Raw genomic sequence first — 72,089 nt, 5'->3', positions numbered from 1 at the left:
TAAATACCGTAGTACGCATTAAATAGTTAACGAATAAACTAACGCACATATCAAAAATAAAAGTCTAGAACCCAGATTCCAGCCAGAATATGAAACATTACAAGCAAGTCCCATAGGCTTGAGTCAACATAACTTTTGCCTCAGGTCATTTGAGAACGAAGACCTTGTTTAAATTGTAGACTCAGCAATAGGATGAGTTAACGAGCAGATTGGAAATGTTGCAAGGATTTTATAGGCCGTGGACCTGTCACCCTGATGGCCAAAGTTGATGCGCTAGATGGCATTAAGCTTAACCGCGGAATTGTGCATGATGGGCTAAGATGCACAGATATTAATTTGACTGAGAATCCGGAAATTTAGGAAGAGTTGATTTTAATTGTCTGTTGCCCAAGACGCGTCGTGATTGCAACTTAAACGAAAACGCCACTAAGCAAGGATATAGCTACTGATTTGTGGCTTCACCAACCAGTCATCTTGAAAAGTATTCACAACGAATAAAAGCATGGACTTTCACCGGAATGGTGCGATCCGATGATTTTTCAAGCCGCAGTAATGAAAACAATTATGCATTCCTCAGGAGTTAATGCATCGTTGCACACTGACCGCAGTTTCTGACAGGTCAAAAGTGATACGATTATCGTCGTTTCATCACCGTATTTGATAATCTGTTAAGATGGTATACCATGAAGATGTGTATACTTTGAAAAAAATGATACTTTGTAAGACTTTCTGGAACCATAAACCAGAAGCATGGTAGTCCAATGTTAGTAAATACGGTAAGATAAACGCGATAAATTTTCGAGCCGAGAAGATAGCCAACGAACGTTTTTGATCTGTGTGAAGGATAATAAATATCAACCAGCTGTTCCCTGGGAACTTTTTTTCACAGAAAAATGAGAGCTGACGCTCGGTTCTGAGTTCGGTCGTAATTTTTCCCCGTTGATGAGAATGAGCGAGGTATATGTAAATTAATCTTCTTGAACTGTTTGTAAGCTGATGTGAAAAGCCACATCTGTTGCAACTTATAAAGAGGCAACTGCCACGAAAACCAGAGTTTTAAAGATCGAATGATTTAGAACTAAAAAAGACATCAGTAAATAATTGTTATAACAAAAGAGTACTGGATATACCAGTCATGAGTTATATTCAGTCGTGATAATTCACCCAAAATAAGAAATAGATAGACCCGAGTCTTGGTGAAGGTGCGCTGATATATTATACCTAGATATATGTATGAGCTTTTTATCCAAGGAATTCGTGAATTTTTATGGGGTATTACCTCCAAAAATATCTTGAAATGTAGTATAACGAATTAATTCCATGTCTAGACCGAACATCATGAACAAGGTAGCAAACACCGTTTCATTCGTACGTGCGGCATGAACAGGTAACAAAATATCAGCTCAAATGAAACCAGATTTCGATCGAATTTTTACCAGTCGAGTATTCTGAGCCAATCCTTCATTTTCTAGGGAAGTGGACTGAGCCAGAAAACCGATGAGCGGGATGTCACTAATTTGACGGTCGCCACTAAGGGAGCAAATCAACTGTTCGTTTTTCAACCAGCCATGAGTGAGAAGCGACAGAATTCTCTATGCTTGAAAATATCTTCAAAAATTGTAACAACGGTATCCACGATAATACCTTCTTAGTACACCACGAGCTAATCAGTAGCAATATAATTATCAGATGGGTAGAAATAGACATTCCAATATCTACGAGATTTTTGCATCCAATTGCTTCTTTCCCGAAGAGGATATCGGGTTATCCGGGCGACTTACATCTGATTATTTTGGTTAATTTTTTAAGCCGCTTGTAGTGAAAGATCAGTAAAGCAGTCCTAATAATGCATTGATCAAAAACACTCCATCAAGCTTTCTTCACGCAAGAAATACTGGCATTTTGAACCAAAAAGCGAACAATTTGACGTGGGTGTTTGTCTACTAAAAATGGTGAAACCCTCATATGATTACATTTAAGGCTCATAGGCATCGTAGGGCTTTGCCCAATTAAACCTTGCAGGACATTATTCTTACATATCTAAAGAGTGCCAGTAATAAGCGCTGTTGTGACAGTTTCTTGTGTCAAAATCGCATAATCTTTATGGGCGCCATTGGCCGAAAAATATGAAACGGTGAAGTATATCCTCTTGACTGGGCGCACTACATACGGGATAACGATGACTAAAATCCAATAACACCAATTTTCTGATCAATAAATTCATAAAACGCCATCATCTTCGGCGTAACTACGTTTCCTGACAACCTAATCAAAAGAATTCAAATACAAGGAGCGGAGTAGTTGAGCTGATATTAAAAGTAGCTCTATGAATAACAGTATATACATCATCTTCAAATCCGGTTAACAGATGACCAATCGTGTTCAAAAAGACTGTGAAACTTACTAGGGTATCATTGCTTACATGGGCAGGAAAATTGCCCCATTGATCTTGGAGATCGTGCCATGAAATTTTTCCAGTTCACTCCGGTTTTGGTAGAAAAGCCAACGAATCGGAAGTATCTAATTCACATAAACAATTCCTCCACTCTCCAGAATAAATATCCCCTCAAAAGCATCGTGTGCAAATGATTGATCGGTAAAATTGCTACTGGCAAAGTGCTACACATGAAATCTTCTTCTCAATCATTTGATATTTCCTGACTAGCCGTGGATTGTACCATGATGATGAAGCACCGAGTTCTGGCAGCTTAGTATTACGAAACGTAAGTTTGAGCATTAAATCAATGAACTCAAGTTGCGCGGTTGTCGTGATTTTTTTTAAAATTACAACCATAATTCTGATGAACAAATTGTCTAGTTTTCTTATTCACATTTGAGGCAGAATGTGCTTTTTCCTAACTACATCGACAACAGTGACGTTGTTTTGCCACTGAAAAACGACAGGTAAGCTTTTAGCAATCCCACTGCGTGGGAAGCAAGAGGTCAAGTCACATCAGAATGAGCTAATTAAAACACCTGGATATATTTGAGGCGCTGTTGATGCGGCGTGATCTATTACCTGCGTCACACAGTGAAAGCACAGACACAGTAAGCGCAGACACTGAAACGTTTCCTGGCCGAAAAACACATACTGTAATCTTGTCTAGTTTTCTTATTCACATTTGAGGCAGAATGTGCTTTTTCCTAACTACATCGACAACAGTGACGTTGTTTTGCCACTGAAAAACGACAGGTAAGCTTTTAGCAATCCCACTGCGTGGGAAGCAAGAGGTCAAGTCACATCAGAATGAGCTAATTAAAACACCTGGATATATTTGAGGCGCTGTTGATGCGGCGTGATCTATTACCTGCGTCACACAGTGAAAGCACAGACACAGTAAGCGCAGACACTGAAACGTTTCCTGGCCGAAAAACACATACTGTAATCCCCCTGAATACCAGACAGATTGGCGTTGTTCCATTCCGTCATTTTTCAAACCAACTTTTGTCCAGGTGTCAAGTGTCGAGTAAAGGAGTGGACACGTCCCGTAATAATTATTACATAAGTTTCAAGGAGTGAAAACATTTTCCAGGAAATGTTTCGAATTCTCAACCGCCATGGGAAGATTGTTGAATAGACATCACGACGGGCAAAATTTTCTTCTTGTTGCATGCTTGAGTTCATGGATCATAATCACAATCTTCGATCGCGAACGCCAAATAAGCTTTTGCTTCGTTTGTGCATTCCAGTAATACTTAAACTGCACCGTGTAGCATACCAAAGTGTCGAAATAAAATTTTGGTATCGAGAAAGGAGGTGTTCCACATTTGATGAATGTTTGCTTTCTCTATCATCCGCTTCAGGTGTAATGACCCAACACAAGAAAATCCGAGACATATGCTGGGAAGTCTGACGTACAGGTCGGCCAGTCAGGTATGTTAAAAAAATGCGCTGCTTCTGTTGTGTTCCTGTCACCGGGGAATGTTTTTAGAAAATACTTCGTGGTTTGCATAGAATAAATGCCAGTCTAGAATTTTACCGTTTCTTTACTCACACAGTGCATAGAAAATAAAATGCACATATGTCACTTTTACTCCGATGAGAACCTGAAAACGATTTTTCAGTCTTAGATCTTTAATTATTTTAACCTTTTGGGGATTTCTAAACTTGAGTCCCACCCATCAAAAATCATTTTATGCTGTCGGCACTTACTGTGGATTTTTCTACTCATATTGCCTGCGTGTGTGATTAAGCGCTCCAAACCTTGTGCCATTTTGTGGTCGATAAATCCAAGATTTCGTTTGATTTCTTCAACTGGTCATTTGTCGCTACGTTACTTTCTGATTGTAAGTTGTTCTATACTTTCTAATGAAATTCTGTTCTGCCGTGGGTACGTTTGTCTTCAGTTTGCCTGGCACAGATTTCGATAGTATCATTAAAAACGTACAGTTTATCCGCTTTGGTTTATGAATACACATTTAATATACAAATGATAGAAGTTTTAGGAATCAGTACAATATGAGTCCAAGTAGAACATAAGAGTGACGAATACTAGGGAAGTGTGTGTGCTCGATGAGCTCCCAAAATGGTAAAGCTGTTCGTGGGGTTTCGAATGGTTTTCAGTAATTCTGTCAGTAGTTTCTCTTGTGAGGTTTTGTAACATAGACCATTAAAAGTGGAATAAAAAATTTAAAGAAATAAGACAGTAGTCTACCTGGTTGTTGCCAGCTGCCGGATGAGTCGGACTAAGTCACCCTTTCTGAACTTTAGATGGCACCACTCCTGGAACATGAACTTGAAACAACTGTCAAAGTTCAAATCCACTGCGACAAAGTATCAGTGGTAACATGATCAAACATGTGTATCGTATTCCTCTGCCTCATTAAGCCCTGATGCCTACGTGCGTATTCGCCATGTTCAAATCATTAGATTTAAGTGTTTTCGAATTTAAGGCTGGATACATTTACCATATCCAGGACAAACAAATATCATTAAATACTTATCCATCAGCGAAGTTAACAGCTGTTGTCTATACTACAGCAGTCTTTAAAGTACATTTGCTTGAATATTTGGGACAAGGAATTTCTTCCCAGGAGACAACCAAATAGCCCAACAAGAGCACTAAGGCTTACTTTCATTCTTCCGTGAAAAATCGTAAAGCTGAAATTGGCATGACAGCACGTGAGCTAGAATTCCAGGTAGGCACATTTGTCTACCCATTCACAGTAGAATGGAATTGATAGGTTTTCCAGACGCATCAGTGAAACAAAGATTCAATTTAGACAGAATTTTGCAATTATTTGCTCAAAAAAGACTGGTTAAATTTTGTCGGCTGTTCTGTCCTCCACGACTGGATTCTGACGAGCATTTTCCCAATCCTCATGAGCCTGAGAGGTTTTGTGTTGGGGGAACCCAAAGTAAACTGTCTTTTTTAAAATCCGAGTCCCTGGCTGGATAACTATTGGGGTTTCGGTAAATTTTGTAATCTACAAAGAGCAATGGGTAGCTTCATTCTGGTCTTATGTGGTCCAAGGGATCACTTAAGATGGAGAACAATAACAAAACGAATGATGGTTCTTACGCCCAACTACCTTCAATCTCGGCTGATCATTGATAAAAGTAAAGTATGAAAGCACAATACCTTCCTGATTCTGTAGCTATTTCGAAGTCGACTCAAGTAGGGTTTGTGATTCGAACTGTAATGTTAACTAAGGCTATCGTGGGGTCCATTAACTCGGACAAACAAAACAAACTTCAGCTTTGTTGTTCCGCCGCATTATTAGGCAAAGTTTTCGTCCGAACTAGTTGGGTTGGTTTCTCCTATTTGTCACTTAGGTACATATACCAACCAATGTCCAATTGTTCTAGCATGAGCTTTCAGGAATTGTTCGGTTTCTTAACTTTGTTGTATTCGTTTATCGCCGAATGTATAATGTACCCGCTTAGAGACAACTCTGGATAGTTTGCACAGTAGACATAAACTGTGTTTGCGTCTGCTACTTTTGCCCCTTATTTGAGTTAGCCGGCATCGTGGAGTTCTCCCAACGCGAATGCTACTCAACATTTTGGAATCAATCTTTGACTTTGGGCGACTTCCCGCATCTTGAAGGAATCCCAATGGTAACCAACCTTCTGGACGTGGTTTCATAAATGAGCTCAATGACCCCTGTGGGATGTTTCTGTAACGAATTTTGTATGAACGCAAATTTAAGGATACACTGAGTGGTCATTAATGTTTTCGGGAGCAATTGACATCTTTAGCTAAGTGGCATGCAAACTTTAATCAAAGGTAGAAGTGGTATCCAACTTTTCAATTCATTCTGCCTAGTAAATTTCCTTTCTGATTTTCAGTGCGTTACTCCTTTTTCACAGGTTTATTGTTCATACACTGACAATCCTGTCTAGCTCGAATCCTTATGTTTTATAAAACTTTTCTTCAAACGCAAATCAACTGCCGCAGCTTCCAATATCCTACTTCATTTCCTCTCAGGTCGAATTATTTCTTTTGTGTAAATAATTCACGCATCTTATAATTTGCACAAAATTTTCGCTAATTTCCCCCATCTAGAAACTCCCAGTTGGTGGTAGCTGACCACCCATTGGTTGCTGAAATCTCACTTAAACAAAAGGAAACCTTTTTGGTGATATATGGATATGTGTTGCAGTGAACATGTGCTGGGAACGCGTGCCGTGTTAATGTGTCCGTTCGAAAACAGGGCGTAACATTAAAGGGACAGAACAGCATGACTTTCTCGGTGGAACAAGGCCATCAGGTTTAATTAAACGTAGCATTTATGGACGTGAACAAGGAGAGCTCTTCACAAGGATCAATGCTTATTTTGCGCACAATTAATGAGAAAATGTATAATATTTGATGTCATCAAATCCGAGCCCACTTCCGCCATTTCAAATGCAAATATGTTTCACCGAAATGCGCATTACCTGGGGTGAGCAAGAAATGCAACCTACAGCGTTTGAACAAACCACCAAATTTAAACGCATCCCAGTCATGCAGCTGACCGGATGGTGAAAAGGACAAAGCTGTCAGCTTACGCGGATAACTTTTTCATAAGTGCGTCTGAAGTGTTCACATCCAAGCTGGTTTCGTCTCAGTTGTTTTCCAGTCACTTCTGGACATAACGAATGTCATGGTAATTATTTCAGGCCAAAGCATTTTACTTATTCGCCTTTCTACTGATTGTTCTCCAGACACGTAGCCATCACTCCCAAGACGAACGCACGGGTTAATGTGTGTTTAACAAATGCATCGCCTCACTTATCTCACTTACATATAAAAATGTTTGACGTCACCTACTGTATGTTAACTAGTACTCAGGAATTACTGAGGAAGTCAGTGCTTATGTGGAATAGAATGGGAGAAGGTCGAATCTGGATGTTGCATCTTTCACAAGGTTCACGATTAAATTAAACTAAAGTCTATCATAGTCCTATTGTTTCTAAATCTTACGGCGCAGCCCATTTCTGTGTATAAACCACCGCTGATTGTTAAGCGATTTGCTTGGTTGGGCACATCTAACAAACTAGAAGAAATCGCCCATTTCATTTAGTGTTTCCTCCCATATTAAAACGGTTACCGGCATCCGACTTGCTATTTCGTGTATCAGTTTAACGCAACAAAGCCTACTTATGGTCCATACGCGTGGAACCGTGCATATCCGCACCGTTTAGCTGAACAAAATATCTTCCAGGTGCATTAGCATTGATTACTAAGGCATAATGAGTAGTTAGTCCATGGTGTCACCATTAAAGATGATAAGAACACTCGTATGACAGTTCCACTGAAGTTAAATATGGGTGCTCCGTGTACTCGCTTTGACCAACATGGGTACGAATTTTCGCCGATATGAGATAATACTAATGAATCATGCGATTACTCTACAGTTAGTGGCAAAGCTTTGCTTCGCAAAGTTTGTTGTTGAAATTGTGGAACCACTTTGCACTGATTGTTCACTGTTCTTTAGTGGTCAACGGATATGCAGAAAAATTCAGTAGAACGCGCTAGAAAGATTAGCTTTAAAAAAAACTTGTGTACATGAGGTGTTTACTTTCCTCTCTAATTACTGGAATCTGCTTGGTTCGTGTTTGGTAATGAATACTTAGAAGAGAAGGGCTTTTTTGTTTCAAGGGTGCATTCCTCATTTTGTGAGTACATTCCAATAAGGGATTGATTCAGTAGGTTGTTGATGTGTTTATGGTTCCAAACTATATGCATTGAGATGGTGAAAGCCAGCCAACGTGATCATTCTTCCCTCAGATTTCGGTCACGTTGGCTTTCATGCTCTCTAGGAAGGTTCAAAGTCCAAATTGATAAGATCAAAAATTCGTCCCCACCTCAAAATTTCTTTCTCGAAATTTTACGGTTCAAACTAGTTTGAGCATATGGTAATCCGTCCTTGTAAACAACTTCCATGTGAGCCTCATTGAGCATAATTTTGCGTGGTCGTTGGCTTGTTCGCTGAGCTGAGCATTTTGGTTGCAAACGTTCCATCACCCATCGAGGTGACATCGTCAGTGCGTTATTGGGGAGCGTAGTTGTGCATAGCGGTGGGTTGGTGATTGTGCCAACCACATATTTATTCTCACTGAATTATAGACAAATTGGACCCATCTTCTCCATCCTTCCAATGTCTTCCAAAAATTTAGCGTTAGGTACTTTTTCCAGGACCCGGAGAGATATGAGTAAGCAACTTTTTGTTATGACCTCTTCATCAGAATGTACATGCACAGTGGGACATGCTGATAATGCGGCTTTGCCCATTTTCCGTCAGCGGAGTGAGTTTGGTGTCATGACGCAGATAAGCGTATCTAGAGTGGGTCACCAAACCACCACTGGTGCAATGCAGAGACGTATAGGTTTAGAGGATGAAAAACACCATAGACAAACTAATAAAATAGTGAAACCAACTAGGTAGATTTGACCGGATGGTTGGAATGTATCACTCGATGCTAACTGCCGTTGAACTACTGACGCGTTGCAAGTAGCTGAAAAACAAGAGCACTTTTATAGTGCCCTCAAATGTGTCCGTGGAATAGATGCTATGGCTGCCATTAATAAATCCCGATCTGCAAAATGATTGGTCACTTGATTAGATCTTCCGAGAAAACAGACGGGGAACAAACTTTTGATCGTGCCTTAACTATCTGTTGTTTATTGCCTGTGAGCAATAATGATTAATGGATCGATAAATTTACAAATGTGGTATAGGTGAATTCCTCAAGGTGAAGTAATTCAAACATCTCATCTTTGAAAGCAACCAAGAAACAGCCTGTGCCTATTGGGTTCAAGCAGGCCATGTAAATCTGCATTTCTCTAAAACCAATGATTTTAACACTTTTACTGCGAACACTTTTACGCAAGACCAAATGATTTTCTGGAACAATCTGTGGGCTACACGAGATATTTGCATCTTTCTGGGAAAAATTTTATCCCTAAGACATGCCAACATCCAAACGAGCTTCACTCAACACACCCCCTCAAAACCGGAGCAGTTTCAAGCTTAAGGAAACACACTACTTTCTCTTTATCATCACTTGAATAAAACAGGAGCGTTTGGAATTACTAGTGACAGTTTCCTGGACGGTTTCCCGCTGTTCATAACCTTCTTGGCAATCTAAGTCGTTTTTCTCAATACCAACGCAATCAAAAGTTGCCAGATGGCCCCTTGTGCCCGAGACGTGAGTTTTTACTGTAAAGTAGTCTCCTGCGTTTCGATACGAGCGGCGAACTTATTACCCTTCTTTAAAGCTCTGTTTCGAACTCATTTATTTTCAAGGTAAAGTTTGATATATATTTCCAAAGTAATCTCCCGCAAACGACTGGACAGATGATTGTGCCCTTTTATTAAAGTGTTACCCTCTTTTTTGTGTTCTACTCAACAATCTTTCACTTACTTAGTTTGTCTTCGATTTAAACAGCAAATCCAACACCTCACAGATGGATACGGAAAGCATCAAGAAGCTATGCCACTCGGAGGTCATTTCAACTATTGGTATTTGCAAAGTATCAGAGGATTTGTCAATATATGCCTGGGGATTTGGTATACAAATTGCAGCATTTCTCAAAGGCCCAGTCTCTCCTAACATGACTCCAATAGTACAGCAAAAAATGTTCCATGTTTCACGGTAGCTGTCTGTGTTGTCAGTGCTTCTGGAAGGGATTACGCTGCCCGGTTCCCCTTAGGCGGTCTCTCCATCAATAAATACGATCATTTTCACCGAGTGTAAACAGATGCAACGTTCACCTTGATTATCAGGTTATAGCTCAGGTCGATGCGATGGAACTAGTCTTGTTTTTCAGTTGTTGCTGACGGACGTTTTTAAACATGTCATTTTTTCATTCTTGAGTCTAGTACAAAAGGCATTACGTACTGTTTTATCAAATCCGGTACTACTGAATCCAGAACAGCAACTTTGGGATCCTCCTGGATCAGTTACTTCAGCTAAGCGGCACGTTGTGACTTGGAGGTGTCAAATGTTGTTCTCTGCAATGAGCACATTGTCTTAATGACCACTAATGTATGGGCGGCAGGTCAGCTTATCACTTACAACTTAATTGCTTATTATCATTTATTTTTGAAGAGCATGGTCAAAACATAAAAAGTGAATGCAAACGATGAATGCGAAAGAGTAACAGGAGAATATGGGAGAAAATAGAGAAACGTCTTATTCGAAATCATGTCAAGAAAAGTTCCAGTCTGATGAAGTAAATCCCAAAGTATGTAAAGATGTGGTATGGAAACACGTGTCTAAAGACTGACATCCGAAGAAAGGACACACAATGTTGAATGCTCTTCAAGGCGCGGTAGGTGCTAGCACAGTCAAGACTCGCACATCAGGCACAAAGTGACCGTCATACTGGGTCTGGTGTGAGATTAAATGGCAAAAATGTACATTCAACGCTATGTGCCGCGCATAAAAGTGTCATAAGTACGCAGAGAGCCCACTATGGCAAGCAGACAGAAGTCACTGACTGCGAGCTTAGGAAGTCCCACTCCAATAACATCCTTAGCGGATTGAGTAAAGCAGATCCCTCGATAAGAGATGATCATCGGTTGGTGAACTAAAAGGTCGACATCACAACCGATGGTATGTAGGGCTGAGATTATGGCGAGGGAATATTCATCAGGACCATACTTCTGCTTCTTCACATTCCACACAGTCACTCCATGCCCATCCAAGACCATGCTGACGTCTATTACAGTTGCACGGCGATCTCGAACAGCGATTAGGTCAGGTTTGATGAACGACGTAGAAGTAGGTGCTCTCAACTCCTCGAAGACGGTGTACCCCAGTCGACGGTTCCCTTACAACCATCCATCTATCTCTACACTCCACTGCGCTCCCTAACAGCGTCTTGATGATGTCACCCCAGTTGGTGAGGGAACGTACGCAATCAAACTGCCCAGTTTAGTGAACAAACCGACGACCATCACGCTACCTGAGCTACCAACATTCTCGTTTATAGCGAACTAGTTCTTTTTACCAGTTCACACATACTTCAAGCAATGAAAGAAACGAGTGTAAATAAAAGCGATATCTTTATGGGCAAGTTAGGATAAGATTTATTCATCGCGTTTTACTATTGATTATGTGAAACCCATCTTCATCTTCGAGTGGACGGAGTGTTTTTGCATGAGCATTCAGCCCACGATATCCCAGAGATTTTATCGTCGCTCTTATCTTCAAATTCCACTCACGGGATACTCGGTTTTTGCTATTCCCACTCTTTTTTTCAGTAAGGCTTAAGGCGACTAAAGCAGGGAATGTAGCTCTTTTTCATGACCCAACCACACACTACAGCAACAAGCCTGATTCGTCAGTTGTCAGCTCGTCACAGACACACAATGTCATGAAATCAGAGTTTATTTCGATTTTTGTTTGTCATTCTCCAAGACCCAAGGGTGTTTTAAAATCGCTGTTATTACTGAAAACAGAAATGAAACTAGATGTGCTCCTGGCCGAGTAGAACCCGTTGTGTGCCCATAAGAGCTCACGTCTGTTCAATCAATTGTGTTCTTTTAATGCGATTATGATATTTCAAAACTTGTTCGACCAGGACTTACATGGTAGTAATAATAATAATAATAATAATATTAATCAAAAATGTTTACTAGTTGCACGGGACAAGTCCAATCGAAACTTACTTATCGGCGGAATGCAGAGGCTGAGTGTCGTTCTCCTGGTAGAAACATGCTTCACAGTTGGAGCTTACATGTACAGTACAGTCCTCTGAATTTACGGAATTAGCTTCTGCTTAGCCATGGTTAGAACCTGAAATTTGCAAGGAATTTATTATGCACAACTCAGTAGGCTAAGTGAGATGCTTAGCAGAGATAACCAAAAGCTCCGACGCACCTCAGTGATCGTTAGATGTAAAGAAAAGCCATTCAAAATAAATCATGCAGCTATTCACTGCCAACATATAGGAACATAAACCGGTAATTTACTCCGTTTCGACCCATCTTGCTAACCATTGATCGTTTTTTGCGGGAAAAGTCTTATGAGAAAAACACTGAAGCTGGTATATTTTTCGAGGTTTGGGAGATACCAAGTCGCAAACCGAACCGAAGATCTGGGAACTGAATGAACACTTCAGGAATCCTGCACAGTATGTGAATGCGCAAACTCTACGCTGCTTGCATTGCGTAATTACTTCATTTGTATTTTACTCTACAAATAGGAAAGACTGTGGTAAGTGTTAAATTCATGCGAAGGAGTTTCGACATTTAGGCGAACATAAATATGGATTATTCTCACGAAAGTGACTACTTCGAATGCAGCTTAGCGATTTCATGCAATTTACGTAACCGTAAGTATCCTTAAGTATTGATGTGGACATTTGAAGCCGTTGATCTTCGAATCCTTTGAAGATTCAATAGTACTGCAACTAACAAACGGCACACCAAATATGATCTAAGCATGAGTATAAAAGGTTAACCCTAATCCATTAATGCACCCGAACTATGGTGACCCAAAGTCATGCATCCGCTAGTTGGTGTACTTCTGATAGGGCTTGCAATATAGATCGATGCCTCGAATAGATTTGCGTAGGTTTACGATTTCCTTGTCTCCAATTCGTGTGTCTTAAATATGTATGCCCGTAGATTTCAGTCTCATTCGACAGCGTACCAGCCATTGGGCTGCTCACCGCCATCGTATGTACCACACGTGTCTGTCCACAAGCGCGTGAGTCCATCCATTTGTCTATCGTTAACCCTGTTTGTGTTGTAATTGTCCTTGGCTTTCATGTCCTTCTCTATCCCACCACATTAAAAGCACAATGACATATACAGACAACGAGAGAGACTGACATATCTCATCTCCTAGCTCCTGCTATATCTCTCCCCTGTCCAGATGTGCTTCTCTGCCTGATGCCGTGTTTGGCGAAAATTGGGCTTTCCATATACGCTGGCTTATACCCGCCCGCAATAGACTGTAATGAGTATTGATTTACTTTTGGCTATCAACTCTCGTGTTCAAAGCCCTGGATTATTCTGTTTGGTTGAGTAACGAGACACAGTGCAGTGAAGAAGTTGATTAAAGAAAGAATGCCTTAAAATAAGTAGCGGTTTTCGTTTTTATTAGGTTCACATGTGTGACACACAACCAACGACGAGGGATCCACAATTCCAGCAGCAACAAATACATGGATGTGTTAACAATGCCGGACGGTTTAGATCCGAAGTGCAACTTTTAAATTCTTCACGAAAAAAGCGGACATCTCAATCATTAAGTGACAACCCTCTGTTGAACAGCAATCGGTCTGGCAAACTGGCTGATTCGCAAGTCACCGAGAGTGTAGAAGATGATGGTCCTTTCCAAGTCACTGGTCCCACCCCGGAATCTGGTACTGTCGATGCAATCAGATCGGCTCAATCTGTTGAAGCCACATTCAACCCTACAGGCCAGAACGAGGCCTATTGCCCAGTTGGAGATTACTTTCTGTTTGATTTTCTACCCTATGCTCCACTGGGATTGGGCATTTCCTCATCAAAACCACATCCAACTCCGGTTCACTTGGAAAATCCAGAACGCGAAACGAGGTGGTACTTCAAATACTTTTTGGGGAAATGTGAGTTTAACTTTTGGCACTGTGAGGTCAGTCAACTTTATACCAGTAAACTCTAGAACCCTATATGCCAGGGGCTAGGGCGATCTAGATGATGTCTTCGTTTGCTTACCTTGATTAAATATATTCCTATAGAGATAATTACAAGCAAGCCGGGAGTATTACCAGCAGGTTATTTGACGGTAGTTACATTCTTTTATGAATGATGTCATAAATTTCAATGATATTGCTATTTCCCGCCTGTTTGCTGGTTAGCGTTTGGCTATAAAAAGGTGAACAGTTCTATGATCCCACCTCAAGTGTTGCGCACAGGTGTCAGAAATAAACACCCAGCCAATTTTCTGTTGAAGTTTTGGAATGACCACCTCAGATTTCGGGGTCCAGGCCCATCTAATGGGCCCAAAAACGTTGAAACAACTTGCGGACTGCCTGGGGAATCAGAGCAATCCTTTTATACTAGCTAATCCAACATCTATCTTCTTGAGGTTGTACCGCGAATCACTGGAACGCTGGCCAGAACTCGGCCGGACCCAAGGTTAGACATCGTGTTTTTCCACTTATCAGGCGATGTGGTTATATTAACACGGTTTGGCTATGTGCTAGACTGATCTATTTTGAGATCTTTCGCCTTTGACTCTTGCATGGATTCTGTAAATCAAAAAGCAATGGTCCCGCTTGTTGTAAGGCAGACAGATATTAAAGTGGGCTTCCAGCCAGTTTGCCAATTGTTTTCTCTGAAGGTGCAAAATGGGAAGGATGTGACCAGAAGCGTTGTACCTTACGAAGCTTCGGTTAAGGTATTTCGGGAGAGCCCTTTGATTTTCGGGTCAGCAAAGAAGACACCGACTCTATGAATCGGTGTGTAAAATTTTCTCTGTCCAAAGAAAGTTTAGTTTTATCCTGACCAACATCGATTCTTGCAGAATAATTATTATCACTCCTGAAGAATGCGACACTGTTGGATAAGCTGCGAATATGGATTGCTCGCTTAAACTTCTTTGAGTGGGTCCGCTGAGCCTGACAATCAAGCTTAGCAAGCAGACTAACAGGCAAAATGCAATACTTCTCTTAGTTACTCATTGTAGAACGAAGAAGCCTTTCAATAAGGTTTTTACCGTTTTCCCAACCTCACCAAGCGATCTTGGCATGAAAGCGTGAATGTATTATAAAGCGGATTTAACATGATTCAGTTTGTCATATGCTTCCACTATTTACACTGTAAGAACGATTGTTTTGAAGTACAGAACTCACCAAAAAGTAAGAGACTAGAATTCATAACTTATGCGGTTTACACTTATATACCTTACGGACAAGCCTGTGCTTTCCGTTACGTACTATCTATCTAAGTGTTTGGACGAGGGCTCTTAAGATCTGAAAGAAATTCTTCGAACCATTGGCTACTTTGTGAAGTATATTTTCAAACTAGGATCTTTCAAATGAACTTGATGTTTTAGGTTAAATAACTGGTAGCGATTGCATAAAATCGACTGCTTTACTTATTAGCGAAAGACATAGCTGTCTCTGAGGTGGCTCAGGAAAGGGTAATCCACATGATCCTTCGACTTTTGAGTTTTCAAGTACATAACAAAACACGTCACGTGATGCTTTGACCAAACGCAGCACCATCCTGCACGAGATTTAGGTGATAAAACCGGTCAAACTGCACATTTACCATAAATTAACTGTTTGTTTTGGAAGTCCGACGGAGTGTTTTGAATTGTGGAGTCAACTCACATTACCTGTGTTTGCTTTGTTTCGAAAAAAAACTCTTCTGCATGCCCTCCACCAGATTTTTAATTCGGTATGTTTACAGTCAACGTCTGAGACACGAAGGGGCAGATGGGTTCACATGAGTAATCAGTATCATGGCACTCATAGCGTAAATGTTGATAGTGCCATTCCGATGCAGCAGATCTACGGAAAATCAAATGGGAAATTCACAACCATTTCTTTACTAGGAGAAATTCAAACAATAATTTGATTCTGCGGCAGCGAACAGCCGTTTTGTAGAACTATAAATCCAACACAGTATCTACAGCTAAACTTCAGGTTACTTTAATTTATATGCTGTGTGGGAGACAAAATTTGTCGCCCAAGAACATGATTCGATCTCATGGTTTATACTAGGCCCTAAATGACCAGCGCCAGCTCGAATACAATTTGGACAACATATTTATCTGTGATATCTATTTACGTGATGTTCAGAGAATCGATGTGCAGATACACGGTTAACTGAATGAATGTCGAGTTGGGGGTGTCATTGCTTTGGTATGAAAACATCAAAGTAATTGGCGGTATAAAAGAAGGATGCTGTAGATTGGTTTGATTCGCAAAGAGCTTCAAATCCTCATACGTTTCAAAGCACAACTAAATTTATGCTAACTTCGATTAATTAAAAGCTGAGGAGTGGAAAAGGATACATTTGGTCCCTTTAAATACTGAACAAAGGTTATCAGTAGTGTGAGGGGACCTGAGAATTTCTGGTGATTGCGTTCCGTATGTTAGTTTAATCTATGCTGAAAAGCCGAGGAAGGATGTACAGCTGTTTCATTCTTATTTAGAATCTTCAGCATTGCACACCTCGGGAAACTCTAGCGAGTCTCAAACCCGCGACTTCTTATTGACGTTTGATTCACAAAGAACTAATCAGTGGTGTGATTAGTTCGCAATGGGACAGGATATGGCACAGTTCAATCTTGAGAACCATATCAAGTAGTCATACGTGTTGACAGATGTATAGTGCTTCACATGTTTGAGATGAAGTGACGACCGCCTATAATTCGCAATAGCTTAGCCAGTCGATCGGCCACCTGAGAGTCCCTTTTCTCAGTCACTTAAGCTAGTGGTGGAAATGGTGGCACGGAGTTTTAAACAACGACTCGGCAACGAAGTATTAAAGTCATCACCAGTAAATTCTTTCCGTCTGCCAGGTTAGCCGGGCTCCCAAGACGCTACAAAGTGATAGTTCGAGACAATGTCAGGCATAGGTCTCGTGCGCACAATGTCGCAAATGCGTCCAAGTTGTTAACACCACCGTAGATCAGCATATCAGCTCCACCAGCTACTGCCTTCAAACCACAGTTGTTACTTCTATTCTCGCGAACAATCGGCAAGCAAGACGGTACCAGTTACAAACACTGTACATCAGTTACAAGTGATGGTATGGTGATAATGATCATGTGTTCAGTGATGTTTCAGCCAGCCGCGCAACAAATTAGGGGCTTCCGGAAAAGATCTTGAATTTGCGAAATAAATACGAAGCAGCTACCAAAAGATAGATGTACTCGCTCTCAAACGGGAACCACCACATATGAATTGTCCTTGCGGACCAAGCCCTGGTTGCTTTTGAAACAAGTTTGTACTAGTCTTTTGGATAAATGGATCTTATGTTTAACGACACATATCAGTGATTCATAACTGGCTTCCAGCGACCCTCTCACAAGTTCCTCCAGGGGATCGAATTCTGCCAATCTTCTACTTTATCAGTTGAACAGTTGGGATACCTTGCTTTATTGAGTAAAATGAATTAAGTCACCTTTTCGGGACAGGGAAATCACCTTGACTAGGTCTGGTACACACCGTCATGGAGTGTCTTGAAACACGCGAGCGCTTTACAAGCTCCCTCACTTACCAGTGCAAAGTTTACAGGGTCTACCCTGTTCACCCAAGAAACCGACCAGTTGTCTGACAACTAGGCTTGCCGTAGCACGTACACCTAAACCAGTTTTGTTACGAAGTACCGTTCCACCTAAGTAAGTAACTATCCAACCCCCTACTCACTCTGTCATCTCAGCGAAGAGATAATAAAGCCTGAATGAGTGCCAGGTTAGAAACATATTGCCTTTCATTACTCGTCAAGCAGAGCATCCACGCAATACTAACTAAATTTATATTTGACGGAAATATCAAGAGGAATGACATGTGAATGCAAATTTCTCGTCCATCTTTCAACACTTCAAATCAATAAGCCTTATGTGCTTGTTTTTGCCGGATTAGTGTGGCTTAGACAGACCCTGACTGCCTACCTATGGAGGTGCATCAACAAAACATTTGACATTTGGTGCGAATAAAGGTGTGCGCACCTTATGAAACAGTAGTCTGGCGTCGTGGGAAAAACATTTGATTTTCATTTTTCATTCCATCCAGCAGAACTGGATAGATGAAATTCCTACTCAGCGGTCACGCTTCGGGAGCCATGAGATGATAAACAGACAACACTCTCATTTTGGTTCCATTTGCGGTAAACTCGTTTGTTGTTATGTTTATGGTAGGATCACACGCCACGGTTAAGCTCACCGTGTTGGTGTATATCAAAGTGTAAAATTCTTTAGCTTCTCAAAGCCGCTAAAAATTCGCTATTTAAATTTACGTAAATTGCTGCAAACTGGCAAAGATTTGTGCTCTTGTTAAAATAGAGCTGATGTGGAGGAGTTAGTTTACGAGCATGCAAATAGCTAAAAGCAGGAAGTTGGTTTATCATGAATTTGAATTCATTAGGAAATTCGAAACAAGAGCCGACAAAAAAGTCTGACATCTCCTTTTCCGATCAATATGGATTGGAGTGGATTTTACAGAAGTAAAAAAGGAACACATGGCTCAGGATGTGAATGAAAGCGTGAAAATAATTTACTTCATGATCGAATGGTTTGTGATCAGCATTCACATGATCACACCATTGCAAACTCAATGTGTGCACGATTGCTTTCTAACGCGCCATTTCATGTTGTGTGACAGAATGAAATTTGTCTCAGATATGGCTGGACATTCACCGTCTTCGACAGCATATCATCGCTGTTCAACACTGATGCTTTGTCGCTACACCATAAATGCACATGGGCTGGTATACTGCCAGGACGCCCAAACCCAAACAGAAGAACGATTACGGTCCCATACCAGAGCTTTTGGCCCAAAAGTCTGAATACAAGGCAGTGGTGTTTAATGGAAAATGCAATTGCATCTCAATTTTTGCATAAAAAGTCTTCACACCTCTGTGTTGGTCAGAATTCTAGCCATTGACTAACCTTGTATGAGATACTGTTTTAGTGTCCCACCAACAACCCTGATATGGCTCAGCGGGTCGCACAGGCACACAAACCGTTGCACCTCGGTATCCGTTACTGTTGAATGGTACACCATCACAAATGCTCAGTGTCAAGCGCATGGAAAACTCGGTGTACCCAGTGTTTCTGTTACCACTGTGGGACACTGGCTGCCGGAAAGTTTTCCTTTATAGTCTGGTCTGTTAGTTAGGTAGAAATGGTGTCCTCACGTGCTTTCCAACTAAGGTATCCGTGTCTAACAAAAGTATATGGATACATACAATCTAGGATAACCAATACACAGGCTATACTGCTTTTACCAAACTTCTACAAGTGATTTTGATGTTTAGTGTTCCGTAGATTTGAGTAGTTATCTTGGTTTACTCGGATGGTCGGTTGCGAAGATGACAGACGTAACCTAAGGCGTTCTGCATACAACTGTCTGTTTCAATAAATAGTTGAGCGTTACGCAATAACTGTTCCATAATAAGAGCGTCAAAACAAAGTTTTCTCAACTATTTCCATTCAAGCAATACGTAACTGCCTGAATTTAGAGTTGTTGAAAATCCAAACTATGTCTAATCGTTTTCTGACACTCGGTAGAAGAGAAAAAACCTTTCCATTGTATATCCGAGGTAGATGTTTAATCTAGCGCTCATCAAAGGCAGGACACTAAAATGCTTACTTTATTTTTCATCAGTTCATCAGTTATATTGCGGATACGTAAACGAACGGGATCCATTTCTACTTGCCGTTGCAAAAACTGATGTACAATCATACGGGATCAGCCAGTATCGAGCGATTCTGTGGCGCAAATCGGTAAGAGTTCACTAAATGGTAACGAATTTTTCTATTTGTTGCGGCACCAGTGGAATTAAAATAACCCAGATGCAACCCGACGAAGGGATCATCCCTTAGAGCGGGTAACATTTGGTAAGCCATTCGAAGCCCGTGAGAAAGACATTATAGTTTTCACAAAACAGATCATCCCAATGAAACTTTCACGTTTGTTGTTAAATTGGCACGTGCTACTCATAAAGGGATATTTTAAAATAACTAAATATTCATGGTGAATTTGTAAGTCCCTTGATTTACGATACTGGGGTACGGCCACCTAAAGTGAGATCTGTGTAATGTCAGTCAGCATGAAGTGTAGAACACGACCAAATCAAATAAAATGCCCCAGTGCCGTGCACATCGAATCCGTAGATGCCCTAAGTTACATGCCTACATGTGTGTCCTGGGGACTGGGCAAACTGCATTTTCTCTGACCGTCAGTCCCATTTTAATGTAATCACTTCATGTGTAAAGCATATTTTGTTCTTTTGTTTGTGCGTCAAGCAGTGTGGATAGATCCTCAAATGCAGTTTTATACTCACAAGCGTGACATTTAGGGTAGGATTTCCGATTCACCATTCATTCTTTAATTTTTCATCCAACGCTTGTGATTACATCTCCGTTTTAGGCAATTTTCTAACGTCAGGCAGAATAGTTGCGAATTATCAGAAAGCCATCGTCAGATCCAAACAGAAGTGTCATGTTTAAGTTCTATGTAATCTACAGAGTGGTTGTACCATGTCTCAGTAAGGAAGATCATGACAACTTGATTATAGTTTGCGACTGGTTACCTCCGATGTAGAAAAACCAGTACATCGGTTTTGCTCCAATGAACGACATAGTTCACGTTCGTTTATTTCTTGACAATAAGTGGTGAAATATAATGTAACCCTGGGTTGAATATGTTGTTGCTGTATGCAGAAATACACCTTTTGATGGTCTTTATGTGGTTGCTCTCATGAAAATGAACATTTGTCAGCTCTAGGAAAGCTGACATTTATGGATTTCCCCTCGTGGAAGAAAGATTACCTAGTTACACGAAGCCTCATGCTTGTAACTGGTGCAAACAGTAGCCTCCTGCTTGCTTTTAAAAAGTTGACGGTAACTTCACACTCTTCCTGGTCCAAATTCTAACGAGAGAGAAATGGCCAAATGGGACTCTCACACTTCCGTAAAAGCACTTCTAAGCATTGTTTCCAAATGCAGATCAGTAGCCGGATTCACACGTTTTCATGTTTTAATGAACCAGAAGGATTTCAATCCGCGCTCGCTCTTTCTTGATAAAAACTGGAATGCACCGCGTTTCCCAGGCACCCAGTGTCTAAAGTAGGTATTGATACGAAACAAATAATGCCTTTTATATCTTCGCTTCAGCAACGTCCTTCCGACCGACGCAGTAGGGAAGTTAGTAGATGTGTAAAACTGTATAGAAAGGGCTTGCTGTTGTGAACAACTTTCGGCTGAGTATCGAGTGGCTGGTTGAGATTAGCCGTTGACCAGCACTAAATGTAAGTTTTGAACATCCCGGTGACTAAAGCAACTTTGTATGGCAGTCGCAGGCCTACGGCCTTCCTTGGCACATAATGATTGGACATCTTGTTGAAACCGCTTTCAGTTAATTTTTCAGGAAACGTATCGGGACAGTCGGTAGTTCGAATATGTTTCAATAGCTGTAATTTTCTGGTGACACCATCCCCTCTGTGTGCATTTTCAGTGCTGCACAATAAATTCTGTTTGCATTTTATTGGAGCAAACCCTGCAGCAAACTCTAAAGGTTGAGCAGTCAAACGAACCCAACCGCTTTTTTGAATAAATAACTAGCACGAATAACAGATATTGATTAGTCGTTCTTGTCGGATGGTGCTTCATCCTTACATCTAAGATGGATATGCAACCATAATGCATCAATCATTAGTAACACATATATGACCTACTGAAGGCCGAAAGGAGACTGTATGGTTAAAAGTTCAGGCAATAGATTTTTTAAGTGAATAAAACGTGCGCAGCATAGCAGAAAACGTTGTTCATGCTTGGTTGGTGAGAGATGTTCAGTTGTTAGCCTATAATTTCATATAAAGCCAGGTGAAGAAGCAAAAATCACCAAAAGCAAAGACCCACACACATGGTTTTGGTCACAAGTGGTTGGACGGCTTTTGACCACAGTGTACTCGAATTTGACCAAAAACTGAAAACAAGTCTTTGGCTAACAAATAAATGCTATCGTTCCCAAGCTGAACGTCCGGTCATTTTTGTTATCAGACTTTTTCAATGCAGACATTTATGAAGGTACTCAACTAAGCTCGGGAATACTGTATGACTTTCCCCACGGAAATGCTTGCATCGTACGTAAAAAATATTTTTGTTTCTACTTACAAAGACAGGGGAGCAATAATCTATCGTACTAATAGGATTAGCCGCGTCTGACTCTTGTCGTCACACGTTCTCCCCATTCACATGAAGATATAATGAGCTAGTCTCACTTCTAAGTACATACAAATGAAGGATTTGAAATTATTCAGCGAGAAAAATAGCACCGTGAGGCAAAATCATTTAAGAGCGAAATAAGCCAGCCAAGACAACTGTTGGCAAAAACTGAATAGGAGAGAATACGAGGAAACCGATGATATAAAATGTCTGATGAGGATGATGATCGATAAGAAGTCCAGTAGATGAAGTGTGATTGATCGGACTCAGTTATTCTTGCCCGGTCGATTGCTGGGACTTGCAAGTCTCTTGAGTGATTTCATTGCATCAGTTTGCCTTGCGTGACTCATTTGTGTCAGGCCAACCATTGCAAAAATAATCCGGGGAATAAGGCTATGGCATCACTATTGCGTCAGTGCTTAAAAGAGGCCTCGTTAGAGCAGCCATCTTTGCGGTTTAACTGTATAATTTCTGTGGTGTAACGCTATTTAACCGTCACTCCGTCCAATTTCCCATTATGTTAACTCGAGCCCTACGGACAATTACAATTCTCCCAGCCGCTTCAAAATAATTTTATCAGAGTTCCATTTAACATCCACATATCAACGCAATGTATTATAAATTCGTGGAATATACTCATTCGCAAACTTATTGGTTTGGTTGATTTAGCCAGTTTTCTCCAACAAACTAGTGGTTTCAGGTATTTTCCTGATATGAACAAGCTGGTGAACATTGTGTCACCAAACGCAAAACTCCAACCGAGGCCTTTCCAACTGTGTCATTATACTCCTAATATATTGCTGAAATACGACTCAACTAGAATTAACAGTAGCATTAGGGCGATTTTTCCAACTTTAATTAGCAAATGCAAAATCGTAAAACGTGATGCATATCGATGCATATCTCCTGCCTGTTTAGAGTTGCCATGGATGTTGAACTAATCTCCATCAGCCAATATCCTTAAGTACAGTTGAGAACGCCATCAAAATCACTGTTGCCCTGAAGCAAAAACCTTCTTTAGAACTGTTCAAGTTGATTAGTTTTCCACTTGCAACGGGTCTACTTGCTTTCTTTCTAACAGTATTGACAATAGCTTCCATGTATCCAAAGGCACTTAATGTAAGGAGACTGAGGGGTTTCGTGTGATTCGGGATGTTCCCTGAAAAAGGTTTCCAGTGACTAATGTTGTTCTTCGTTTAGTAATGACATTTTCTGATTTCAGGGAAGCCAAAAGTTGTGCATCTCATATAACCCCACCACATCACTGACGGCCAAGAAGGTTTTGAAGTGAGTTTCCGCCATATTTACAGCAGTTTGTTCTGTAGCATTTTAACTTATATGTATGACATGTGTTTCTACTGGCGAGCGGCCAATGGCCGAGAGGAAAGTCTGACCTTATCCGGTCTTTAAGCTCCTCCGGCACGTGATATTTCTGTCAAGTCTAGGGCGGGCAGCATCTGACTGGATTTCACATAATTTAACTCTAGCCTGCTGCACCGGTATAATCAATAAAGCAGGGTTTTTGCAGTCACTGGCTTAGAAATAAAAGCCGGTCAACTTTAGACCAGATTTGTGCACGACAGAGAATGTAGATATTTAAAACTCATTGTGTGCACATGACTTAACTAGATATGACAATTGAAATTATCATCATAGCGTTCATATATTTACTGAACCCAAGCAGTCCAGTGAACAACTTCGCCTAACATTTACACTTCCCGGTTTGGACTGTCTTTAGCGCCTTGTCTTTGATTGGCTAGCCTCTCCTGGGGTTGTTGTGCGCGTTTGATTTAACCAAAGTACTCCCAACGAGGCTATTCATGATGACTTCTTGTGACCATGACCTAGCTATTTCCCATACATATTTGTTTCGAAGTTCACTAATATCGTAATGTATATGAGATTGCCTCAAATTATCCTATGCTTGTGCTCGGGATGGTTCTATAATTTGAAGAGATTGCTTTAAATAAATCTCTTTAACATTCCAGAAATCAGCAATGGCAATGACTTTTAACCAGAGAATAATAACAATGTAGACAAATTACCATAATTGCAGATTCTGTGCATGAAAGGTCCATTTAGGTCTGTTTGGTAAGTGTATTCTCTCAAATGAAATCGATAACATGTCTCGCTTAGTTAGTGGTGAGCTTTATCTTAAATATGTTTCGGAGCAACACTCGAAATTACGACTCTGCTGTCTGTCAGAACAACAAAAGTGACTCCACTGAAGATTCCGCTCAGAGTTCACTGATCTGAGTTGGACGCCGAGTCCTAAATTCAAACCGACGCTTCGACAACATTCACGCACACTTAGGAGCTTCACCTTCACAACAATGTCTTACAATCACACCAATGGCAGTCATTTACAACAAGGACACGTCATTCAAAATATTGCGCAGGAAATCTCTAAAGCAACGGAAAACTAGTCAAAACCAGACGTGTACAGCCAGACCTATTCACATGTCTAATGAGAGCAAAGGCAAACATACAGTGGTATAGTAAAAGTGACAAGGATTTTATTTTGGGTGCTGACCACAATTCTTCTTGCATACAGATTCCTTTATCGAATAAACACCCAGTCTATGTTTGTGTCGATTCCGTCTTTCTTCCAAGCCGAACTGTTATGGGTTGTTTTTTTTATTTTCTGCCGTGTTCGTGGAGAGGAAGTCCGTGGTGGACACAACACATCGAAAAAGGTGACAATCTCTCAAATTGCAACCATCTATATATTAGTCACATAAATGCATATGTAGAGAGTTCATAAATTTGTGATTTTGTATTGTTTTACAATTGCCACCCGCCTATTGCATGGGATCGTTCCGATGATTGAATCTACAGCAAAATTACAGGCTAACGTTATTCGCCCCAATGTGGGACCAGGGACACCGATAAGTGAAGTACAGCAACATACCTGAACCTAAATTAATCAATAATGTTAAATAATAATAAATAATAATGATAAATAATTGATAACTTACAACTGGCTTTGGAGCGACCGAGATTTGCTTCTTTCGGGCTTTGGTCATGTTACTCCCAATACCAGGTCTATTTATGTGCGTCTAGTATATTCTTCTGGATCGAAATATGCCTACTTGTGCTCACAACCAGCACCACACTAAATTGGGCCCTTGCAGGTTCAGTTACTCATCTGATGTTGACCGGTAAATTCCCTTCCAATGTAGACCAGCCACATGCCGAAATCCTTCCATGCCACAAATCGCCGAGAACGCTTCAGGCTTTTGTCGTTAAGCTTATATAGATGCACGCTTTATAATACGCAAACAACCCTACTCTTCGTCTGACGTTCTTTAGAAGCAAGGATGTTAGGCCAAGACGACCATCCTCTGCTGCCTGGTATTCATAAGAAGAACGGACAACACATCTGTTTTATTTTGAAAAGAAGTCCTGCAATAACTAAGAAATTCCATTACATTCTGCAACCAATAACCGGACAAGAATTTAAATAATGCTGGATTCTTGAAATTTATTGATAATTGGAGCCAAACATAGAACGAAAACTGAGTGCACAAAAAGGGTTTTGAACAATTTTAGCCAGTGTTCTCCGTTAAACACCAGATTACGCCTGCGTTGGTCATCGCCATTCTGAGGAAGATTCATGACAGTGAACTTTCAGAACACCATCAAAGATATTTTGCACATTTACTGATTTGAATTTCTTTTGTCTTTGATTAATTTGGTTAGCTTTGCTTGGTTTACTGCTTTCCTTCTTGATCAACTCGATACAGATCAACCATAACTTACTTAGGTCAGCGTCGAAAAGTTGGCGGGGTGCATTAATCAGGGAGTCGTAAATGATTCTTAAATGCGTCAACAAATATCAAATACTTGGATTCGATGAGTATAAAATCATAGACAGTTGGGCATGTTTCATGGGTCAATGAGGAACATTTGCGTCGGAGAACTGAATATGCAATACCACCTGCCCTACTTGATCACATAAACCGATCCCACAGCCCAACTTTGCCACTGCTGGCACACTTGTAAACTCAATCAAACATCATCTACATCATTATATAAAAGTTATAGTTAGCTACTTTGGTGCAAAAGTACATAGCAGTGTTATCTGCACCACTAAAACCTCAACTTTGTTTCTCATGTGGAAAAGTTGCAAAAGGCAACTTGCCGGGCTAAAACTCACGAGCAGTGAAAGATTGTTGGAGACGTTGCTCACTTTTTCGTGTACAGGTACACACGGACTAACTATCTTTCAATTTGGTTTTTGTTCGGTCATAAAAATATCAGTAGCTATCCTAATACATCAGTCTGAAGCGTAATAAGATGTTTCCAAGGACAATTGCTGCCTAGCAGGCAATTTGCAATCTTATTGTGGTCAGACAACTAGTCGAACCAGGTCGACCAACAAAGAACATCTGAATGTAGGTGACACAGCGTTCTCCAGAAACGGAAGTAAATTTTATTTTATTGCGTTTCTGGTCCCATGTAGGGTTTTTATTTTGATTTATAGCGAAGACCAATTTTTGGCATGAGGCTGAGCAATCACTGAGTCAGCGCAAAAATTTGACAAAGCGAACTAATCAGCACGACAATGCAAAGAACACTACCTAACTATTTCTTGGGTTAGCCGTTGCACTTACAACCCATTAAAAAATGAAAGTATGACAAATTTTGTTGCCACACTGACCCGAAAGCGCCACTGAGATTTCACTCGTGAATGCGTTGGCTGAAGAACTTAATCCTGCAAGCAAAACGAAGTTCAGCAAATTATATTAGACCATGAAAAAAGGTTTTATTCTGCCTTAGTCTCACAAAACATTAATCCATGCCTCCACGTTTCTTTCCAAAACAGCTTTTTTGACATTCAGCGAATAGAAAAAGGCCCCAAGGAAGTCTACAACTACGAGGTCCAAAAAGATGCTCTAACTTTGGAGGAGCAAGAGGTAAGGGAATGGTAATGTCGCCGCTACCTGAATTACTTCTTTAACAGTGAGAAACAACCAATTCGTCAATATTACCCAAATCTACACTGTATATTTTTACTGTCGTGTTCACTGACTAAAGATCTACCGCTTCTGATTATTCATTACGTTGTTGCGGACCAAAAGCTATACCTAATGCAGTCAAAGCAACCATCACTAGCATTCCAGTATTATTTTTTTAAAAAGTATGAAAATTGTCCATAATAATGGATTAATATGGCAGACAGTTTAGTCTTCTTGTCCGTGTTGCACTCGGTGAAGTTTCTAGTCAAATTAACGCATAGGAAATTTGGTGAAATAACATAAGACAATTAAATTCTAAAAACAAGCCACTATAGTCAAATGGATTGAAAATATTATGTAACGCGGTGTGGTTAGGGGAATCCGTGGCCATCGGTGATAAAACCAGTGGAATTTATAAATGTTGCATCTATAGAATAAGAAGGTATCTAGCACTCCATTTTTGTGTTCTGTACAAGAAAACATTAAAAATGTGCTGCATTTTCCAATTTGCCAATGAGACATCAGGCTACATATGATACGAATATGCTATTTTGTCATATGCTGTACAAAACAAGCTGGTACTCTTTAGGAGGCTGACACCTGTTGCGAACATATTTGGTCCTAATGAGTCTCGGGTAACTCTCAACGCTCTCCGACCTTGTGTTATTCCAAAATCATCCCAAAAAGATGTATACAAAAACAAGTTAAAATAGTGAGACTATTTCGTATCAATCGCTCCCCCGTAAATGATTCTCACAGTTAACGGCAGGCAAGTAGACATGTTGAAACTGTTCAAAAATGATTAGGGATCTAGAAATGGACTTTTTAGATTACATCAAGTGTATCTCCCTGTATTCAGCAAAGAACAATAAAGCCATAGATAACGCACATGTTTAAGATGAATTGGCTTATTATCTGGTATGTGCAGAAATTACAAAATCTTACATAGTGCGTTGGAAGGAAGCAAAACACTAATATGTTTACTGTTTGGTTCAAACTGATTGCCGACCGTTTAATGAATTCAAAAAGTGCAATGATCAAAGATTTTTTCATGTTGCTACGAGGCCGTGGGTAATGCAATTATGATCCATAATGTGGATAAAAGCATAAATAAAACTCCTGCAGATGATTACAATGGGATTTCCGTTATGGCTGATACATAGATGTTATATCTACTGGGAGTATGAAATAAACAGTCGGTGCAGTGCGACATAAATCACCGGGTCGAGAACTTAGTAAAAATCGCTGACTATACAACGCTTACCATTTGCGAAAGTCCAAGAGATGTTTGAAGTTTTTTATCTTAACGACCAATGAACCATGCATTGTCCATCAAATATCCCGGAAGATCACTTTGATTCTGTCACGGTGATCGACAACCCACATGTGACGAAGAACCAAATGGCTGGAAGGCCAAATCCTGAAAATTAATTAAAATTGTTACTACTAAGTGATACTACCTAAGGTCTAGTTGCTTTATTTTAATGTACATTATGACTGGAAGATGTTCCTCACCACTTTTATTAGTACAAATTCGGAGAACTGAGCCTTCATAATGGTAGTTCAACTCACACCGCCTAATCAGTAACTGCGTTCTCACAACATTTGAGCTCAGAAATGCCCTCCATACAGTCCTTAATATATTTGATTGACATCGCTGAGGCCTGGATGCCTCCATTCATATCGCGGATGAATTGAACAAAGCAGTCCCGCGCACATTTGGAACCAAAAGGCAAACGTTTTACAGAATATCATACTCCAGCGATTATAACTGAAGAACGCCGCAGGCCCCAATTTATATAGTTGTGTGTATTATGGGCTGGGAAGTGCTCTAGCAGCAAGTTCGTTAATTCGGAGTTCTTGGTAACTTAATTGTCCTAAATGAAAAAGGCATAAACTAGTATGCGGATTTAACAGTATTTTGTGCACTTTACGCAAAATTACACAAATTTAGTCATACTAGGACGATAATAGAGCCTTCTTATGTTTGTTATGGTAATCAGGGTATCTAGTTGGCATTTGAATTTCTGTTCCCACGATAGAAAAGTAGTTGCCAGTATAGGACAAATCTAAGTTAAGAAAGTTCTAAGCAAACTGCTTAATCTTGCACTAAACGTGTCTTTTATTTTGAAACCATTCTGCCAAACCTTTGCAAGCATTTAAGATGAGATTTTGCTATCAGCGAAAAGTTGTTTATTTACCTTATTTAAGCCACTTCTTATTTCTTAGGGTTCCGTGAACTTCAAGTTTGGCGTTATTTACTGCATCGAAGGGCAGACTTCGGACGAAGACATGTACAACAATGGTGAGTTGCATTGTGAAGTTTGATACTTAGAAAATCTACCATGTCCACCTAGTTTCTATCTTGATATGTTTACTGAACGGTGAATAGATTACACTCAGTTCCAAATAAACTACAAATGTCACTGTGACAGAACTATTCATGTGAGTTGCAAAGTTCGCGTTTGGTAAACATCTAAATTCCATATGGTTAAATGCAGAATGGATGCAAATAACGAATACTGAAGACAGGAAAAATAACGGGGTCCAATAGATTTATCATTGTATTATGATTTTGTGTAGTATAGATCGTCCATGTTATGTACAACACATTGTTACATTTATTTTACGTATTATTGCAACCCACCACAGCCTTGAACGACTCTGAATTTTTAGTGAATGTATGGTTCAAATTATGTGGAAAACTTGACTGGCTGGTAGTGAAAAACAAAGAAAAAGGTTCACTTTAACTGGTACTTGCAAAGCTTACCTGACAACCTGTGAGTAGCCGGTGCATTAGATCTGAGCGGCTGACAGACTTGAACTAATATAAATAAATTGGTTCAAACGGATAGACTGTGCATTCGAATTAATCAAGCTGTCACATAGTGTCGGAACCTAATGCATGTTCGAGCTTGATCTCTAAAAGACCGATCGCTTTATATCAACTTCGAAATATTCATTCAGATCAAAACTCCTAGTCACTCACTTTACCTAGAAGGTTTGACGCACATATAGCGCTTAATCTTGTTAGACAGAAATAACATTTCTTCAGAAAACTGCCTGAAACCAATGTATATTTGCCGATAAGATTATACTTGGTGATGTTTTTACCCTATTTCAGTCACATAGTCTGGAAAACAAAGTTGAAGTAGCCAATCACCGGGTCTATGTTTCAGTTGAGGTTTAGTCACGTTTCCAACAAAGATTCCGAGAACTAGGTTGTTCTAAAATTCACGAACGTTGTAATGTTTATCATCTTAAGCTCGAAATATCTGAGATTTACCAGTTTTAACCACCATTGCTGTGCTATAAACGTGTGCTGGGCTTATCCTTCACAGCTGGCAGAATTTCTCCATTAAGGGAATTGCCAAGCGATAGTGGGGTCTGTGGTCTGACAGTTAGTTGTTGGCTTTTATCCAAAACATTCAGCGGCAAGCGTCTGAAGTGTCTGAATGAAAAAAATACTTGATATCTTACTCACAAGCACCCGTTGTTTACCCGATTTGGAGCAAATTCAAACTTTTTTTCCGAATTGATTTCTCATCTTGTAATATGTTCTTCTTTCTCAAATATTTAGTTGTGTTTTAAGAAATTCTAAAAAGCTGCTGGTTTCCAAGTGACCATTTTGGCCATTAAGTTGGCCAGATGAAGCAGTGTCCATCCATCAGTTGATAGATCGATACGCATGCAGTATAAGCATTGAGCAATTGATAACGCTTATGCAAAATACTTCAGTTAGAGTCTTCCCCACTACCGCAGAACATGCTGATCTACATGTGTTCATATAACGTCTTTCGAGATAGGGTATATAATGGACATGGTTGAAATGAAGCCGCAGTTCCTGGATAAGGCCTGGTTACCCAGTTAAATCAAACGAGGGCAAATATACTTTGACGGCAGTCCAAATTCATTACCAACGTTACAATCTAGTAAACGCTGTAGTTAACGTTGTTCTTCTTGAAGTGGACGCATTTACAAAATGGCGCCCTGCCGGCGAGCACTGAGAACTTCAGGACTGGCTTGTATTCTTGGATGATAATATACATCTTAGCCCTGGGAGGCTATTTATTAGGGATGATTTTGACCATCCGGTTCATTTTGATAGCTGCGTATACTAGGTATCAGAGAAAATATTAGATTCCAAAGCTACTGATTTTCCTATATGTGCGGATTTCCGGATATTAGTGTGGGTAGTGTCAATTCGGTAGATTTGTTAGGTATCAAATCTGTCGAATTCTCATCCCTTCCCTGGCATTTAATCATATGTTCACATCATTCACATCTCCGTTTTCTGGCCTCAGCATCAAAAATCAATTACCGATGGATTGCAATTTATTTGTGAGCTCGAAAAAAATTAAGGGAAACTTGTACCTCATTAGTGATGTCCAAAAACTGGCACTTTGAGTAAAGCTGAGACCTTGCCTAAATTCCTACGGAAAGCGTCGCTTAAGAGACGCGGTAGCAATGGTGGTGTGAGGAAGATGACTGCACATAAAATAAATAGAATGGAAGATGTTTTCTCATTCATTCTAGGAAGACAACTTTATCAGTTAGCTTGGGATAGTCACATGTACCATAATCTGAACGTTCCGCGTTTTATGTCACCATGGAGACATAAAGTAAGCCTGGGCCAGAAGAGGTCCGACTATACTAAATAGATCGTGTCATCTGCTTCCCGTTATACCAGCAGAAACAAAACAGCCTGCATGCGCTGGTCTGGTCAGTAGTATGGGAAGCTAAATTGACCAGGTGATCACAGAAAGAGGAAATAGTCCTTCGTCGGTGCCATGAGTTTCAGAAAGTACGCCTGTGTACAGTTTAGATAAATAAACCTGTAGAAAGTTGAGCAGGAAACAAGGTAAACAGTTCATAGCAGTCTCCAGTGGAATTTGTGCATAGTTTTGAAACAGCCTTATAGTTGCTCATCAAACTAGCTCGCCAGTGGGCCCAAACGAATATGGGATTGACTCGTATGCCCGCTATAACCCTCGTAATTTAAATTTGTTCAAAATGGCTATATGTTTTATGGGCTATGGGGACTAATTTCCGCTGGGTTTGAAAATAACTGGTTTCCAAAAATCCTTACGCATCTTTCTGGATTTTTACTAGTTTGTAAGTGCATTTTTCAAATAAACTGAAAAGTTAACAAAACAAATAGCAAGATGAGCAGTGATGCCATACCAAACATGCTAAAAGATAAGCCCTTGTTCTGAAGGCATCGTCCGTATCTTGATGAAAAATGGGTCACTTCTCAACAACTGAACGTTCCTATCCCACATTTTTCTGAATTTTGTCCATTGAGTAACCATCTTTCTCTATCGACTCGTCAAAAAACTTCTCCTGTTCCAAACCTCCTTTCTGTAAGCTAACCGGCATACCTTGATTTTAACGATCCACGTTTACGTGTCCCATTGTGCATTCAAAAAGACCAAGAGCCGTTGGCGCGACTAATGGCCTTACACTAAGACCATTCACCTTTTTACCAGACAAGTTGCCTTTATACTTTTCATGTGAGCAACGGGTCCCAACTGCTGTTTTATTGTACGGATAGGAAGAAGAAAAGCCAACTGGGAGTGGATGTATGCAGTTGCGACAGATTGACAAGGGTGTCTCACATAAAATATAAAAATAAATCGGTAGTGCGTGGTGTGTGGAGTCAAGCATGAGCATATTTGTTTTGGATGAAAGATCAGAACAGAATAAATTGCGATGTGCACAAATGTGCTGTGAATCATTCTGAGTAGCCCCTACCCAACCCTTAAATCCTGAAACACAAACTAACTTTGTAACTAACTAACTAACTAACTAACTAACTAACTAACTAACTAACTAACTAACTAACTAACTAACTAACTAACTAACTAACTAACTAACTAACTAACTAACTAACTAACTAACTAACTAACTAACTAACTAACTAACCAACTAACTAGCTAACTAACTTTGTAACTTTGTAACTAACTTTGTAAGCATACATTAGAATGTATGCGACTATTCTGGGGGAAAATTGCCATCTGGAATAGAGATTTTCATAACATCTAAAATTTATAGATAACAATGTGGCTCGTTTATTCCGGGGGACACAGATTTCAAAAACGTTGACTGGACAGGCATATTCCGGATATTCTTATAGCTATTTAGGACTCGAGCTGGCGTTTCTTTTCACCCAATAAAAGTCTAGCTTCCCGAACTTGCAGGAACGTCAAAAAAACAGTCAAGCTTCTACTGTATGAACAAATAAATTGATTAAAACCCAAAAAGATATCCACTTGCTTGTACAAAAGGACATCAAAATGCACACAGTAACGTCCGCTAAAGAGAGTAAGTCCCAAATTGCATGACTATCCATGCTTCTAAAAACAGAAACTCCATGGATTTCCTCACGCAAATGCGCCAGAATACAACAGTGTGGTGTGTGATTCAAGAACTTTCTGGTATTCAGCTGTCGAGCGTTGTGTCTACCAAGCTCCCACAACCGTTGTGAATAGTCATTTTTAAGAAATTTGCACATTTGGAGTTAGGAACTGCTAATTTGATTCATTTAAAAACTGCTGATGGATGGAACCGCGGCAATTCCCGATCCCAACACAGAGCTGCTTGTATTTCTCACAAATAGTAGCCTGCAACTACGGTTTTCGACCAAGCGACTCGGTCACGCCTGGTTGCCTTCTCGTTTTGGGCATGCTTCTTTATAGTCAGTATGTGTGTGAATGTATATGTGTATAGCGAACAACCAATCCTTCTAGTTACTATCTCCAGGTTTTCTATTTGGCTACGCAAATCGTACACTCCGATACCATTTTAGTATGGATTCTTGAGTATCAACTGCTAATGACGATCAGGGGCATTGCTCACCATTCAGAGTCCCAAAATAACTGCTTGGTTCACGAGGATGACGCGTGATATGCACCCGAGTCTTACTGAGGAAATTAGACGGGTGCAGTGAAGCATCGGTGTTGAACACTGATGTCATGCTCTCGATGATGATGATGATGATGAGACGGGTGCATCAAAATTTATCTAAGCGACGGACGTTGTCTCAACTAAGCAGTCTGCTTTGAGGTTAAAACCGGAAATTCCAGGCATCGTCTTTATTAGACATTGTTTCCAATTGAACTAGCCAAGTGACCTGCTTAGTGTAGTGGTTGGTGCGGCCTTGTACTTTCCCGCGACCAGCAAGTGCTGTCGAAACAAAGGGCCTACCTAGATGTAATTGCTGCCATTTTGATTAAATGAATAACAGTTACCTTTCAAAGTGGCTGATAACCTTTTTCTACCAATTACCAAACCATGTGAGACATTACCGCATTCACCCCAAGTTCCCCAGGGAATGCATGAAAATAGTACCGTAAAGTAAGACTAGAGTTAGGGGTAAAACAACAGCTGATTGGGCGGCTAATGTTGAGCAGAAAATCGAATAAAAACAGGGTGGTGACTTTAGAGCCTTTGGTCACCTACTACTACTCCAGCCATCAGCAACCACTTGCTTCGCTTTATGAGCGATCAAAAGATTCAGCTGCCCGGGTGTCGTATGATGGCTGGATAATAGAGTTGGGTATAACGTTGTTATTGTGTCGTTTATGGAACATGTGTTCATTTCAAGTCTATTTTTATTCCCCTGGACTGTTTAAAAACATGAAAACTAGTTTAACATCCAAAATTCCGAAGGCTTTTTCACATATTAGTGTGCCAACGGAGTTGTTTAATCAAGTAAAAAGGACTAAACTTTCGTGAATACAAATTATTTGTTTTCCATGTCTCCTTTCAGAACATGGAAGTGAGGAATTTAACCAATTCATCAAGCTTCTTGGTGACCGAATAAATCTCAAATCCTGGGATAGGTTCAAAGGAGGTTTGGATACAAAAGGTGAGTTGAGGCTGTCACTGACCCGTATGAGAGCCAGGAGATGGATATCTGGAAATATTTCGGGCGTGAATGACGATAGCTGGACATCTATGTTTAGCTTATTAGATAGGGTTTATGTCAAATTGACGATGAGCTCCCTTGTGTGCTGATAGAATATGGTTATAGCCTTACATGCAAATGAACTTCGCGAAGACAATCTGATAAATAGTGATTGAATACATACTACTGTGGCTTGAACAGCTGCCTACCACATGTCCTCGTATAATTAGTTCCGCACCAAAAGCAGAATACCGAGATAAAAGTTTGCTCAACGAGTCATTATTCGCCAAATCATGTAACACGATCAACCTATAAGATGTCTGCTTTGAAATCAGAACACCTAACTAGTTACATCAAGCATCACTTCAAGAATTTGTTACTTGACCAGTCAGTCACCAGAGGATAGCGTAATGTGACTGAGGAGTGAGTGACACTGTGTCGTTTTCGAGTGCACATTATTCACATTCCGAAGCAAGCTTTCGTTATCGAACAGTGTAGTCCCCCAGCGCTGACGACAGTTTAAGAGTAACCTTGATAATCCTCAAGAAGGATAAACTGCATTCATAACATGGACTGGCTTCATTTGAAAGTCATTTGAAAATTTCAAAACCTCGACATACTACAATTAGACCACAAATGGCTTATAACATTGGTTTACCCTAATTGAATATCCAAAAATCCGGTATGTGAAGCACTTTAAATTCTGTTTCTGTGGAATGTGAAATTTGTTTTGCTGTAATTCCTTACATTTTTTGTTTAAAAGCGACAGATCTAGCTAGCACTTGGTGAAATCACGCTAACGCAGAATTATTTAGCCAATAAAGTTCCATGACTTCGCTGTACGTAGTTCAAATCGACAAGTTTGTCAAAACTCTTGATGGCCGATTCGTGCGTACGTGTGAACATGCGCTCCTAAATGATTGACATGTCCTCTTTACCGCTTTTCACATTTTCCAGGTAACACAACCGGAATTGACTCTGTGTATACTGTATACGAAGGACACGAAATTATGTTCCATGTGTCCACCCTGCTACCCTTTTCTACGGAAAACAGACAGCAGGTAGGAATATTGCTCTCAGCATTTACACTAAGCTGATGATGTTGAATCAGTTTAACAGCCAATCCTATGCCATTCTACCGTACTTTGGAAATGAACGCCGTTCACAATATGATGTTTGGGTCCGTGATCTGTATCAGGCTTCGCTTCTGTTAAACTTGATTCAGTAATGTTGCTGTCAGGTTGGTTCATCTAATGAACTACCCTGACCACACTTCTGAGTTAGTTTACAAGAAAAAGGGACATGTATACAGTACCTCTACAAGCATACACCAACCATCAAAAATTACGAAACCGGAATTATACATCGAAATTCTTTGTTCACATTGAAACTTCCAACCAGTTCCAACTGGAAATCAAGCAATTTCACATGATCCAAACAGCTTTGATGGCCAGTATTTTGGTTGCCAATCAACTAAGCAATGCAAACACGTGTTTACCGAGAATGAAGTATGTTTCCATTATACGTTTTGCCTGTGAGAAGATGGCAGGGAAGAGGGCGTGACCTGGCAACACGAAATGAGAGCAGTTATGGTCAAATCGAACGCTGCCTGATCTCACAAGTCTGACAAGCTCACGTGTTGGTAAGAGTTCAAAATATGACAACGGTTCCGGTTTGTTGAGTTGGTACGTTTAACAGACCCAGATGACTGATATGGCTTCTCGGTGAATACAATTGAGACAATAAAATTGAAATAATTTTGAAAACACGCGATTCGGGACAGTGATGATGCTTTTTAATTTTGGGCTAGTTTGGAACTTTGATAATTATGTTTTAAAGAAAACTAGGTGACTACTGTGCGTTGGCTTATGGAACAAACCACAAAATTCCACAACTGCTTTAGCGGCTATTGTTACGGTTCGATGAGACTGCTCCGCCAAACTGGTTTAGTGGCTTTCAATGATTCGTCAATCCCCAAGCTAGGTTGTGTGGATGTATTTTACCGTTTTATGCTGTAACAAATCAATGTTCATTGCTAGAGAGCAATTTTGGTATAGTTGGTCACAAGGTGGATTCTTGGATCGCCTGTCAGCTCCTTAAACGAACCATTTGTGCGGATTTAACAACAGGTCATGCACAATAAACGTTGAGATACCTTGAGCACACGAAGCATATTGCACACACATCTCAAAATGGAGAGATTAGTTTACCACAGCAAGCTCGCTATGGGTCTCAGGACACCTTTCCGCTCACTAGATGCATGTCCATCTAGGTAAGAAACGAACGATGTTTTCTTCTCGTTGGACTTAATTTGGTATTCACACGTGGTTCACCCAACTTTGGATGGAGAATTACTAACTGTTTTGTCAATGTCAATAAGTAGTTTATGCTGGTTGCCATTTTTTTCAGATTGAGCGCAAGAGGCACGTTGGTAACGATATTGTCAATATTATATTTGTTGATGGAATTGAACCAGACGCACAACCTTCGTGGATGCCATCCATGATGAAAACGCACTTTACGCGTATCCTTTACTCAGTTTATTCTTGCAATAATATGTATGCATATACCCACACATATAGAGACTGATGCATGCTTACTATTAATCTAACTTTCTTAGATAGAAAGTAGAAAAATGAACTGATATTCAAGTCATTCCCATGTCATACTGGAACTAGGATTTCACGTTAAGCACGGGTCTAGAATCACCTAAATTGTTCAATCCGAAAACATCCCTTAGAACGTTGATTGACTCTCAGATTCGTTGAATTAGAACGAACAGACCTGATTATTCAGTTTGCATAAAACATACAAGTTTCTTCAGGAAGAATCAAAGGTTTCATCGTTGCTAACTTAAACTAGGTGGACGCTCGTTGGTAGTGCTTCGCTCTCGTCACCCCAGGACATGGTAAAAATCAACATCTGTTCCCTTAACACTTATCTTAAATAGACATATTTGCGATTGTTACCTATTGTAAAAAGTCATCAACATATCGGTAAGTCACGATAAATTTTCACACCAAATTTGTCTTGTTAGTCTAAATGTTTTCGCAGAAGAATCCGTTCCCATTTTCGGCCCACCACTCCCCAGTCCGCCAGAATTCACCAATCCTCACGAATTCAGAGAATTCCTTCTGGTCAAACGTGAGTTGCCTAAAACCTCCGTAAAACTACCCGAGGTCATTAATTTTTGCTACGAATTGTCTACTGTTTCGAAGCATATTAGATGAGCAGGAAAAAACCAAAGATGAAGACGGAAAGCGTTGGTCATCTCATTATCGCTAATTTTGTGTAGCCTCGTTGTAAACGCAGATTAGTAATCTTTGTCATCTACTTGTCCAACTTATTCAATAGTAGTGAAATTGGCTTGATGTTGCGTTGTGTACGGTTGTGAACCAGAGATTTTCTACTCAAAGTTTCAACCGCCATGGGTCCGCCTCTTCAGATGCCAAATAATTAAAATCTCGTTGCTTCAAGAAATGGGTGAGTGGTGTTTATTGGCATAAGGTCTGTTGCTCTCATCTCCTAGTACTAAAACTCTACTTACAGCAAAGTGCGCGCGGGTGCGTTCTTTAAGTTGTCCCTATCTTATTTTCTGAAGGAGTATACATGCGCCACAGTCTTACCACCAGGATCAATGCAGCATTTGATATGTACCGGATTTCTGCTAATGGTGTTCACACTATTGAAATCCGACAGCACGACAATTCCCAAAAACACCGCACGAAGGCATTCGGCTGTTTTTCCGCCGCAAGGGATCTCACCAGTTCATGAGAGGGTTTGTAATCTGGGTTCTTCCCGATGAAAGCTCTGGTTTATCACATCACCTTCTTCATGAAGGTCCCATCGGAGGATATATTCTTGGCTCCGTTCATGAGAATGTGTACCACATACTGTGTTAGCTTTCAAAGCATGCCATGAAAACTATGTTACTGTAATAACTTATCCCGAACTCTGCTTCTGTGGCCACCGCACGACAAGGAAAAGCTAATGGTGTTCTGAACTCAAAATCACAAAACCTGCACCCTGCTAATAAGCATTCAGGTTTGTCTTGAAACTTCACGGTTTTAGATCACAAAGTGCAACTTTGTTTTACACTGAAAAAGACGAGACAGACTTGGAAACTAACGTATTTCCTGTTTATCTTGGAGGTAGATTGTGGGAGCCACGTTTACCGCATTCGATTTTTACATATTTGAATGTAAAATAGGTCGAACGTATGCATAGTTTGATCCTAGAAACTACTTCACTTGTTAAATCAGTGGCACTTTAACAACTGCTGTAGAACCTCATGAAATTCTTCCATAAAAGGCGTCTGTCAACCAACTGGATTACGGAAGACACCTTCAAAGATACAAATAAGGATCAACCAAAAATGAGCCTGTACTATTTCCATCAAATTTTCGAGTTAAAAGCAGCTCCAACCTATATCTCATTAACAAGTTACTAGGAAAAGAGCGGTGCTAGAAGCACATGACAGCTTACTTTTCTTGGACTCGGTTTCCGATTACACTCGAAGCCCAAATTTCTTTACAAACCACTTGCGGAAAAAGCCGCAGATTTCGACATTATGAGGTCAGTTATCAAACAATGGTGACGTGTAGCAGGTTATGGTGAGCGGTGGAAAATGTGGACAACATGTCACCGGTGGCCTGTAAAATTCCATTCAGTTACAGTGAATGAACTTTGAAGCCAGATGGCCTGTAACGCCTACGTAGCGCTAGATATATTGACACTTAGTTGATCGGTTGAATATAAAGTCATAGTAATGCCTAGTTTTTTGTTTACGCATGCTTTATTATGGAACATTGTGGAAGAATCGACAATAATGGGAATCCAAGGGTACCGAATCACAAACACCCGTGCTTTTGGAGGGAGAGAAATTTCGCGCAAAAGAATCAGTAGTCTAACTTGAACAAATGTTTTGCCGTATGCTAATTTTGCTTTATTATTTTAAGACAAAGATTATCCCAAACCGGGATATTTGGAAATAAACAGATACCTCCCGTAACATAATCATCGTAGATTCAGAGGGGTGTTATTTAGTTTATTGTTAATAAGCAGCGAGGGGCGTAAGACTTTAGTCAGATTACTGGCAGTTAACTGACCCAGCGATGTTTGCTTGTATGGTGAAAAGAGATTAAAGACATCGGTAGCCATCTAACTGCGCCTGGCAAACGATATTACGGTAGCCCAGGCCGAGGAACGGCGTGCTGCTGAGCTACCCCACATTGTGCCCTTGACTCAAGTCAGTGGGAGGATATTGGGTTTTGTTTGGGGATCCTGTCTCCAGTCTCTGACTAAAAAGCTTGCCTCACGAAACAGCGGGGAGCAGGGTTTCCTTTGGGGACCCTGCCAGGAGCCGATGACTCAATAATCTGAGCTGCAGGGGTTGGCCTAACCCAAGGGCGCAGATAATAAGGCGTAGCTGTCCCAGGTGCATCTTGAGCAGCACCGGACTCTGATTTTAAGTGTTTTGACTGTATTATATACTGCCCCGGTAGTCATGGTCAACGGTTAAGTGATCAGAATGTGCGGTATTTGGGGTCGACCCTTTCTAATCCGCCCTTCCTTGGGAGAGTCAGCATCGCTGCTCTCTTACAAATGAACATGCTGGCCACCTGGGGGAAACAGCTTACTGTGTTTATCCTCTTATCGCAGAGGACGGTACGATGCTACCCCCAGACCGCTTCATAGCACGGTTACTCGTAGTACGGGGCCTCACTGCTCTTGGTCTGACTGTTCATCCTTGGTCTTGCTGGCCTGGTTGCATCTTGTTAAACAAAATTCCAGTCAATGTAGCTCGCGGAATCATTGGAGCACTCAAGCCCGACCACCATGTGAATGTGGCAGCTTTAGATCTGGCCTTCCGTAGCATACATATACGGGCACTGAACTTGCGTGACGACTTTCATGCCGGAGCTGCTTCCAGTTCACACACGATTACGGTTGGGGAAAGAAAATTAGAAACCGCTGAAAAATGTTTCAGCTTCGGGGGAAAATGAACGAGAGCACAAGCCACATTCGCATTGTGGAAACCTGTATGACAGCGTTGGTCCACCAAGCTGTTAAAATACAGCCACTTGCTACCTGCTCAACCCAGTTATCACACCAGCCATCTTCAAACGGCTTAGAGCGAGTCACAGTTATTGTTGGTCTGAAATGAGATATCACTTGTATTGGGCCTGTATTATGCGATCATGGTGACATCCAAAGATAACTAATGTGTAAAATGCTACAGAAAAATCACTAGCCTGATGGAGAGAACGACTGATGATATTCTTCTCTCAGATGCGTCTGGGCGCAAGCGATATCGCAATATGACGAAAACCACTGAGAAATACGATAGACGTTTATCTTCAGACTACGGATGCAACCGCCCTAAAGAACCGATAAGAGCGTTCCGAAACCATTTAAGGTACAAAAGCGGCCAGTGGTTGATTTTGCTTTACACTAGACTACGAGGGTAACCATAAGAAAAGTATCTTATTCCTTTGGTTCATATGCAGACTTTCTTAGAAGTAGATCCATCTCATCCGCATTTATCAGCACAGTAATGAACAAGAGAAGATCTATCTGGATTAAAGGAGAGCGCTTAATTATTACCGATATTATGTCCTCAATCCAAAAATGAGCCAGTGGATTCCACCAAGCAAGAACATAAAGACTGCTAATCAGAAGTTTATCCAGGCATTCCACCAAAATGTAATAAAAGTTTTACTCCGGATAGATTTTTCGTTGCCTAAGATCGTTTTTCTGCCTGAAGGGTTTGTAATAAGCTGTAGCACTTTGCTTCATTCTCCTTCAGCTATGGGCGATTTTCTTTAGGCAGTATCCAAATAACCGTATCAGTGAACGTCTTACCAAAACCTCATCGTTCACTTGTTCACTGACGGAGAACACGTGAAAGTCATGAGTGGTCCTCTAATGTATTTGCGCTGACTCACCGTCCAGGTATCAAATTTTTGCTACATTAATTTGGTCTCTAGTTTTGTAGAAGCATTATGCGTTTTGAGACAGATATAGGAACGAGGCTCCAGAGTCCCCTTTTGTCCAGGCCTATACCCACTCGTTTACTCACTACTTTAGTGATCAATGGAGAAAAGGCTGCTTTCCATTCCCCGGTGTTTGCACAAAAGCGGGAGCGGACCCTTGAAATGCTCCTTCACGTAATCTGCTCCGCAAATATGAATGAAACCAGTGTAAGTGGTGACGGATCGTCGAGTAAAGTTTTGTCTCACTAATATCACAGATTTTGTTGATCGAACAAATCTTTTCCGGTATCTTGCTTTTAAGCTCTCATACATGTGTGAATGAATTTAGCGCATTCACCACGAATATTCAGATCATTTATAGATCAACCCGTAGACGACAAGGATGTAGAATGTGACCAGGGAAAGACAGATTTGTGCTGTGTGTGTTCAAGTCCACAGGTAGGGTCCGTATGCTTAATCGATTGAAAGAGTGATTTGTCTTGTCATATCAACGGCAAATCAAACCAAGGTCAAACTTCTAAGGTCGGGATAAGTGGGTTGCTTGAGTTAAACTACTTTTAACGCACTAGTCTGTATTCCGAAAGACATGGCCCCCGCCCGTTGAACAAATTTGTTCCGGTTCTTCATGATACCTATTGACTACCTTCTTGGACTACAGTGAGTGATACTGAGGGATCAGATTTATCATCCGTGTCTCCAAAGTGTGTCGATGTTGATAAAAAAAGGCAAGAAAGGTGTATTTCTGGACACGTGTTTAAGTAACGCACGCTGTCTTGCCGATACGGCGAATATAACCCGTTCAGGTAAACCACAGTACACACATTGATGTGACGAGACAGGATAGTCCATGCCCTAGATGCTTTCGGAACATGGGACTGTCCATTATTTGATTGGCCTCTCTGATAATAACCGATTAATCGAGCCGCCTACATAAGGTACTCGTAAATCCATTGCCTTCCTTGACAGCGGATGAATGTACATTCATGGTGCCGTTGGTTCAGGTAAACTTTTGTAAACCTGTCTGTTTAACGTCTACTCGAAAGTGTGAAAAGTGATTCTTCCGGATGGTGCGTCCTCGGCTCAAACTTTTGTTGTCATGCTATGCAGGCACTGTAACGGAATGTATTTGGTCCTCACGGATATGTGGTGATGGAGATGTGTAATATGTCCATAGCGTTATATTAACACCTCTCTTCATGCTCCCGTCTAATGGCCGCTTTAACGACACATTATATCATTCCATTCTATTTGACAATTTAAACTAATCGATGGATGACCACAATTAAGAACTTCAGAATAGGTAGCATATTGTAAAATTACCACCCATATATCTGAGGTAAAATGCATAGAAGATATTGCGCTCTGATATCGCACGCTTTATAACCTACTAGTGAATGTCACCAAGAAATGGGCTGTGAAGGAGACACCTTGGCTGCCTACCAGTATCCGCTGAAAAAAAACTGGGACCGAGAACCAGCGGCAATTGCAACAAACATTAATATCCACAAATGGGACGATCAGATTTCAAAAAAAGCTGTGTAACAGACATTAACAGGAATATATGTGATATATTATATTCAACGTGCTAATGTTCTGCGGAATCCGTACAAGGCAAACGATACCCGTTCCTTGACGCTCCTCTTAGTGAGTCCATATCCTAGTGCATTACTAGGATCTGACCTGCAGCTCCAGAAATCGAGAAATCGTCCACCTCATCACCAACGGTGTTTATTATCCGAAGTAAAGGGCCAAGCGGCAGCCCTCCACGGAAACAAATACAGAAACCTTTCAACTTCCAATGCGTGCTTAGAAAAAGTCTGATATTACATGCAAATTATAATGCGCTATATTATATGCTACGTGCAGTGTATTACCATACAATGAATACTATACTACAGACGATAGATCCGGGGTCAATTCAGCTGAGTCTCACGTCAAAACCTAATTTATTTGCAAAGGATTACCGCAACGTACGCACAATTTGTGACTTGCGTTTTGAAAGCAAGGCCAATTTGATGAGTCCTAAAAAAGGCAAAACCGGGATTGGGCCATCTAAATTTATCACCGACATTATGAGTACTACTAAAAAAGCTGCAGACATTAACAGGAATATATGTGATATATTATATTCAACGTGCTAATGTTCTGCGGAATCCGTACAAGGCAAACGATACCCGTTCCTTGACGCTCCTCTTAGTGAGTCCATATCCTAGTGCATTACTAGGATCTGACCTGCAGCTCCAGAAATCGAGAAATCGTCCACCTCATCACCAACGGTGTTTATTATCCGAAGTAAAGGGCCAAGCGGCAGCCCTCCACGGAAACAAATACAGAAACCTTTCAACTTCCAATGCGTGCTTAGAAAAAGTCTGATATTACATGCAAATTATAATGCGCTATATTATATGCTACGTGCACTGTATTACCATACAATGAATACTATACTACAGACGATAGATCCGGGGTCAATTCAGCTGAGTCTCACGTCAAAACCTAATTTATTTGCAAAGGATTACCGCAACGTACGCACAATTTGTGACTTGCGTTTTGAAAGCAAGGCCAATTTGATGAGTCCTAAAAAAGGCAAAACCGGGATTGGGCCATCTAAATTTATCACCGACATTATGAGTACTACTAAAAACACTACACCACCTAAATTTCACACTTTTGTATCTAGCTGCTTAGCATGCAATGCACTCTACATTTTGACCAGTCAAAATCCTACGTGAGTGAACCTGATGGATTTCTCCCTTCTGAACGTAAGCAATAGCCATCTCCTGATCTATTGTCACCCATTTTAGAGTGCGGGCTTGGCTCGTCGAACTTTCAGTGATGTGGTTACGGATTCATTCAATGGAATAACAACAGGCAAGGAACAGATGCGGCATGATGCGCATATCAAATTTGGACAGGTGAGTTTACTAGTGCTCAAATATGTGACATGGTGGCCCCACAAGCACGGTGTGATTGCGGCACTTGCATTCACTTTAAGAGTCTTCCCTAAACATTTGAGTTCTCAGCCTACACTTCTGTGCACTTTGTGCAACTAACCCCGACGATGAGTGTTGGCTCGCTTGGCAAAACGTCCACGAACGTGTCAAATACTTATCATGATCTATCCATTGTCTACATCTGTTTAACCTGATACCTGTTCAGGAGCCTTTTATTTTAGCTTGTTCGGTAATTCCGGGCAGATTAGGCGGTGGGTGAACCAGATTACTAAACCTGTAGGTTCAGTGACCAGCACAGGATTCTATCTGACAAAACAAAACCCAGAAAAATCTTCAGATCCGATGGTGAATGTTTTGCAAATGATCCCTTTGTGCTGGTTTACAGCATGTGTACGATTTTTCTCTATGAATAGAAGGGAGGCATTCTCAATTGTTTCAGTTATATGCACAACGCCAAAACATGGCCGACAGTTTGATAATATGGGTGAAAAAAGGGAGCTTGTGCGTGAAATATCAATCTAAATGAATATCCGGTGGCCACATTTGAACCAAGATCCATTACTGAGTTCGCATTAGAAGGTCCGTTAAGATCCCACTATTGAAAGAAGTAAGAGGTAGAATAAACAACGTACTTCGCGTAGCCTAAAAAATACAGTGTCTATTTTTGTGCAAACCATCCAACACGTTAACCATGTTACTCTAAAGACTTCCAAGGATCAAATATTCCGTCTCATAATGAATACTTTGATGTACGTTTAACGCCTGTAAATGAAATTCCAAGGCTTCATTCCTATGACAACTTTAAATGACATCTTCACCGCAGATGCTGAAGCTGAATACTATCATACGTGGAGACGCGCCAACAAGCTGCATCACAAGTGGTCAAGCCAAAAAGAAGGTGAGCAGTTTGTGGCTGTTCGTAGCGATCAAATCCCAAATCTACTCTAGTACCAAGCTTCAAGACTGAACAAACCCGTGCAGTTTTTACGGTGTTCCCTGGTTCGTTCTGCTCTGTCTAATAAGATGAACGCAAAAGATAATTTATTTGAGAAGAGAAAATTACAGTCTTAAAGAGCTGCTCTGCAGTTTACCACGATAACGTCAGCGATGCAAAAAGCTGTATTTGTTCACAATAATGAGGCTTCCTTTTTTAGTTCGCCTTCCGATGGAAGACTAGCCTGGTTATGTATCAAGCTGTCTGTAAAATTGAACAGGGCAATGCTTGCATCAATACAATATAAGCATGGCTAGCTAAAATACTGGACTACCGGAGCACATTCAGGAAAACAGTCTGCAGCCATCTGCAAGCATTCAAGGCAGACAACGTGAGCGAGATCTTACAACGCCATCTGACAGCTGTGATACAGGAGACCTGGTTTATGGTCGTTGGCTTGTTCGCTGAGCTGGGCAATTTGGTTGCAAACGTTTCATCACCAATCGAGGTGACATCATCAGTGCGTAGTTGTGCGTAGCGGTGGGTTAGTTGTTGGCACAACAACCTGAGCTACCGACATTCTCCTCTATAGAAGACCTGGTTTATAAGTTGACCAATCTTCGTTCAAAAGACAAATCACGTTCGAGTACAGCCAAATTTTTACTAAAAAAGACGACCAAATCCACCGTCATTTACCCATTAACCTTGAGTGCAAGTCCACGCAACCAGGCATAACGTGGCGGTGAATACAACTGTAGGTTGGGTGAAGGACGTGACCTTAGGAGTACAAAGAACACTAGAATAGATGGACAAACTGGTAAATCAAATCCAACAAGATCAAAGCCCACTCTACCAACCTCCTCAGTTGTCCAGTATCTGATTGAGAACAATTATCCAGAGACTACACTTGTTCAGCACAGCAAACAACACCATTCTGAAATTTCCTGAGGCTACTGACTTGAAAATGAAAACCATATCTCTGCAGGTCTAATCAGGATTTCGTTTAGCTGTCACAATCGCGGTGAACCGCGCAACGAGCCATTGCCAACTTTACTTTCCCTACCATTACTGTAAACTGTGGTACGCGTATGAGATGACATAGAGAATTAGATCCGGAATATGGTGCAAAACTCTGCTGTTGTTTTCAGTCATGATCATCTGCGACTTTGCTGAAAACGTAGGCTGCAGATTAGCTTCATGGAGTTTGGTGCACAATTAATGTTGGGCACATGACGGTATTAATCACAGGTGTTATACATTGAGGATACTAGAGCAAAATCTCCCCCAGCATCCAAAATAATCTTCAACTTTCTTGTTTCAGCCCTGGCAACCCAAACACTTTCACACTCCGCTGCAGTACGAAATAAATTGCGCCGACGTCTGGAGTAAGCATTATGTTACATTATGCCGAGCCGTACAAGTAGAAAGCTCCAGCACCGTTCGTTTAAGCTATAAATAATTTTTTCTGTCCTTTATTTCTAGACCTCTCCAAATGATATCACCCTGTTTTCAGAAATCATGCAAGTCTGTATAGGTAGTTCAGTAGGTTAGACATCATGAATGGTGCACAGTTCACGTAATTCCATGGAACCCGCTACATATCTGGTAGAAGTTTGAACAGTAGCATTGAGATGTGGGTGGGGGAGTAGTAGTTCCATCCGCTCCCACTCGGATATAACACACAAAAAACTATAAACCAAGGGTCGAAGCCGGATAAGAAACGCTGAAGGTAACAAGTTTAAAACACGGGATGGTGCGCTGCACAAATGAAATTACCAACATTAAAAATAATGTTTGAATAATGAGACGAGGCTTACGCACACAATTAATGTAACTTAGAAACGTCCATGGAAGCCGGTGTTAGGCGGCAATTTTCTGCATTTCAATAGGAAAACTGTTCAATGAGGAAAGATTGGCTTGTAGACAGGTACACTGGTTAGGAAACGCACCGTCTTTCCACCTTCAGTTCATACTGACTCATAATGTGAATGCGGATGTTGTATTTTGGTAATAAGCATCAAGCTGGAATTGGTGGGACAATGTTGGAAACATCACAAGACTAATGGTGACTAATGGTTTGGTTCAAGGTAGATTAGCCGAAAGATTAAATATATATCTCAACGAACTGCGGGGTTATATCCGACCACACGAAAATAAAAACACTGCCGGCGTGACTCACTCCCACTCTTAGGACCTGGTCACTTCGAAATAAGTCATTCGACATGGTTTACCGTGCTCCTGCAGGCAATTCTAGTGCTGTCCTACAACGTTTCCTTACTGTGACCTGAACTGTTGTCATCAAAATTCGCCAGCTCACATTATTCGAATAAAGTCATATTCAAGAACTTGGACGACCGCTGCCTTCTAACATTTCCTCAAAAAATTTAAAACACATCCATTTACACACCCACCAGGGAATCACTACAGACAGAAATAAATTGCAGCTTCTATTTTCCAATAGAATTCTGAATTATAACATAAATGTTGCCATATATTTCGTCACTAATAGCGTACCGAGACCCCCGTGGATAACCTGCTTTGCATCTTTGTGCTCTACCAAAACAAATTAGATTGTTGCCCGAATTCCATCATATTGCTCCAAAAAGCTAATGGGACATCATCCATACTCTATTTTTGGAAACTAAATCTTGCAAATAATTTCCATCCTAATAACCTTTTAATAAGATCCAATAATATTTATATAAACTTATCCAGGTAATTGTTACAACGCTCGCACTGTTTTACCCACCCGAGTTCCTTTATTATAGAAGGAAACCTTATTGTCAGTACGGAGAATGGGACTTTCCTGCTAAAAGGTATGTACATTTTCTGCGTTTTAGTGTTTGGTATTTAGCTTTTCTAAACAACCGGTTGAGTGATATCTGGGGCAAAATTTAATCTTTCGCCAACTGCTCCGGTATGCTGATCTAGTACATCGCTTCATTTTTCTGCCGATGCTGTGCTCAGTAGCTTTGACGAAGTCACCTAAACCACTTTATTTGGATCTCAAAGCTCCGGGTGAATGTTAAGACCGCTACCCTCACCGGAGTGTTCCCGCGGTTGACTACTGTGAGTAGTGAGAACCAGATAAGATACAGCTAATTTAGTTTAAATGAAGCCAATTGTTATTATCAGTGATAAGCCCCATATCCGTACCACCCCATACATGTATGTAGCACAGTATAGTATATTTACAACAGTATAGTATGGTAGCCACTTATGTGAAAACCATCTCAATCGAACGCAAGCTAGGTAAGATTCACCCAGTAATTAAAAGCCAAAGAAAAAAAGAGCTTCTAATCTGCGTCAACGTCAGTCAGGAACAAACACGAAATCTTAAATTAAAGAAAACCTTCCCCAATTTCGGAACCTTCCTCTTAAGCTAAATGGGGTTGGACTTATTTAACCACTCTCTGCGTTGTATAAATCAGCATCAGTGGTCTTTGATTGCTAGACTGATAGCAACGTCCGATTTAATTTGAGTGATAACTAGGGCTCATTCTTCATGTACACTGACATTAAACGGGCAAAGTCCGCTGGACAAAGATATGACGAGTCGCCGGCGAAGATCAAGCGTATAACTGTGATACGAAACAAACCTCCCTAATAACTAACCTTGGAGGGTGTTCGTCCGGTGAACGGGTATTTTATGATTAATATACACTATATTTTGATTCATATGCTTCAGCAATCCAGTACTATGTACTGTCAACCAACATAAGTCTATTTCCCCGGTTTATTCCAGATATGATGCAAATTACTGCATTTTGAAGTTCGTGTCAGAAGATAAAAGAGACAGAAGATGTGATCAGGCAACTGTGTGTTATACAGCTTTGATTAACACAGTATGAGAGACAGTCTCGGCAGAATTATGCTGCATAGTTTCACAGTCATCGCTGAATGAAATCCGGTTCATCGAAACTCCTTTACTTTCCTTGACGGGAGTTAACTCAAGCTTACATTACGATGATCTACTGATCTTACAGGCCATTAAACGTTGACAGACGTCTGTGTATTGGGTATCATGCTAGAATTCAGTTGCGGTTTGAACTCACTCCAATGAATACTTGTGAACGAAAGATCCCGAGCCGACAAGAGTATATAGCTATTGGTCCAGTGACACTTGTTTTGTGCAAACCGTTCAAAAAACATTTTCTGAATATAAGTAATCCAGGACAACCTGTCCTAATATGAATGACAATTTGGAACAAACTTGATTCCGGTAGTATTAGAAAACCTAAACCTATTGAATTGGACAGTGTCCAGCTCTTTATGTTCATCTGAATTCTTTTCTGTACACTGACAATTTTCAAGTTCCAGACGTTGTTCCCTTGTGACCAGAATCACTACTTGTTTCGTTTAAATCACCTTACCTCACGCAGAACTGTGCCAACCTGTCCTGTTTATCGATCGCTCGGTGGAAGTCAGACAGTTGGAAGTTACAGAACAGAATGAAATGCTTGTTATCCGTTATGATAAAAGTGAGTTTGTGACCTTCAGTACAGCTTCTTGTCCCATGATGAACCGTTTAAATTATATCATCAACGGTGTCACTCAATAGACCATTAGTTATGAAAATCTCAGCTATGGTTATGAAAGTGTCAGCGTATTTAAAAAAACTATATGAACGTTGGTCACACCGCCTGTCGTTCCGTGTTAGACATTTCATTTGACTATTACACAGTTATCTGTGTATTTGTTCGGCTATGAAGTATTGCAGATTTGATCACGACGCTAATTCTGTGGAAGAGTTCCTTCATTGTCATCATCAGTGCGGTAGGGACAGAAACAGCAACACGGCTGCTTCATTACTGCATAATCAACAAGTTCATTTAATTTCATTTAGAACTTTAAAGTAAGGGATAGAATATATGGCTGGCGGAGAGTGCCAAGTACTAGTGTAGCGGTGATACTACTGATTAGGGAGGCACGCGAGTAGTATGTGTTGTTCGTAGAATTTCGCTTTGCGTCGATTGAAAAAGGGAATTCCGTTGCGGAATTCGTGGGGCCACTTTGTAACATTTGCGTGGATTTGACCGACGAATGAGTGGTAGCAATGAATCTCTAGGAAGACTCGTTCCGGAGAAGATCTGTGTCCAGTTTTTGTAACTAAGATGCAGATTAGAGGTTTTGCTCCCTGTTCAATGGTCTGTGACCGGTCAGTTGGCATTTCCGAATAAATACACTCCGCAGCGAGGGCCGTCTTCCTTTCATGTGGTGCCGTCGTCAGGATAAGGATGAAGGTCCCGTGGCCGTAACCCTTTGAGGATGGGGATTTCCGGGCCTTCTTGGAGGACTTTGAGGAGATTGCAGAGGCTGCCGGGCTGGAGACCGTCCTCAGGGGCCGGGAGAAGGCGGCCCTGGGTGCGGCCAGAAGAGCCCCTCAAAAGATGGACTGGGCCGCCGCGGAAGAAAGTCATTGAGGCGGAGTTCGACCTGCCGGCCGACCGCTAGGAGGATATGAGGCGGTTTAAGACGGCCAGGATCGCACCCGGATCTGACCCAACCGTGTTCTTCGCCGACATGCAGCAGTTGTTGGATCGCGCTTTGCCGGCGCTGACCGGAGTGTCACGACACCGGTTGCTGTCGGATCAGTTCGTCGAAGGTGTGCAGGCCGCGCTTGGTGCCCAGTTGCGGTTGGCACGAGCACCTTACCAGTTGAGTGTGGGAGAGCTGGTGCGTCTGGCCCGTTAGCTGCCCCAGGAACCACTGGCCACGTTGCAGTCGCAGGAAAAGAGGGATGGTTCATCGGTGGAGGAACGAGAGACCAGAGTGAACCAACTCACCGAACAGCTCATCGGTGGACGAGAGACCAGAGTGAACCAACTCACCGAACAGCTGGCGGCCGTGAAGACGGAATCGCGGAGGCACGCTCGATCCAGCCAGCCGTACATGTGCGGCAAGCCTGGCCACTGGAAGAATCAGTGTACCCGTAACCGATCGCTTGTACACAATAAAACTTTAGAGTACTCCTTTTTTCCTGGGTGGGTCGCGATTAGCGCACTGACACAAGCTACTATACAAGCCATTGTCGAGGTAGACGGGAAAAGGGAGCTATGTTTGATTGATACCGGAGCAGGCGTATCGCTGAGGCAAAGAGGGAACCAAGCTGAATACAGACCGTGCGCGCCAGCCGTGAGAGCTGTTGGCGGATATCGATTGAAGATTGACGGACTGTCAACGTACTCGATACGCCTAGGCAACAAGTCCGTGCAGCACGCGTTCCTGATCAGCCCAGACGTAGAGCAGACAATATTGGGAGCTGATTTTCTCAAGGGCACAGATGCCGTGATTGACCTAAAGCAGGGAAGGCTGGTGACAAAGTATGGCGCAATCAAGCTTGAAGGTTATCCAGGCACTGTCGTGAGGGAGCTGTGTGTCCGAAAACTTCCGTCTTGTAATGTATCGTCAATACGGGCCGTGGTTGAGGAATATTCCGAACTGTTTACGGGCGATGAGGATCCGTTTGGCTTCTGCCCGTGGATTGAACACGAAATTCCTCTGTCATCAGAACGCTTTCGACCTTATGGCCCCCGTCCGTTGCCGCTCCATCTACGGGAGGAGGTCCATAGACAGATTCAGGAGATGTTGAAGAACGGTATAATCGAAGAAGCCAACAGTGCGTACAATTCCCCAGTTGTGCTTGTAAGGAAGACGAACGGAAAATACAGGTTTTGCGTGGATTTCCGGCGCTTGAATGAACTGACCGTAAATCGGGTTGTGGCTGTGCCTTCGGTTGCAGAGATTTTCGATTCCCTCCAGCATTCCCGATACTTTACTGTGTTCGACTTGCGTTCCGGATATTGGCAACTACCTATCAAGGAGGAGGACCGGGAGAAAACGGCGTTTACGGTTGGGGACATCCAATATCAATTTAGACGAATGCCGTTTGGTTTGTCCGGGGCACCATTCACATTCCGGCGCTTGATGCTTCGTGTAACCAAGGGACTCCAGAATGTTGCCGTGTACGGAGACGATATCGTTGTGTACAGCAATTCGGAACCAGAGCACGTAGTTCACTTGAAGGCTGTGTTGGAGCGGATCCGGGAAGCTGGCCTGCGGATAAATGAAGCCAAGACACAGCTCGCTCGGAGTTCGGTGACACTGCTGGGGCATAAAGTGGGTGAGGGAGAAGTTAGCCCACTGCCCGAAAAATTAGCAAAGATCAAGGATTGTGCTGTTCCCAATTCAAAGCGGTCTCTACGGCAGTTTCTTGGACGAGCAGCATACTACAGCCGGTTCGTTAAGGATTTCAACAAGATCGCTGCGCCACTGTACGATTTGCTCGGTCAAAATCGGAAATTCGAATGGACCGGAGAAGCACATGAAGCTTTTGAGCGTGTCAAAGCGCGGATGTCGGATCAGCAACTGACCCTCAAACTTCCCAGGGTCGGAGAGATGTTCATTGTTGCAACGGACGCCAGTGATCGCGGTATCGGCGCAGTCCTAAAGCAGAGGAATGGAGTTATCGAATATGCCAGTCGCGTCCTGACTAACGCTGAACAGAAGTACTCCACCATTGAGAAGGAATGTTTAGCGATCGTCTGGGCCCTGGATAAGTGGAGACCATATCTGCTTGGGCAAAGGTTTCATGTCGAAACCGATCACAAACCCCTGGAGTGGATCAGGACCACCAGAGATCCTCGCGGGAAGCTCGCACGCTGGGCACTCCGGTTGCAAGAGTACGACTTCACAATCCAGCACGTGCCGGGGAAGGAGAACCACTTGGCTGATTGGCTGTCAAGGCCAGAGGCTGAAGATGAGGTCCCCAAGATCATGATTGGAGCCAATGGCCTCGTCGTCGAACTGGATCCCGGAAAGTTGGTGCAACTCCAACGGCAGGATCCGGTGTTACAAAAGGTTGCAGCCGCCTTGTTGGATGGAAGGAACATTGAGAACGGAGAGGGAGACAAGGAATTAGAAGCGCTCCAGAGTCACTTTGATCGGCTGAGGTTGAATGAAGCTGGCATAATTTCCTGGAACGCCACTGATTCAGATGTTGTGCTGTCCGTGATACCTCGCGTCTTGAAACGGAATCTCATCGTTGAATGCCATGAGATGGCAGATACAGGGTGCACCAAGACATACAACCTACTTCTGCAGAGGGCCTACTGGCACGAGATGAGAAGTGAGGTGCTGGATTATGTGATGTCCTGTAAGCGTTGTCAACTAATGAAGGGGATACGACAGGGGCAACCCATCCCATGGAATACATTCCTGTCTCGGAAATCGGCGAGTAGTTGTCAGTTGACGTTATGGGCCTCTTTCCGGTGATAACCAGTGGGAACCAATACATCGTGGTGATGATAGAACACCTGTCGCGACGGATTGAGGCGGCAGCCGTGCCGAATCAGCGGGCGACGACGATCAGCGGAGTGGTAATGCATCACATTATGGCCAGCCATGGGGTGTCAAAAATGATCCTAACCGATCAGGGGACTTGCTTCGAGAGCGAAGAGTTTCGTAATTGCTTGCAGAAGCCGGGTATCAGACGGCTAAGGACAGCACCATACCACCCGCAAACAAATGGCCTGACCGAACGTAATAACCGAACGATCAAGGAGTGGCTTGCGGCTGAAGGAGGTGACTGGGAAATGAACTTGCCAATGGTGTTTTTAGTTCATCGTGCTTCCACGCAGTCAACCACAGGCAAGTCCCCATTTATGTTAATGTACGGTCGACATCCGCGCCTTCCGGTTGATCAGGAAATTGGGTTGTGGCCGGCAACACGCTTGTCTCCGGAGGAGCTAGAGGAAGAAAGAAAGAGAGCTCGAGAAAATTTGACCGCCTTTCAGGAAAGGATTAGGCAGAAAACGGCAAGTAGAAAGGTCCGAACGTTCCTCATAGGCACGAAGGTCAAGTGGAAGGATCACCAGAACCCTGGAAGGAGTGGACTGGGGTCGTAGAAGCTGGGCAGTCGATGGCAAGGGCCGTTTGTCGTCACCGACCGCCGGGGGAACGTCTATACCATTCAATATGGTCGGGGATCGAAAGTGGTGAATGGGACGCAGCTTCGCAAGTGGCATGAGACACCTGGAAAGCGGGCGAGCAGACCTGCTGCCGAAGCCGACCTGACGGAGGTAAATGGAAATCGATGTCATGCGAACGAGCTTTAAGGGATGGAGGTGTGTAACGGTGATACTACTGGTTAGGGAAGCACGCGAGTAGCATGTGTTGTTCGTGGAATTTCGCTTTGCGTCGATTGAAAAAGGGAATTCCGTTGCGGAATTCGTGGGGCCACTTTGTAACATTTGCGTGGATTTGACCGACGAATGAGTGGTAGCAATGAATCTCTAGGAAGACTCGTTCCGGAGAAGATCTGTGTCCAGTTTTTGTAACTAAGATGCAGATTAGAGTTTTGCTCCCCTGTTCAATGGTCTGTGACCGGTCAGTTGGCATTTCCGAATAAATAATTCCGCATCGAAGGCTAGTGAATTTGATGATTTCTATAGAGGTGACATCTGGAAGGCCTCAGTTAAACAATACGGAAATGAACTGATGGAGTGAACATCACTGACAGATCAGTCATCACTTCTCTCAGTCTTCATCCAAGTGTGAGGAAGGACACTCTTTTGCAATCCTGGGAGGCAGACTGACCCAGCGTCTTCCAACTCTCACCGTCATTTACACCCCTCTACCAAGTTGCGCACCGCCTAGCGCAAATCTACGCTCCTTTTAAGAAGACATTAATAAAAGCACTCCTTCGTAGGCCACAACCCGGCACACTTAGTACATGGTCGAATGACCACAGTTGATTAGGCTGGATATTCTTCGCAGTGAAGCGCCTGAAGCGAAAAAATCGTCCATGCTCACGGATGGTAATGGGTGTATGAACCGCACATTCTGTGCAGTTCAGGTACGATTTGCATGTCAGAACGCATTACAATGGTGGTCAGTTAATTCAGCGGGGCTTATGTTTTGTTTTGGTCATCAAAGACCAAAACGATGTCGCCTGTACACTTCAGATCGTCGAGAATCTCATCGCATTGAATAATATGGCGATATTTGAGGATCCTTTAGCCTTTGTTCTATTATTTTATTGATACCAGAATTGAATTCAAAATGAAGATAATGCAGACACCCGTGCCTGAAAAGTTTATTATAGGACTGATTTTGAGCAGTTGTCCGCACAACTCCCACGCCATCAAAGTCGGGCAGAAGTTCATCAAAACAAGAACAACTGCATTAGAAGCTAAAAGGGGTTCATTCCATTTTCACACTTACATGCCGGCAGCTTGGACGAAAAGTACCACATGGCCAACGTAACTACTGCTCGAAATATTCTTTCCAGTAATCTAAGTGCTTCCACGTTGAATAGTTAAGAGCCAATGTAACCAGAGGGAATCTGTCGTTTGGCCTCCACCAGTGTAGCCACGGGTTTTGGAAGCTACAAATAGATTTAGAAGTACTTTGGGCTAGGTTGAAACTTAAGGTATTCCAAGGCGAGTATAGCCTTCAGTGTCAGTACTGGTAACTTATGGCAGGGCACTCGTAGTGGACGGCAGAATAGACGAAATATGTTGGTGTGTAAGGAGGAAAGCGTCAACAGTTAGATATTTTCACCTGTTCGTCGGATTGTTTGCAATAACTGATGCGGCGCGACTGTTATCGCCAGGCGACGACCAGTGTGGTCTGCAATTCTAGTTAGTTGTAAAATTTAGGGTTTTAAGCGAACTTGAGTAGAGTTCTGGCACTGTAAACATTTAGGCAAAGAGAACCCTCAGCCGTAGCCTGTAACTAAATGCCTTGCCTCAAGGTAAAGCGTGTGTCAGTATACTGTCATAGTGGTGCATACTTTCAGAAGCAAATTAAAAAGCCTCAATTTGGAGGCCTGAAGGCTTGCATCCGGGATATCCATACACTTACCAAACAGGCGTGAGAGATTTGTGGATGTCAGATTGAGACTTCATTATAGCTTGTTAAGTCACACAGGCACAAACTGCCATACCATGACCACTTTTAATCTCTGCGGCGGGACTGTCGTTTTGGCAATTTTCAAACACCTTAGAACATCCCCCAACCGCAACTGGCTGCGGATTACACCAGTTTAATTGAGAAATTGCATTATGGGTCAGAACATTTCAGTGAGCTACACTTGTCTACAACTGTCACTTGCAGGAGGGCAAACTAATCACAGAAGTGCCGTAATATACAGTGTCCAGCATGCGATTACGTGTTCAAACCGCAGAGAACCACATACATATCAGCTATATATATTTAGAGCAATTTTTCACCTTGATTTCATTGATAACTCCTTCATATTGTCTGAGTTGGCTGTGCGCATCAGTTGCCATGAGTCTCACTACTGATCTACCGTATTACTCTACCGTGGCCCAGGCATCTGATTGACTTGATACTTGTTTTGTTTGGCACTGATAAATAACACTTTCTTACTTCCCTGAAGAAAATACAACTGTTCGCGCATGGAAGCTTACCTCCAGGCGTTATCCTAGTGACAAGTTTCATTGGACAGGTCACACCTGAAATGGTTTGCTGTTGAAGGGAATATCGATAGCTCAGTTTGCATAACCCGTCGCTGGTTTGTCCATTAAGCCAATCAAGCTGACTGCAAACGTTATGTCTCCAGCCGAATTGCGTCATTGTTAAGCGGAGCCCAGTGCTGTCTCAGTTGGTGTAAACAGTGTGACTTATGGCCAAAGTACAGCATTCCCAAATCCAATGAAACAAGGTGGTATATCAAATCAGCTTCACAAACTATAAGTTCTACGCATCACAAAACTGGTAAAGAATGTGCACACGAGTAAGAGAAAATGATGCAATCCTGCGAAAACTAAGCCTCTTGTCCTGAACAATAATATACGAAGACCAAAAAGGCACAAGTTTGGTTTGAAAACCGTTAAAACATTGTCACCCGGAAGTGCAAGACAGGGAAGGGAATTCCCAGAATCATGGCACTACAAAATGATTCTATTAATCAGTGCGTTCTAATGGACTCATGCTCGACATTACTACTTGCGAATGGTGAGCAACTCAGTCGAAAGGCAACTGTCGGATGAAACAACCGGTAACACATCAGTGAAGTTCACCGAACGGGGCTTAGAGGGATCAGGAACAAAGCTCACTCCAGGGACGACCAATGGACGAAACCATGGGAAACCGAACTAAAAAGTCACGCAAACGCAGATCGGCCAGACATTACCTAGTGAACCAAATGATGGAACCGCCGAATCGAACAATCAAACATAACTGGAAGTCAGTTCTGACCAACAGCCCGGCCATTTAACACACAACCACGGAAATCGCTACACTTCAATTCACAGAAACGCATTGATAATATCGCCTCGTTTAGTGACAAACCGGCGACCAACATATGATGCACGCAGAAATCCAAGGATTAAGCATTCCCTAACGGCAGTTTTGTTTTATCTTGCGAGCATCTCCGGAGCCATGGCGAATAGACTATCAATCGGTGGATTCATAATGTAGAAAACAATTCTTTTGTTTTATTATTTTCATATGAATCAACGTGGATAAGATTCTGATATTTATTTTCTCACATCTGAATTTTGTATCGTTGGCAAAACGTGGGCACTCTCATCTAGGTCACTAATGCGATAATGTATCAAATTGTTGTAAACTTTTAGGTCGAGAAGCGCGTGTTTCGGTCATACCTCTAGCAGATCGAGACTTTGGACAGCAACTTGACAAGACGCAAGTAAGGAAAATGAGCTTGGAAAAATCCAAAGGTAAGTGTTTCTGCAATTTATTGTTATTAGCCAATTTATGTGTTCCCCTGGAGGCAAATGAATGTGAATCACACCAATTGCTATAAAAGTCGCCTGAGTTAAATTCTGCGACCATTTGGCATATTCCTAATGATATACAAAAGTCTTAAACGATCGAGTAATCTAGCCAGAATAAATTCCAAGTTTGAACTTCTATGCTTGCGGAGCATAGATACTAATCGGAGCGCAGGCTAATCGCACTCGAGAATAATGACTAGTGTGTAATTTCAGTGGAAATGCACATACCGATGAAGAGATTTAACGGCACTGGAGATTGCATGTGCTCTACTTCTATTATATTCTTCCATGTATTTAGGCAAAATTCAGCACTAAAGGGTTCTCTGAAAGGTGACCTTACATCCGATGAACAGCCCACAAATGCTGGTGATCACAGTGAAATCTTTTTGGGATCCGGGAAACACAGGCACCTAAAAGGAGACGCGTTCTTTTTTCAAAAGAACCAAGTTCTTTTCTCGAGGTGTCGTTAGATTACCGCCGTAAACAGACATGCACTTTTGCTATCGAACCGCATACAGAATGCACAGCGCGAACTCGATATGGAATGAACAGGTGCAAGTTGTGACTACTATGGATCGTATTGTTCCACAGAGTACTCCAACAAGCGGATGGAAATTTAAGCAGGGATTATCAGTCAGTCAAACGGAAATGGCGACAACTCCGACGTCTGCTTTGTGTTTCAGTCTTAAGGAACATGCAAACATACTTGTTGATTTTGCTGCACTGTGTAATGGGAAACCAGTACTGACAGTTGTGGAGATTCAGTTTTCTCTGAGATTGCATAGTTTCCAATCATAAAACAGGTTTTCTATAGAAGTATCGATTTAATGTACAAGTGAACAATTTTGACCTCCAATTTATCCCATTCTCTTGGCATCGTTCCACTCCTACAGGCCCATTTGGCTAAGCAGGCTACAACTAGCCTCTAGGTCCTCTCAGCTTGACCACCGAAATTAGTATTGGCATTGCGTTCGGTCTTCTGCTGCCGATTAGGCCGGGGGGCATAGAGCAGACTCTTAATATCCAGTTATTGGGTTCCATAAGAAGCGACAAGCTGCTCCAAACTCATCTGTAATATACTTCCAATTTTTCGATTCACTTCCTCCAGGTTGTCACTTGTTTGCCTTGAACAAAAGCATCATACATCCAATGAAATTGGCCATTGTCGTACACAAACGAATCTTTATTTATCAGTGGCAAATTGTCACTGGTCAGTCACTCTCCTCTTGGAATCAGATTGCGCAGTCAAATACCCCAGATAATTTCCAGGTCATTCGAGTAAGTAAACAGTACATTTAATATCTCACTCAAGCATCTAATGCTCTTTTTGTGTCGTTGCAGTTTGACAACATAAACACTTCCTCTTCTAGGAAATTCCCATCCTGGATCCAGTCCAAACAATATGCTTCCTCGATGGCATACCAGGGGGGCGAATTTGCGTTGGCCACCGAAATCAGTTCGATCTGATTGATGAGAGAAATCGTGAAATCATGCCCTTATTCCGCACAGAAAGTTCACGAAATCAGGTTGTTTCTGCACACGAGTTTTGGGAAGATGATGAACCAGAGCTGCTGTTATGTTTCACCCGTAAGTTATTCCCTCAGGTAATCCAAACTCTAATACATGATTAACTGTCGAAAACTGCAACTACTCCTTTGCAAAACTTATTCAAATGCTCCCATAAACCAGTTGATTTTCTGGGTTTCTAGCTTGCTTCAAAATAATATACCTCTTTGCCGTTGACAGGTACGTGCCACTTTCAAAAACTCACTCAAATGCAAACTTGCAGCAGCGTTATGCGAAAACTACAATCTTTGAGTTCTAGTGGATCGGAAACGGCCGGCTCCAGTGGTAATTCCAGCTCTACCCCTCAAAGGCTGTTTGATCAGAGCTTTTCACCGCCAACACCGGCTTTGTTTCCCAACGCAAGCATGGATTCGAGTAGTACTGGTACACCAGACTGGACAGCGAATTCTCCACTACCAACATCTTCGGGTTCCAGTGAAAAGTGCAAAGCAAATGAATTCGATTTTACTTGGAATTTTACGCCGGAGCAAGTCGGTGCGTTTAAAGACAGTTTCCCTTAAGCTAATTCAAGCAAACTTTAAATAGGAAATAAATGATTGATAATAGTGGTTTTGGAAAACGTGAACTGAAAATAGGACAATTAATCTGGCTGATTGAGCCAATGATCGATCTTTTGTTGACATGCTCAAACAATGTAGCAGGTACACTTTTAAAGCCACAATGTAGACAGTAATAATAATCCACTGCCCCGCAACTGTGGTAAATTCAACGAAAATGACAACCAATACAGCTCGGTCGAATCCGCATATCAACGACAAACTTGCGGTACATTTCATTCAAACAAATCCTTACATTATGAATAATAAAAGCAATCTGTTTTCATTCCAGTTGGAACATTCTGTCTTCCTAATGACATTCTATGTAGATATGATTTCCACCTTAACCGCAGATGAAATTTCGGACCTTGGTAATAGTACAGGACCTGGTGGTTACTTATGATGTCGGCAGTCGTACGTAGATCCGTGACGCGGTGGGCAACGTCGTGCCCAAAAGCGGGTAAAAGCATCGTAAAATCAGAACAGATTCCCCCATCTCGACAGACCTAGTACTTATCCACAGGTAAAATGAAAACCGCGAGTGTGAGACCGGCACAGCTGCAAGTGGCAACTAGAACTCTGAAATACCCACCGGATAACAGGCTGCAAATGCATAGAAACAACAACAATATTGCCTACATTTCAAGATTATTTTTGTACACTAACTTGTAATATGTTTCTCAACCGGATGAATTGACAAGCGTGTATAATCCGGGCAAAAAATGAAATTCAGTACCCTTGTTCTACACCAGGTCACCAATTTTACAACGTCGGCTGACTTCAAATGATAATTGCTGAGTTTATGCGGCTGCTCCGCTTTTTGGCCATTAATTGCCGCAGTATATTCCTCTTTTATTCAGCCAGCCGAGGAGTCATTGAGTACCGAATCCACGTGTGAATGTTCATAAGTCGGTTGTTTATACCTATGGAATGTGCAGTATACCAAGTTAAAGCAACTGTTTGCTCCCTGAGCATGACCATCTGCTCGTGCCTACTTGCCCGTCAGTCAATTACCTGTAGTATCAAGGAATCAGTCACGATCACATGAGAGTCATAATAAGATCATTACTACTGCTGGGCAACGTTTCGCTTTTGACACAAAAGCTTCGTCAGGCCAAGTGAGTAAGTAAGTAGGTTGATTGGGTTTTTAAGGCAGTCAGGGAACCAATCCGTGAGATTCCTTATGACTAGTGACGTGATCAGTGCTGGGTGTTCAGTCTGATGTCCCTGTTTGTTGATTAGTGCGATGACTAAGCTTTACGATAGATCGGTTAGGGGGGGTTCGTCTTTATGATGAACCCGGATTTTTTCGTCCCTGCTTCTTCAGTCTAGGACACCTTAATGGAGAATTCCTCTTGGGGTCGTTCACAGATTTCGTTCACCTGTGTTCGTCCAAGGGTGCTGGGACAATTAGTTTGGGGATGGGGGTGGGCTGGTTAATTGGATCTAAGGCTACTTGCATTTTGTACTTTTAGACCCAGGCGATTTCGCTGATAACTGCACACCGCCTCGTGTCATCTCGGCTGATCTAAGACCGCTCTCCACACGTTTGCAAGTTCTACCCCCTCTATTCTATTCACACTGGGATTCTTGGCGATTTCCACCGCCTCGGCCACCAGTCGCTGTGGTGTGAATCTTAAACCCCGTCCCAGGATGTCCACATTTTCTAAATCTATCTTATGCCCGGTGTCTAGAGCATGCCCTGCCATTGCTGAATCTTTGACTAACGCTAGGTATTCCTCTGCGTTTCTCGGTGGTTTGTTAATGGAACGCTTATGCTCACCGATTCTGGTGTGCAATTCCCTGGCTGTCTGACCTATATAAACCTTCGTACAGTCGTTACATTTTATTTTGTATACACAGTTCCTAGTCCTATCAACCGGAAGGCGATCCTTCAAATGCACCAACACCAAGCGTAAAGTTTTCCCCTTCTGGAAAGCTACTCTAATGTTAGCCGTATTCAGTACCCTTCTAATGACTTCAGATGTCCCTCTCTTGTATGGAATGACCGCTGTTCCGATTCACTTCTTGTTGGGCCTTAGTTTTGGCACCAATACCCGTCTTAGTTGCCGCTTAATTAAACCCACTGGGTATCCGCCATCTTGAATTCGCTTTTTTACCACAAGTTGTGCTGCTCTTCGGTCGACCTCCACTTTACACAGTGCTCTCACTCTCCTAAACATCGCTGAGGCTATGCTAGCATATACTGCTTTTGGATGTGCAGAGGAGTAGTCTAAGACCGCACCACTATCTGTTGATTTCCGGTATACAGTGGTTTTTAATTTCCCACCACTCTTGTGTGTCATGCAGTCAAGGAAAGCTAGTGTACCCGATGTGGACTCTAGCTCCATGCTAAACTTAATGTGAGGGTCCAATGTGTTCAGATGTTGAAAGAATTCGTTCACCTTATCCCGCTTTATTACAACGAACGTGTCATCTACGTAACGCCAGAACACCCTTGGTGGACACTCGAATCCGTTTAAAGCTTTCTGTTCGAAGTCTTCCATGTACATGTTGGCCAAAATCGGGGATATTGGTGATCCCATCGCTAAACCTTGTTCTTGAGAGTATATAATTGAGTCAAAAACAAATTGACTGAGGTTTAGGCATACCTTTATGCCTTCAACTATCTCGTCTACGGAGAGTTGCGTTCGTTCTTGCAGCGTTGTGTCTGCCAGTAAAAGTCTTCTCGCTACTTCCACAGCGTCCGCTTTAGGGACGTTGGTATACATCGAATTGACGTCAAAACTAGCCAGGACTTCGTCTGGCTCTATCTGAAACCCAGCTACTTTTTTGGCAAAGTCATACGAATCTTGGATGTGTGTCGGTGACTTGCCGGCAAGTGGTTTAAGGATACCTGCTAGATATCTGGCCAGCTCATGTGGTGGTGAACCTATGCCATCCACTATTGGTCTTATGGGGACACCTTCCTTGTGAATCTTCGGTAACCCGTACAGTCGTGGTTGGATTGCACTTTTTGGGTACAATCGATACCACTTGCCTTGCCCCAGATGGTTTATCACAGATCTTAGATACCTCCCAACTTCAACTTTACTCTTACTCATAATTGACGTGATCTTTCCGTTACTAATTTGTCGGTAGGGACCATCAGCTATGTGTTGTCTAACTTTATGAAGATAGTCACTCTTATTCATGACGACCGTGGCCTTACCTTTATCTGCCTTTGTAATTACTATGCTGTCTACATTTTTTAACGTGTTTAAGGCCCTTCGCTCAGCTGGTGCAATGTTTGGAACCCCTGGTTGCTGGGACTTCAGGACTGTGACCAACTGTACACGTAATTTTTCCGCTTCCATTGAAGGAAGCTTCTGGAATACAGACTCAACACTAGGGATGATCTCTTCTGCCCTTATAACGCCTTTACTTACTGCAAAATTCAATCCTTTCTCTAACAGACAACGTTCCTCTTCACTTAAGGGTCTATCTGATAAATTGACTACGCTACAATAGCTAGTGGATGACTTACTGTTCTCTGCTGTGTTACTAGAACCGCGAGTGGTAGAAAGCAATTTCTCGAACTTCCGTATTTGTCCGTCCTTGCATTGTTTACCTTGAGCTGATTTCACTTCCTTCGCTTTGGTATCTAGTAATTCGAATTCAGCAGGCGAGAGTGCGGACTGAAGATCATGGTTGAGACGACATGCGCGGTGGCGGATATCAGTTAAACGTTGGGTGGTTAAATGGATCCTCTGTTTGAGGAATGACTTGGCCGCTGAAGAAGCAATTCGAGCAGAAGCGGGGGACGCATCTGGTGGCTTAACAACCAGAGATTTGGGAATTATGTTGTGCTTCATGCATCTAATGCTGAAAATGCGATGGTTCTCCCAGTTTGCCTCCAATCTCGCCAACCGAACATATTCACTTGACAGCTTGCGAACACATGGTCCGTAGATGTTTTCAATCAATTGGAAAATGTTTGGGACCGATTGGGAAGTCATCGTTTCAGAGGGGTTTGGTAAACACAGGTGAACGAAATCTGTGAACGACCCCAAGAGGAATTTTCCATTAAGGTGTCCTAGACTGAAGAAGCAGGGGCGGAAAAATCCGGGTTCATCATAAAGACGAACCCCCCCTAACCGATCTATCGTAAAGCTTAGTCATCGCACTAATCAACAAACAGGGACATCAGACTGAACACCCAGCACTGATCACGTCACTAGTCATAAGGAATCTCACGGATTGGTTCCCTGACTGCCTTAAAACCCAATCAACCTACTTACTTACTCACTTGGCCTGACGAAGCTTTTGTGTCAAAAGCGAAACGTTGCCCAGCAATAAATCCACCGATTGTTTACCAAACCCCTCTGAAACGATGACTTCCCAATCGGTCCCAAACATTTTCCAATTGATTGAAGATCATTACTACTTTTCGCATTGCATGCCCGTAATACTATAACACGTCCAAGATTTTAGCAAGTCTCAAAGGGCTCGAAAACATTCCAAAAAATGGATATTGAAGGTAGTTTTTGTATCCAGGTACCACTAAATATTAGGCTTTCAACCTGAAACACTGGTCACCCACAAGTGTGGTGGCCGTGAAGCGGTTGGTTTTGTTATTCCCCTGGCTCAAACCCATTCTACAAAAATACGGTCTCAGGTACTAAGCTAAAAATAATACGTTCATACTAGTCTTACGACTTTTTATGCGACTACAAGACAGCTTAGTCGCGTTGTTTTTTTCTCCGGTAGTCAGTTATTCCAAAGAAATGGGTTATCATAGTTTACTGGTAAAAAGCGACATGGTTCTCATTTTGATCATTCCTTTCAGCATAGGTGATTATTTGCAACGTTCTTGCACTTTTTGCAAATACCTTTTGCCGCAAAGATATTTACTAGCAGATACAAGCTAAGGGGACACAAACCAGTAGACACCAATTGAAAATCTCATATGCACAGAGTTTTTGAAAATTGAACGTCCTCAAGCGTCCTCATCAACTTTTCTGGACATTCAATAAACGATCACGGCAAAGCGGTTCCATTCGCCGTAATAGCCTTCACCTTCCATTGCATTTTTAAGTCTCCGAGCTAAAGGTGAAACCATGTAGTTGGCTGCTGTAGATTAGTGCCAATCGGGACGACATATGACGAGCATTCCAAAACGACCCGACTAACCATGTCAAGTTTCTTACCTTGGCCTCTAAAGAGGACATACATTCTGGAGATAATACGGCGCCTTGTCCATTGCAAGTATTGAACTTCTCCACATCGTCGAATGCATTTCAGCTACCTGCGTGGGGCTACATTTTGGTCAATCTGACTCAATCATAAAAACCTATTTTGAACAAACTGAATTGCCAGCAACGCGAAAGCGCTAAGTTCGCCGTTGATCTTTGCGTATTTTTGAGCTGTTTCACTTTTACCTTCTCTTAAATTTGATAAAAAATAGTACAATGCCTTCTGAGGGGAACACATCTGAACAATCATGGTCAAGAATGTCAAGAATTACATCTCGTTTAAAGATGTTAGCGGCAAATTGATTTTAGAAATGCGCATCTCCAGACATGTGGAGAAAGCTGCCATACTCTTCTGAAGACAAAACGGTATAGAAGGCGATTCTGTCCCCTATAGCTGTTTCAGATTGTACTTTCAGTTCATCCTCATAGACTGTAATCATTTCCGTTGACCAGCATGCGTGATGATGGAGTATTCGCAACTAGGAATTTGAATGACTGATCGCTGAATACAGGTGATACTCGCAAACATAGTGCATATTCAGCTTCAGTGAATGGTATCAATAAGACAAATAGGTGACCTCCTTGCCACGTTATCAGGAGAAAACCAAACACCAGCTTGGATATTCTGTATACGACCGCTCAGCATTTCAATCCGTTGACCAGCTTACATCTATTGCAAGGCGCTCAGCTTGAATAATGGAAACAGGGCGTACAGGGTAATGTGTGTGACCTCGCTAAGGTTTGAGGTTTTTAGCGTCCTACCAGATTCCGGAGGTATTGTGAGATAGCTATTATTTCCGTGCCTAGCAGAAATTCGCCTGTATCACACTCTCACTTTCAATGGTTGGTTATGTTTGTATTTTGTATGTATGTGTTTTGTCCGCAAACACACGTTTGTGCGTTTGCAGAACTTTCAAGCTATATTTTCAGTCTATTATTCATGACCGTAAGTGACTTATAAATAGTTTTGCTACGATTCTGCGACAGCTTTCCATGCAATAAATAAATTCTATTCAACCGTTGACTTTACTCCACAGTTGTTTCCCATTCATACATAATCGCATTTACGTCAACCTCTATTGAACTTCGATTAATCAACAATGGAAGTCTTGTTCACACCCTGCTGGCACCCGACTGCCGCCTCGTTGCGTATAAAGTAAGTCAAATCTCAGGTAAAGATTTGCGTTCCTGATTGTAATTACAACTCAGGCACAAGGTGTGAGAAATTACCGCATACCTGTCTGTCCGCTGAGCCTGACTGTTGAATTGCAAATGCTGTGTAGCAGATCGAGTTGTCGTCAGACAACTGACTGAATAAATAATCATGATTGGTTCATTTGATTTACTTTCATTTCGAAATGTAGGTACTATTGAAGTGTGGGACTCCACGAAGGTGTTTCCGGAGGAGAAACAAAAATTAACTGTTTTCAAATGTATTTTACGCCAGACAAACTATTTCCGGAGAGAGTGACTTTTGCGAAGTTTATTGTCTATTTGTACTGCAGGAAGTTATTCGCCACGAACTTTCCAAATTTTAGAAAAAGTGGCACGTGTTCGCGCTGGTGTAAGCATGGAGAACACGGCCGCACGGACGAAATTACTCAATAGAGATTGCCTTCGATGCTCTAACTTTTGCTATGCTGATTCGGTCATTTCTAAGCTGAAACAGTCTCTAGGAAACTTCAAAATCAAAAACAGAGTAAATATTCTTAACGAAAAATTTGAACTTCTGATTAAATTGAGTCCAGTCACAAATATGCTGATTTCAGACATGCCTCTAGGTCTTTTTTGCTATAGACGACAATTCAGTTGGTTTCGGATTGTCGGTAATCTTGGCCATTCAATCGAAAATGCAACTGGACCAAGCAGTTGCACCAGATAATTCACCCTTGACCTGTCCTACCTTAGACAGGAACCCACCTGCCTATATTAGGTAGCTCGAAATCCATCAACTCTGGGCAACCAAACAATCAACACAAAACCTAGTGTTCTGACATAAAAACACGTCGTAATCGGTTGATTTTTGGGTAAAGCACTCGAAACATTTGTTTGCCTCTTTCCTGCTGTTAAATCAATGATGTGTTAAGGACTCCGTGACCGTGGGAATAATAGATTGTGCCGAACAATAGATTGAAGTTCCGAGCTGAACACCATTTTGGCCGGTCCGCGAGTTGCTCTCTCTTTGGGTGGAGCTCCCAACTTTAAAGCGCTTTGTGTACGACAGCCCTCCAAAATAAGCATTAGCTACAACCGCTGACCAACACCTCTATCCACCACTAAATTTCTGAATGTTCTGTGAACACAACACTATTTTTAGGATTAAAAATGGCCTGGTTTTTGTGAATGAACGTTCATGTATTGTGTAGAAGAAACAATACGCACATATACAACCAGCAGTGTGTTAGCGTTTAGATATTGGGTCTGGTGAAGTTAACCTGAACCGTGTCACTCGGCAAAGCTACCTGTCATTAAGACAGTTTAAGCTTTTTCTAACGACCAAGATTGTGACCGTGTGATAGGTACCAGTGGGAAAGGAACAGTTAGAATGTGCTCAGAGGTTGGTCGTCCACTCATTTAACTCTCTTATAGATGCGTGCCAATGAAAAAACGGGGCGTCCGGTCTCCATGAGGATTGAGGTAACTCCGCTGCAAACACGAAAACATTCAGTTGAAGTATTTACGACTTTGGGTGTGACGTTTCGATAATGTAGGCACTGTTAAACCGGTTTCGAAAATTGACCTATCGGATTGGTAATACCAGATACTCAGTTGCAATTGAGAGTGTTCGTACACTTTACGAACTGTTGGTAGTGTGAGGAGATTTGAGACTTTTGTGGAGATTTCGTACTGCAAGGGAAGCCAATCTATGCTGAAAAGCCGAGAGGCTTCACTTGCAGGACGAAATCTCCACTTTACGAACTGCAATCAACTGGGTGTGATTTTGTCTTGAACTAAACGTCGCGGAATTATTGAAACAGTTACTTAGTGAGTGAGGCGAAATTCTGGCTTTGCATAATAAATCTTGCTGACAATAATGAAATGAAATCTGTACTGCTGTTCACAGTGCAGCTTAATTGGGATACACAATTCAGTGAACGTTCTTGGCCGTCACCTAGTTTTTGCTGTGGTCGTTCAGTGGATTGCGAGAATGCAGTTTGAAATGCTGCAATGAACTCGTTGAACTAGGTTTCTGAACACTAATACACCAATGTTTTTCATGACAACAAAATGCATAAATTTTAGCAAACATCGGCTGAATTATTTTGCACATTAATGAATCACGGCCAAGTGTGTCATTAATCGAAAAAATATGGCAATGACGAGGTGCTGCCAGCGTTTTGAATTGAAAATGTGGTATCTTAGTACAACTCACTTAAAATCCCATATAATCTTCTCAGTATTTCTTGAGAATTCCGATAGTATACACTTGTGAATTCAGCTTCTGGGGCTCCTCCACTTTTTGTACATTAGAATGGCTTTTACTTCACGTCAACCGCTGACAATTTGGACAACAATTGTGGATCATCTGGAATGTGCGAATACTCGACGCTGAGAAAGCTGGCGACCTGCATGAGTAACGTCGAGAATCCCACGTTTTGTAAGTCAGCATCACTTAAACATTTTTGGGTATACTGCATAGCAAGGGTAAACGTTGACTACAACTGTTCAAATATCGACCGTAGAATAATGCGACGATCCATCATTAACACTAACGAACTTTGAACAACTATCCTAAACGTCACGTTCACATCACTCTCTGCTGAACAGTAGTCTTCACGCCCTGAAGTCTTTATTCTGGTAAGCAACAGCAAAGTGAGGGGCACTCAACTTGATTTCTCTTCTCATCAGAGCCGATCAACTGTGCATATACTCGGCCGTGCCGCAGTTTAAACTTGGGATATCCGACATACAGGCGAGGGTGTTAGCACTATTCCAACAGCTCACGCTAGATATATCACGCTTGGGCGATGTGACTGGTTTACCCGAAGCCTAGAGCGATGATGGGGCGTCTCTTATCGCTACCTGATTGGGAGTTCCTGACAGGCGGGCCAAACGCTTGACACCCACAGGACAGGTCAAGGCGTTGGGCCGACAAATTACATCGCCTGTTCAGACGTAATGGTTCACATGATTCCAGCGTGCGCCGGTGGAATGGCGGTAACACCCTCACCTCACATATCAGATTCCTCGAGTTCACATCCCGGCGCCGTCAAGATTATGCACCGCTCTAATAAGAACGAAAATCGTGTCCATTGCTTCTCCACTAAAGTAAATGCGCTAGGAGGGTGATGTAAACGTGAAATGTACAGCTCCTGCAACCACCAACAACTAAAGGACATTTATTAACCACCAATGTTATTACTTCGTTATGGGAACGAAACTAACTGTTCGGATGAACAGCGATAGGGGGAACGTCGCACCATCAATCTTCAACTTTCAGTTAAATAACTCGGAGAAAATTTGGCACGATATATCGGTACCCGGCCGTTTTCAACGGTGACAGGCGGCATCACACTTAGATGCTTTGTTGTTTCTACAATTGTTGATATTACAATTACTATTGTTTATACGAGTCGCAAGAAGGAACAGTTAACATGATGACAAAGATGTGCAGCGCCATCATCATAATTTTTATCGCATCCCCAAAGTTAACGTCATCAGCACTGAGATGAGCACATTATCATTGTGTAATTGGGAATAATTGATCACAGATGCATATCGCCTTCGATGGGATGAATTCACTGAAAGAACGTGAAGCAGTACTCATTCCTACATGTTTCTCCTGCTTTCAGTAGTAAACATGGTATTCTAAATTTACGGGGATAGACATCTACGCGACCATTTTATTGACACAAGTATGTTAGCATATCATAGTGTCAGGTGCTTGGTGACTTGCATGAGCTTCAAGTACTACTTCATATTCTCTGGACAGGATGCACACTGTCTTATTCTAGGACTGGCGCGTGGAGACAGTTTCAGTGCCAGCCTGGAACACTTCGTTCTCCTTTGATACCAAATTGGTATGCAAATTAATATATTGCGCAGTTGTTTTTTTTGACCAACAAAGGTTCCCAATATTTAAGTTGGCAAATTTTCTCACAACAATCTAACTTAGTAGGAAGTAATTAGGTCTCGCTTGGCGACTTCTTCCATGTTAGACTTAAGATACACAGCATAGAAATATCTCATTCATTATCTAAGTCAGCTGATTGCACCATTGCATACACTCACACAAAATCCCTATTCACGCCTCGACCTTAAAAAGTACCGTCTCACACGGGATGAAGTCGGTAAACGTTCGCCTGTATTCCGGTAATTTATTCGGACTTTATAGCTCAATGAAATGCATTTGTATGAATAAACTAACTACGACTAAAAAATAGTTAGATCATGTTCTGGTTATGATGTAACGTATTCTTAAGCCGAAAGCAGGTTTGCCTCCTTACCATGTAGAATTGAGCTGTTGGATGACATTATTCAAAGGAATGTCCAATGCTAGTTGCAAATAACCTGTTATTGTTTATAAAAATTTACGTTTCTCATAAAATATACTGATATACATTTAAAGGTCTACGTGTGGATTATATGTAAAAAAAACTTCTAACAATCAGACTGTCTTCTACCGAACAACTAACTATCCAAACACACTCGTTCTTGCATTTCTAGCTCAGGAGGAAAAATCCGAAAGTGATGATCTATGCAAAACCACAGGAGGGAACAAGCAAAGTCCCGTTCTCCCAAACACTAGTACGGCGGGTGCTACACTGTGTGCTCACAGCCCACTCAGAACCGCGTCAGATACCTCGATCACAAAACCATACTTCATCTACCGCATTGCATTCCACACAGACCCTGTTTCAGAGTCGCTGCATGCAACGAAATCGGACAAAAATTCCAGCGTCGCGTAGATACCCACACGACTACCA

The sequence above is a fragment of the Opisthorchis viverrini genome (assembly GCF_000715545.1).
Source record: "Opisthorchis viverrini unplaced genomic scaffold opera_v5_238, whole genome shotgun sequence".
Taxonomy (NCBI): domain Eukaryota; kingdom Metazoa; phylum Platyhelminthes; class Trematoda; order Opisthorchiida; family Opisthorchiidae; genus Opisthorchis; species Opisthorchis viverrini.
This window is presented reverse-complemented; position numbering follows the sequence as displayed.